The 72,089-nt window shown below is 37.1% G+C and overlaps 1 protein-coding gene across 1 annotated transcript; it reads left to right on the top strand.

Annotated features, from left to right (window-relative positions):
- Nucleotides 1-29,499: 29,499 nt before the first annotated feature.
- On the top strand, nucleotides 29,500-70,520 carry DARS1 (aspartyl-tRNA synthetase 1). Its single transcript, XM_050900366.1, has 16 exons — nucleotides 29,500-29,593; nucleotides 30,872-30,929; nucleotides 37,156-37,248; nucleotides 42,292-42,394; nucleotides 51,003-51,105; nucleotides 52,375-52,455; nucleotides 52,919-52,978; nucleotides 60,326-60,437; nucleotides 62,424-62,558; nucleotides 63,734-63,881; nucleotides 64,861-65,007; nucleotides 66,012-66,054; nucleotides 66,741-66,821; nucleotides 67,444-67,555; nucleotides 68,483-68,554; nucleotides 70,298-70,520. Exons 1-16 carry the CDS (start codon nucleotides 29,522-29,524, stop codon nucleotides 70,387-70,389), a joined length of 1,512 nt encoding a protein of 503 aa, XP_050756323.1. The 5' UTR covers nucleotides 29,500-29,521; the 3' UTR covers nucleotides 70,390-70,520.
- The last annotated feature ends 1,569 nt before the right edge of the window (nucleotides 70,521-72,089 follow it).

Raw genomic sequence — 72,089 nt, 5'->3', positions numbered from 1 at the left:
AAGGTAATGGCTGAATCCATTAATGAGATAAAGGAGTGGAAAGTGGTGAGTAACCCCAGTCAGGTAGATAGACAGACTGCAAAGTTCAGAGATAAGAAAATATTAATACTTAGCAGCATTTGTATTATCTTGAGAGCCCACCTGATTTCTATCTCAATATATCTGTTGGATGTTGAAAACTGAAGTGATAAACTGCATGTAATTCACATTTTACAAATTAAAGAACTATGATCAAAAGTTTAAGGATTCAAATAAAAAGAGGGAATTAGCTCGAATCCAGGAATATAAAATGTTTACCAGGATTCAGCCATTTAATCAATTAATAGATTATATTTATTTTGCTGTGCAGTCTCACAAGATGCCAACACCATGGTTCCTATTCATCACTTACATATGTTTATGTGCACCACAGGTATGGAATGGATTCTATATGAGGAACAAAAATATATACAGGAATCTACAGCATCTAGATAGATACACAGATAGACCAATCAGTTTTTGCAGTATGAAGAAGATAAATAGATGAGAGAGTGTACAATCAGGCTGACATAAAAACTAGGGGGCATCAGGTTCAAGGCCAACAGAAGGAGGTATTGCTTCATACTATATAGTTAATCTGTAGAACTAAAAGATGCTAAAAGTTTATGGGGATACAAAAAGTGGTATCACAAAATTAATGGAAGAAAATCCAGCATGGACAATTAAATGCAAAGAGGCTATGTTTGGCTTAAGAAGTTCCTGCTCTGAAAATCATTGGAGGCTGGGAGAGTATTTTGGGGAAATATCACTATATACTTACTGTCTTCTTATACTCTTTCCTGTACTCTGATGCTGGTCAGTGCCAAGACAAATGAGTCACTGATTCAGACAAACCTTTGGTCTGACCCAGTGAAGTTGTTCTTATGTTCAGTTTTTGGAATTTGAAAAGTCCTACTGAAATCAGCAGGGTGTCTAAATTCTTATACGCTACAGGTCTGAAGACCCAGCATTTTGTAGGAACAATCAAGAGAAAAAGTAACTTACTAGAAAACAGAAAGGTATTGAAAGTGTATTGTACAATATTGTAACTCCAGAAACAGAGAGCTTCATGAAACCAGAGAGGCTTTTTTTTTAAACAGCTAAAAAAAAAGTAAGCAATGTAAAGACTGGGTTTGTGAGTTTTGTGAGAGAGGATGAAGCAATTTCATGAGAAAGCACAGAAAGCAGGAAGACAGTTCTGCTTCAGATTTGGCACTAGATGGAAAGCTAATGAAGCTGAGACTGATGGCAGAACCGCATTCCTGTAGTGAGACTGTGGCATGATTGCTGCCCTCCTACTTTGGACAATAGGAATCAGGGTTTTTTTCTTTATTTGGACTTATTTGGACTGTCCAGATTCAGCAACTGTGTCTCACTTTCAGCACCAATAATTTCAGCACCTCTAAAAGAAATGTTCGGATATGCACCCTCATTCACCAGCCATTTCTAAAAATGTATTCTCAACGATTTAGGAACATGCAAAAGCCTCAATTACAATAGTTATCACAGCTGAGACTAAAACATAGCTACAGACTGTAAAAGCACGCAGTGTCCATAGCTAACAGCATAGGGATGATGACAGGCAGACTATTCAACAAGAAGGGGAACCCAGTATAAAAAGACCGGTGTGAGAAGATAAATACCAATATTTTGGTCCTGAAGGTGAAAACAAAGAACAACATTAAGAGTACTGGTAAGACCAGAGATACAGAGACAGAAGACATGTTACCCCAGGAGAAAATGTACTGCAGACTTCAGTCATGACAAGTACATTATACTTATCTCAAAAATATTTTACTTCAGCAGCACAAAAATTTCTGATTATTCTTATAGTTTTTCCTACAAACAAACTTATGGAGATTAGGTGCTGTTTGGCGTTTGTGATCAAAGCGTTAGAAACAATCAGTTACACTTGTAAGTGTGAAAACTGAAAATGTTAGCATACAAATGGAAAAAGGAAAGCATGTCTTTAATTAGCTATTTTGCATATAAAAGTCAAAACTGTGACACTTTATCACAAGTAAGATTAGAGATAGCATACAAACAAAGACAATGCATTAGAAGTGCTAAGGACATTATCACACTCTTCCATTTACTATCATTTTTTAATACAGCAAGATTTTGTACAAGTGGGAGAAAGCAAAAGAAAAACAAGCTTGCCTATATGTAAGTAAGCAAGCCAACTTGTCTATGAACTTGGCCTCCAGCACCTCTGCCCCTAGTAAGTGGAATTTGTTTCCTTCTACATGTACTGCCCAACTACTTCTTCAAATTGTTTGTGTAAACACCAGGTGTTCAAAATAGTGGAGGCGGTTTTTGTCTCTGTAATACCAGGAGAACATGCTTGACCTAATGACAGCTTTTGCACACACACAGGCACAAAAGCATAAACTGTACTCTCCATCCATCAGTTGCTTTCATCTCCAACATCTTAACGGGGCTCCAAGAGATGACAACTTTTTGTCTGTTTAAACAAAAAGGTGCCATTCAAAGTCTACAGCAGGAAGCAGGTCCTCAGCTTTTCAAGAGTATGCTTCTGGAAGAAACTCAGGCAAAATAATCTTTTGGCTTAACTGGCAATAATGATTTACCTTGAACAAAGAACAAATTTTGAGAGATTTTGCCAGGATAAAAGGTTGAGTAGGAAGTAATATGGCTTAAGTTTCTACCATTACCTCTGGAAGAAGTAAAAGGCATAATTAATATTATTGTTCATAAAAAGAAGAAGTCAACAAGCTCACGGCTCAAACAGCTCTCCCAATGAAGGATGTAAATCCATTTTATTTTCACATTGGGAATCCACAACTGGAATATTAGGAACTTACAGGGATTACTTACAGTGATTACAGGAAGGAAGAACACAGACTATTCATCTTTAGGAAGATGCATGGCAGAAAAAGCTGGCTAGCTAGCCAACTAATGGAGATTCTCCCTATTTTTCAAATTCAGAAAATCATCCATAATTATGTGGACCAGAGTCCTTGGCTGAGGCTGAGACTGAGACCTGGCTAAACTCCATACTGAGAACACAGCCCTATGGGAACATATATGTCTATCAGATATCCTTCGCAACAGCTGAAAGGAGTCTAGGTCCTACCAAAGAACCAGCATGCACTAAACCTAAGAACAATTGGCATACAGCCTTCAGGTGCAGGTGGAGATGATGTGAAAGCAAGTCTGGAAACTAAGACAAGGTTTTGCATGCCTCCTCTAAGAGGTGGAACAAATTCAGGAAGAGAACAGATTTGGCCAACCCTAGCTTATTGTAATTACCTTGTTTGCACAGTGCTTTATCTTCCAGATGACGATCAGGCAGAGCTGAAGATATGAGAAACTTTCCCCCTCAGCAACTGGAATATGTATAAGAAGAGACCAGAAGACAGTCTGAGTCTGCCAAAGAAAGAGTGGCTTTTCTTTTAAGTCCTGAAGGGAAGAAGATCACTTTCAAGGTACCCACAAATCCTGGAAGAGGACTCTGAGAATTGCTCCACAGCTCTCATTTGTAATTCATCAGACTTCAGCAGCACAGGTTGTACAGTAATGTATCTAGGATTCCTGAGAGGTAGAGAATAGTCAAGGCAACCTGATATTGAACAAACTAGTTTCAATATCAGAACATTTACAGGCAGAGAAGAGGGGATCCCACACTATTTTTGTATGTTGATGCAAAATGCATCAGTGGTACTATCTGTCGTTACTATTATAACCCCTGGTAAAAAGGAGAAAAGTATTACAAATTTCATAAACCTGTATGTAGACTGCTATCCTCAGGAGAGACCTTGTGTCATAGACTGTCCAAATGCCAGAGCCAAGAGAAGTGTACACAACTGATGACCTAGACAGTGATCGAAGATAACAGAACATTCCCTTGCTAACACTGTGTGGGTTTTTCCACTACCTAATGAAAAATTTGACTCCTAGAGACTTTGTGTTCATCATGTCCACTGGAGGTGCACAGTTCAAAGTCATATTTATATGCTTGGAATGAAAACTTTCAAGGGAAAGGAATGGTTCCCAAAGCTAAGTAGGTCTTCTGTGACATGAAAGAACAAGCCTTCACCTTTTGAAGGATAGATCCTAACATTTGGAATTGATTCCAGGCACATAAGATCTGGTAGAAATAAAATCAAGATGGGTTGTTACTTATATATCATGGTCTGCACTTCAGAGGAGACTGCTACATATTGACCATGAGTCTTAAAGAGTTAAGAAGTGCAAAATAGACTGTGGAGTTTGTAAAACATTTCACCTGCCAGCTTCTAAGATAAGGATAGAAAATAACTTAGTATGACCAACTGCCACTGCAAGAACCTTTGATACTGACCCTCAAGGCAAGAGAAAGATTGAACTGCACAATTCTGTACAAACAGTGACAGTGGGCTGCAACAAAGTGAAGAAATTTCCTATGAAATGGATTATAATATGGAAATAAATTAAGAGAGAAAAGTGAGTTAACCCTTTGAAATAATGGTTTTATTACCATTATCATCATCCTGAGCTTGAATTTGACAATAAAAGCATTCAACTAAAGTCTGAGATGGCTCCCTAGCCTCTTTTCTTCTTGTGATACCAGAAAATAAATACTGTAAAACTCCTTTTCTCTGATATAAAAGAGAAGACAACCTGTGGCTCCTTGATTATATGAGCAGCTACTTTATTAGGAAGGCCTGCTGTGAAGGCAACAGCTGTGGAGTATACAGATTCAAGTAAATATAGTGGAAAAGCAGGCTATATTTTAAGTATCTTACATGAGACAGTGGAAGAAGCCACAACATTTCAGGATCAGACTATAAATGTATCCTTTCATAATGCCATTAAGGTATTTTTTAGAATTTGAACTGTCATGGGATCGTCCTAGTAAAAGCAGTTTGGCATGGGAAACTCCGAGTGGGTAGAGCAAAATGGAGAAGGTAGAAAATGAAGTATTTTAGCACAAAGCTACAATTTAAAAAATGGAAACAACCAGAAGTGCCTAAAAGGGAAACATCACTATCACAGCAAACAGAATAGGGACAAAAACCCCTCCAGTATTACTGGATTTTCTTTACTTTTTTTATTACGCTCTTGGAAAAGATTACCCAAGCACTTTTTCCATTGACAATTAAGCACGACATAATTAGACCTAGTCAAGTAAATTTGATATGTGAAAATACAATGAGATTTTCTTCCTCTTTCAGCAACTTCTTCCAGCCAATTGAATACCCACATTGAGGAAGGAATACTGCATATTGCTAATATGCACAGATTTCAGGCCTGAGTGTCTATTTCAGTCACTAATTTAGAACTGTGAAGAGACTTACATTTCTCTAACTCCAAAACTGGACTTGTAATGCCACATAATTCATAACATGTTATTTGATTTTTTGCAGTAGATAGTAAAAGGAATAATTTTAAATAAAAGCAGAACCAATAAGCTGATAATTTGTTTTACACAGCTTTCAAATTCATCAGTATATTAGCATTCTACCGAATAGAAATACAAAATTATCATATAAGAAATCATCAGCTGGTCAGTATCCAGCAAATGAAGGAATATTCTTTATTATCAGTATTCAGAATTGAAGTCCTCTTGCAACATGTTTGTGACAATGGCCTTTTGCCAATGTTAGAGAAACAGTTCTTGTTTCACAGTATCTTTAGGACACTACGACCTAGTGATGAGTTGCACTTGGCAAAATACACAACTGATAGAGAATTAAGAAAAATGAGTGCTTCTTAGCTTGAGAGAAATCTTAGTGAACATGACATAATTTATAGTTTTAGCTAACTTAGCAGATCAAATATAACGAGCAAAAAACATTATGGAAATCACAAACTGGTTCACTAAGATTTTGTTTATAGTCTGTTCTCTAGCTGAGACTAACTCGGGTTTTCTAGACTTTTTTGGCAATGAAACAACGTCTGTAGGGCAGATGTCTGGTGGAAATAGAGACAAAAGCAATGTGATAGAAGTAATTGCGCCAGATGTCCAGAGCAAGCAATTATTCAAAATAAAATTATTTGATAGGAGATCCAAATCTTAAGGCACTGGTTACCCTTAGCCACTTAGACCCTAGCAATACTGACAGAGGTGAGACTAGTATGAATTTTAAAAGTAAAACCTACTATGTGGGTCAGTAGCTTTCCTCTCATAAAAAGTATTTTACAGCAATCACTCGAAAGGTTGCTATTATTCAGTGGCAGCTGACCAAAAAAAAATTTCTGCATAGAAATTTTCAGATTTTTCCTCAAAAGCTCAAACTCTTCTACATAAGGAAAAAGTAATTTTATGCTCAAAATCCAATATTATATAAGACAGTGTAGGAAGAAGAAATTAATCATTCCTTACTGAAAAATACAGTGTTTAGGACTGTCAGTTGGCTTAGTGTTTGGTTTAGTTTCCCGATGAGAACAAATGGAAATACAAGAAATAAGAAGAAAAAATTTTTCACTGTGAAGTTGGTAACAAAATGGAACAGGCTGCCCAGGGAAGTTATGGAGGTTCCATCCTTGGAGATATTCAAAACCCAACTGGACACAGCCCTGGGCAACCTGCTCTAGTTGACCCTGTTTTGAGCAGAGACTTTGGACTAGACATTTTATCACAAGCACTTCTCTATGTTCTCCTTTAAAAAATGCAGTTGCTTACAGAAGTGTATATTTCACTGTTTAGAATCACAGATGATTACTTTAGTGTATTTTATACCTTTTATAAAACTGCTATTATTAAGGAACTGGTAGTTCATGCATCACCTGATCCAGAAGAATCCAGTTTGTTCAGAAGAAATTATTTTTTAAACATGCACACAAAAATCTTAGCTTTCCATCCTTGAAAGTCTACTGTAAACTAAGCACATTCAATATGCAATGAGTCAATTAAATATACAACCTTTTTATTTTCACAGAAACACTTTTCACAGAAACGCTTAATGACTTAACACTACACAATTCTTACTGTCCACACCTCCTGCTGATATTAGAAATACTGACCTACATGAGGAATTGTCCTTTCAAATTATCTACTTGCATATTTATATATTAAACGTCTTTTGCAGGTACAGGTATGATTAGAACACATAAATTTCTGGTTTTGCATATGCAAGTATGCTATGTGCAAATGCTAGCAATCACAAACAATTACAAGTGCCATTTTGAAAACTAGGTATTTGGGGGTTTGTTATGGTATATATTGGCAAATCAGACCAATATTTGTCATTGTATCAATTTCATAAAAAAAATTTACAGTATTAGTAATGTGAGATATAATTTCTTAGAAGTAGATTGTCAGTGGGATTTTTGCAGTAACGAGACCAATGCTAATCATAAGTCTTGTTCTCTGCTTCACAGCAGAACTGTATTCCATTTTGGTAGGACACTTCACAGGCAAAAAGAGAAGCTTTGTAAACATCTACATTCATCATTACTAAAAATAAAATGTATACACTAACAAAGGCATTTAACAATCAACACTTGTTTGAGAATCATATTGTTACAGGAAACACTTCAGTAGGACTCCAACCATGTCTTCTTTTGAAATTTTATAAGATATCTTCCTTTGAAAGTATTTCAGACAAATTTGTTATGGAAGAAGAAGTATTGATAATACCAAACAACAAACTTTCTACAAAGTTCACATAACTGAGTCTTTAAAAAAATAGAGCATGTACCTTCCATATGATATGAGTCACTAAATTTTTTGGATGATGTTGTAAATGCACAACGCATGCATCAAAGCATGTTTAGTTTCATTTTGGTTTGTTAGAACTACAAAAGGAGAAGGAAGAAACAGCAATTTGCAAGGAGATGGAAAACAAGGCAATATCAATAGAAAAAATAGTTACACTTAATGAGATTTGTTTTCATTGGAACTGCTGCTGGGTTTCACTTTCAAACTACAGAGTTATCTACTTTCATTTGATTAGAGACAATGCTATGCAATCTGTCTGAGTTGCTTTGATTCTCTCACCAAATAAAAGAACAAGTGTGTCACACTTAAAGAGAGAAAACACTCAATTTAAGGAAATGAAAGAACAAAGAAAGAACCTAGTTACTTTAAATACAAACGTGAAGACAATTACATTAAAGATAGTAAATCACAGTCTGGCAAGGATGCTCGTGGAGAAATTCTGTTCTGATACAAACCCATAAGGAATTACTAAAATTCACAGGATTACTTTGGAAGAGCATAGTTGTGGTTTTGTCTATACTAAACTCTCTATCTCAATAGATTAGTTTTTTTTCTTTTTAGTAGTTGCTTCTAAACTTTCCCTTTATTGTAGTTTTCCATTATCATCCTTCAGTCTCCCAGTGACTAATGACTTTTCCATCTCTCCCTGTGCCGCAGCAGTGCTTGCCACCTTTTTTTCCTTCAAACTCTTTAACATAATTAAGTGATTTAAATTATCAAAGCAATTATTCCCAAATGGAATACCGTTTGACATTTGTTTCTTCTACTTCATGTCTCTTTCTGTCTTGCATTCTGAAAAGCTTATTGATTTCTCCAGCTGAAAACTGATATAATAAGATTTTGCCTCTTCCTAGAAGCCTTGCCTTGCTTGTACTTCTGTACTCTCAGATCACCATAGCTACAGCACTACTACTAACTATGGATGTGCTTGTACCATCCATATGTTGCATCACATTATTACATCTTTAAACGTGCATTCCTTCACCACCTAATTATTACCTATGTCTTAGAAAAAGTTTCACCTCCAATTCAAAAGTCATACATATTATGTATTATAAAAGAATAACTGTATTTACACTACAGAGTTACATGGCTTTAAATATCTTAGTAAGCAATGACAAAATCTAAAGTACCCCTAGTTAGTTAGCCAGAATGCAAAAACTGTACAGATAGCATGTTCCAACTAGACTTCATGATTCAACACAACTGCTCATTCAGCCTAAATGAGGGAGTCAATTCTCTATCTGAAAACGTTGCCCAGATACACCATTAATCTTACCACATATCTTAGATAGAGAAATAAAATTTAAGAACTTATTAAGGACTTCAGAACAGGGTTCAAAATACCAAAAATTAATTACAATTGGTGTTTTCCCTGTGTGAAGACTACAAATTGTGACTTAAAACTACATCAAGTTACCAAGGGTTCAGCCTTGGAGGATAAATGTTCAGCTGTAGGCTACAGAAGCCAAGTCTTCAGGAACAGTCTCTAGCAAACCTTGTGGCCACAAATTTGGAACATATCTAATGGAATCTGATGGTAATTCCACGCAAGCTGCATCTAAGGATCTCTATCTCAAAGCATACCACTTCTAACTGTATAGAGATAGTTAATATTTTTACTAGAGAAAACAATATATTCAGTAGTTGCCTTACTTCAGGCCTAAATAAGAGCTTGTACCCCAGAAAGTCCAGCTGTTATTTCACTTAAGTCATTTGTCTAGTAAAAGATATTACTTCTTTATACAAGCCTTGACTTACTTTGTGTTCTCTTATTTGCTGTTTCTAACTGTTGTAAATTAACAGAGTTCACATGTTAAGTGTGTGGTTACTTCTAATGCACTAAAAGATAGGTTGTTGACTTCATCTTTTATTTCACTTTTGAATACATTATTTTTTTACTGTACCTTTTGTTTTTTTAATACTTCTAATACTTGAATACTTCAAGCTCTTTCCTTTGCTAACAAAGTAAGCCTACTGTCAGTGGTAACATGTTAATTCAAGTACATGTTTTAGCAGGATTCCCAGGCCCTAATAACCATTACTTCCTGCATTCATAATAAAAACAGTGTGAGATGGCTATGTTCTCACATATCAAACAAAACTTCAGGACAGCCCAGTTAAATGATTTGCCAACATACAATTTGATATAGCATTAGCAATTTTCTAAGTCTTTCTCAATTATCCACATAGCTGTTTAGTACATACCAGGTTAAATGCTAATCAGAACTACTAAAGTGTTTGACTTAAATCACTTGTTCCATGTTTTGAGATAACTTCGATAATCTTAAAATAAGAAGTTGAATGATACAAAGTATTTTTTTAAACAGTTTGCCAAACCTTAATGTGTTTCTTTACAACAACATATGGTATAGTCATTATTTAAAGGCAGGTTCTCGGCAGTACACATCTTTCACTATAGGGATTGAAACTGGGGACCCATCTGCTCATATCTATTACATTCTCAATACAATTTCAAACATTTGCTGAACTCATGACACTTTCAAATATGGTAGGATTTTTATAACATAGGTGAATAACAGGAACATGATTTCACTTTAACCAAAATCATCTTAAATTGTTGTCAGAGAAAAGAAAAAAGGGAATAAACAGCTGCAGTACTGAATCACGTTAAACACAATGACAGGGCTGTGTAATACAGGCTCCATGTTATAAAGCTTTCTTTTTTCCTTTAAACTAAGGAATGTGCAAATGGTAATCACACTAGCTCTACAGAAAAGCACTTTACAGCACACCCAAAAATGTGGAGGTGATCTCTTTTATTGGGGCAACTAAAAATATAAAGAAGAAGTCTTTGAGAAATTTTATTTTAATTTGTTTTATCAGAGCTTGTGAGCAGTAAAAAAGAAAATCAAAGGGTTGCCCTGTGTGGTGCCTCTTGGTAAAATAACCAGCTTTGAAGTTATTCTTTGGATAACACAAGACACTGGGTTAAGTAAGGGGCACCTCCTTAGGATTTACTCCCATTTGACAGGCACTGCCAAACATATGTAAATTTTATACCAAACTAAATGTGAAAACATGTATTACACTAAACAACCCTATAAACACTATGTTTGTTCCCTAAACAACCATGCAGCTGAGAAAAAGACAGAGGAAAACACAGGAGAGTAAAACTGAGGAAAATCTAGGGGAAAAAAAATTACAAAATGAAAGAAAAACTGAACCATTGATCCATCGATATTCTTACACCGGCCACTCCTCAGCTGGAGTAATATATCACAGTTAACAAGTCATCAGCTATGACAACTTAGACAACAAAGGATCTGTACCTATATACAGAATAAATGAAATCAGATTTGTTCTTAATCTGATAGCCATCACATTTTGACAGTTAAATATGTTCATTTAAAGAAACACATCCTAATTCACGATAACTAAAATGCTCACCATGACTGAAAACCTGTTAATCTTTTACCTTACATGTTTTTTTTCTGTTAATTCACTGATTTTATTGTCTAACACGAGGAAGAAAAAATTAAAAATAGAGAGGGAAAGAAAAAGAAACAGAAACAAACAGAAAAAAAGATCAACAGTAAAATGAGAAAAAATACAGAGCTCCTCACAGCAGCAGTATCTTGAGTACAGGATTACAAACATACGTACAACCTCAGACTTTTCTACAGAATTTTTAAACTGAATATTTCCTACCTTGTACTATAGCTTTCCATAGCAACTTGCAATAAAAACCTGCACATACTGGAATGGCATCTTGACAAAAGCTAAGGCCTTGCCTAAACTTGCTCATATATATATGTATATGTTCAAAGTAGAACAATTACTTAAAAAATTCCAAGAATCCAAACCCTCTATGTATGGACATTCTTATTCCAGAATAAAACCATCCAAGAGTGACAGTAGCAAGAAAATCCTTGGAAATTGTTTTAATACAGTTAATAGTTTGTCTCCTGTATGTGTGAACCTTCTGAAAAAAAGACCACAGCTCCTCCTACACTGTTCAGATAGCTCAATGAACACTACATATTTTTGTTCATTGTTCATTTGAAGGCACAGAACATTTGCAAAAAGTGTGACTTCTTGATGCTGGTATGGTCATTATAGTTTCCTCCCGATACTTCCATACAACCTCATTATTGGAATTAGCAAACTGTAGCTTTTGCATGACATTTATTACCAGTTGACTCTATTTTATCATCACAATATACTTACTGGCCAATTATATTAAATTAATCGAAAAATTCTGTCTCTTGATAGCAAATACCATAGGAAAAAAATATATTCAAAATGATGATTCACATTTCTGATAATATTTTGCCACTGGAATATGGTATAGCAGATCAAACACACTGTGGCTTTCCAGTAAAGTAATCTCAGACAAGACAGCATGAAATTCCTCAAATTAATCTAGGTGATTTTTAAATGCTATATAGGAATGATACCATGCCAAAATGAAGGCAAGCGTAAGAAGGAGTCAATAAAGAAAAAAATCTAGGTGTCAAATCATATTTGTGGAATCTATGGAAACCTCATCAAAGTGAACGACATTTGTATCAAAGGCATTTTTTGTGATGTCCAAGTGAAATTGAGTAAATGTGCTTGGAAATCTATGTCTGCACAAAACTAAATAGCTCAATGTAAGTCTGTAAAAGTTAGACTAACAATTGACAATTCAGTCTTCAAATCAGGTACTCAAGCTGGCATTTCAGAGCTTAAAATACATAACAGGATGATCAGAGAAGGTTTGTAAAACGCGGAGAATTTCAGAATTGAACATAGGCTCTCAGCTTTGAATGTTGTCTCTAGACATAAAAGAAAAACCCTGATGCGTAAAAATATACAGCAGTAAGTATTGCAACTAATCTACTGCAATAACGTTTCATTCATTTTGATAGTGGATGGGATTATCAAGCTGGAGCAGATCACTGAAGAATCATTTTGTACAATAAAGATCATACCACAGTAGTAAAAATTTTAGGATACTTTCAGTCCTCAGCCACAGACCCTTCATCTTTTGATAACATTCTGCTTATTGAGTGAAGATTTTAATGAAAACAGTATTTCAGAACTTCCTTCCTTTGTGAGTATATGTCCTCACCTTAACCTTATTTTAACATTGTTTTTTGTGTGGGCGTTTATTGTATTGTAGAGTATGGCAAATCTGATAAGAGAAAAGCAAAGACTGAGCCCAGTCTTATTGTATCAGAATGGCTGAAATAATCACATATCCTGGAAAACCTGGGAATTTCTGATCCTACTTTCAAACATAGAATGGGTACACAGTTTTTGATTACAGAAAATTCTCTTGCAGTCAAACACAAAGCTAAACTTCAGTTGTATCTCTGATGAACAATCAACATGGCTCATTTCCTGGGCTTTGGGAGAAAAACTGTTTCTTGCACAACCCAGTGAACTGAGAATAATAGGAATGATATGCTTGATGACAGCAGCAACACAGATTCTAAAAAATACCCCAGAAGACTGCACTTTTGAATTAAAGTATGAATGTCATAGGGACAGCACATAGGATGTTTGATCCCAAAAGACTTGCTTCTTTCAGTGCCCTGTAAACTACAGCTGTAACTGTCACAACTACCCATTACCTGGATAGTTAATTCTCCCCAGACATTCTAACTTGTTTCTAAAAAGATCACAACAGTTATTAAAAGACAACAAAAACCCAGTAATTTCCACTCGAGTTTCCAAAGCAAACAAAATTATTTCCTTTATCTACATTTTATTTTATTATAGTTTCTTTTTATTCCTCATGATGCAAAAAAGTGTAATTGTCCGGGTTTGTTACCTCATAGGACAGAATTTTTCAGATATAATGGAAATATTATTCCCAGTTCTTTGGGTATTTTTTGCAAAGAGAGTTTCCTAATTTCTGCTGTCACCATAAAACACCAACCAATTATGTAACTGAGAAAAGATCCATGCTGCTTCCACCTGAGTCTGTTAATATCATTCCTGAAGTTCAAAAGTGGTTGCCTACTGCAGAACAGTGGCCTTCACACAACGGGACAGAATGACAGCATAGCCATATTCTTGGAGGGTATATTCAATCCCTAACATCTCATCAGTCTCATGTACAATAATGACTGTCCAATTAATTGGAATATATTAAGTACATTCATACTACTAGCTGGATTCCTATACATACCTAGAGGAAAACCAAAGAAGACTGAACAACTTAGTGTGAGCAGAGCTCCTGGCAGCACGCACCACAGAAATTGTTCACCGTAGAAAAATAATTCAAAGTTATATCAATCAGATGTATTTCTCTGTAGGGACTTAGAGCTCTTCTAGAGTTCTTACAATGACCAATCGTATTGACATACATTTTCTTTAACTTTTACATTTAAAAAAATAATCCTACCATCAATAGATCACAGTTTGAAAGAGATTCCCTTTACAAGCAATTCTTTTCAAAATTATTCATAATATACTTTCCTGTGCTTCTGGTAACTGTCAAAAATTGGCTTCATATCAGATGGAATATTGGTTTGATTTAATAGAGCATTTCCTGTTTGGATATTTAACTAATTCCAGTTTTTTCTCCAGGGCTTGAGTTTTCACTGAGAAAGCATACTGCAATAGCCTCCAGTGAAGGCTCTTTCAGTGCTCATTTCCTGACTCTGATCTTGACTTCTGAGAGAATTAACCATTTAGTTCGGTGAGCTGTTAACTCTTAAAGTGGTCAACATGTCTGTTTTCACAACTATTTACTTCGCAATTCCGACAATAGAATTTAGTTGGAATCATTTGAAAGCTTGTTCCATAAAAGCAAGGACTCCAAATTTCCAAACTGTTAATAACTGAAATTTCTGATAAACATTTCTGGATGTAAAAATGAATACTTCATATCTATAAATGAGGGGAAAAAGAGACTTGGACAACAAACAATAAATTTAAGCTCCTTTGGAAACAGCAAAGCTTCTTAGGACTCAGCTCATTAATTTTCCCTGGGAGATATGCAATTGAAATTCAGTGAGAGTTAAACACTTGACTCCCTCAGGTTCTTTAAAATCCCAGATGAAGTGATATTTAACTAATTCCCACACTAATAGAAATTAGTCATTTGGCACAACGATGTAATCTAATTGTTGGTCACTATAATAGATTCAGTCCCCAGCACAGCATTTAATGACGTCATTATAGGAGCTCACATGTCCTGTACTGCTGGGCTAATAGCGGCTGAGTTTACTGGCCTGAAAGCCCAGTCATCCGGAGTGAGATACAAGGGAAGTAGTTGCATTGGAGGATGCCTCTCATTACCTGCAGTAAGGTTGTGTATGTGTGTTCAGCTTTCCGCAAGCACTTTTTTGCTTTTCAGAAGCATGCATATTCTACACATTAGAAGTAATATATTATTTGGGTGTGACCATCCTCACATGTTCTATAAAATCAGTGAAATTAGATCCCTCTCTGACATGTATGAAATAAAATTAGACATCTCTGGACAGATTTACTCTTGAACAGCAAGAGTTTTTCTCCCCTTTCCTAGTTTGTTTTCCCTCTTTCATTCTTAGTGTCCTCGCTTTGCTGCCAGAAATTTCTAAACTGGTGAGCTCAGTCTCCCCCCTCCTCCTTCCTTTCTTCCTTTCTCTCCTTCCCTCTGCCCGCCGGTGGGTTTCAATGGGCTCCTGCAGTTACTCAGGCGGACAGCATTCCGTCGCCAGGCAACTCCCTGAAAAGAAGCACATGCTGCTGCTGCACAGACAGAGCGTGCCCGTCTGCTCCAGTGATGCTGTGGCCTAATTTCTACCTCTGTTGTGTTAGATACAAAAGGGAACATCTCCAGAGTAGAGGGTTAGGGAGTACTGAATTATCTGCACTTTTTGTTTGTTTGTTTTTTCCCCGCTCTCCTGATCGGGTGCATCCCCTTCCATCTCAGGGCCCCCAGAAGTCATGCATGTCTAATCTGCATGCATGCGTTTGGGACTGTACACTGGGCTTTGTAGAATACTGACAATTTTCTGTTAGCTTTTGGCTGAGTTAATAGTACTTATGGAGATCTGTTAAGCTTTGCTGTAGCTCTCCCATAAGGGCAGCTTTGCATGTAAATTCTCAAGGCCATTCATCTTTTCCTACCTGACTCTTTATTGCCTGGGTGGGTTTTTTTTTTTTAAAGGCCTCTCTTGGAATGCAAGCATAGGCTTTCTTATTTTCCCTCCTTTCACTGTGCTTTCCTGAGAACAAAGAACAGCAAACTAAGAAATTCCTTTGGTTTTTCCACAGCCTGAAGAAAGATCACTGCTTTATCCATGGATTTAGTTTTGGACTGCCTAATCTTCTCAAAAGGCAGGCCCATACAGATTCAGATTTTGTGGTTTGAACTCAGCTCTGCAATCACAATCCTTCACTGTCTATTACAGACAGTATTATCATTAGGTAAAAAACAGCAGTCAGAATAAGAAGCAAGTTTCCTTATATTTATTGCTAGCTTTCTTAAATTTATTGTTAGCATGTTTTTAATACGAAGGTTGCTTATGTTAGTTGCTTTTTGTCAGTTCTGGTACCAACTCAGCAGCTCACTCAACCTGCAAGCAAACATGAACCTCAGAGAGAAGCTGCACTGTATTTAGCCTGACAGAGTCTAATATTGCTCTGGTGCTCTGGGTATTCCAGCGATCCTCTTCTCACTTCTGGACCAAGTCTGAAGTCCCAGTCCTAATCTACAAATCCCTAATTTGGTTAGTGCTCATCTACTTTAAGGGCAGCCAAGAATTTTCATCCACTGATCCCTAGAGTCAGCACTACACTACAAATTTCTGCCAGCATAGCTATGTCAACACAAACTGTGAAAAATGTATAACCTCCAGCTGACACTGCTGTACCAGTAAATGCCTGGTTCAGCCTCGTTTATGCCATCAGGGCAGCACATTTGTCAGCTTAGTTTGTGCCTTCAGAAATGTGCTGTCATTAAACAGGCAAAAAACACAGTGGCATGGAAAAACATGGAAATCGCAGATGCCCTCTAACAGATAAGACCAGAGCCAGTGTCTGTGGACACATTACAAGAAAGACTCTGCAAGACACAGAGATCCAATAGCTCTGTAGAAGAAAGGTCCCAGCCCAAATGTTCCAATTCTTCCCTGTGACACAGTACTTATGAGATTGCAGCCACTTTTTGTTCCAGTGTCCTTTATATGTATAGTGCTGTGGATAAGATTCTGCCTATCTTTCTTTCCTATCTTTTGCTTATCTCCTACACAAAGGATCGGAACTGTTCAACTGTGTGGTAGCCATAGTTCTGCAACACTAAACGCAAATGGAGCGGTGAAGTCTCATCCTTTTGGAGCAAAAGGGTATTTCATTCCCTGAGAGTTTCACGTGCTAGGCAATCACCACATTATTTACAAAATGTTTTGAGACCTTCTAGAAAGAAAGGTGCTATATACAGGCAGAACAATAGTTAGTAGTTGCATGAGTCACACATGTACAACTTTCAGTATTATACAACTCCTCAAATATCCTTCCTCCCCAAATACACTCTGTATAAGATGAAACGTGGGACTTTACTCCCTCAAAAACACAACTTAATAGCACTAAAGAAACAACAAAATGCCTTAACATTACATTACAAATTCACACTGCCATTTGAAGTCAATCTAAAGGGGAAAATAAGGCCCCAGAACTGCTTATGGCCATGGCAAAGCTAACGAACAAAAATAATTAGGTGATCCCTTGCCAAACAGGTAAAGAACTGAAGAATAACAACACAAGCCAATTCGTCATACAGATACCAATCTCTTACTCACTGTCCAGAGGCAGTCTATGTGTTTCTCTACGTATTTTCGGATCTTGCATGAATTCAGGATGATACTACAGTTTGGCCCACAGCCAGAAAGTGGCAAGTGAAATAATGTTCCAGTACTCGCACTGTGAACACACAGCTGGCTTCAAAGGGAAATGGACTAATCCTACTTCATTTCCCTTCTTCAGTATGTGTTTAAAGAGCTTTGGTGCACTGAAGGAAATCGACCAGAATTCATTAGTTCCCTTCTGATTCAGCTCATTGCTGTTGGAAAGGGAAACAGGTCAGGATTGCAGGATCCTACTCAATTTCCTTTTGAAGCAGACTTTAAGCCAATTCTGCTCTCAGTTGTACACACACAGATCTTCACTAATGATGCATATATTTAAATGCAATACCTCTCCAAGCTGGCTAAAATATATAAAGACTATGAAGGGAAGACGAATTATTAAATAATAATTTAAAAAAAGAGATAATCTATTTGACTTTGTACCATTGAGAACTTTTGCCTGAGAGCATTCCTGAGAAACAAACTCAGAAAATCAAGAGAGGAACTCCTAGAAAGAGACACAGGAGAAAAGAGAGGGGGAAAAACCCAACTGAGACTAGGAAAAGAACACAGTGAAGGAAAAAAGAAGAATAATTTTATAAATATACATTTTCTGCTATTCAATGGAAAATTACAGCAAACAAGCACTGATTGTAATAGCTAAAGCAAATCCTAGGGATCATTTTGATCTTGTTTGGAGGTAGTTTTGGAAATGGAGACATGAAGCTTAATCACTTGCTCCGGACAGAAAGTTTTTCTTCCCATTCATAATCAGATCTCTCAATTTCTCTCTTCAGAGCTCATGTCATATTTTTATGAGCCTTCTCAAGGTTACTGGAAGCAATAGGATTTCAAATGATTACAGGCTATATCCTGTTCAGTTTAAGGCCATTGCTTTTGAGACAATAAGCTAGAACCAACACTCTTCCAAAGCAAACCTACAATTAACCACCTAAGCAGAAAGTGGCTTGTGACAAACAAAGCAGAACAGAAGAAAGCTACAGGGTTCATGATGGGACCATGGCTTCACTTGAATCAAATAAGCACAACATGTAAAAATCACTTTTTGTAACTGTAGTGAAGACAAAGAAGTATTATTGCTGTAATGAACTGTCTCTTAAGCTTGAACTGTGATACTTTAAATGGTGAATAGCCTTATGAATTTGGTTTCCCTACTAATTACAAATCCATGAGCTTGAAGCAGTATATTGCACAGAAAGTGTGTCCTGGAGTTGGAATCAACTAAAAAGCCTTGAAAGTAGCAACACTGTATCTGAGAAGAGATGGGTGATTCCAAAAAACTTAAGTTTTAGAAGGTTTTATTGTCTGAAGTTGTAGAGGTGTCTGAGGAGCTCTACGTGACAATTTAAAAATTTGATTCCTTACCAGTTAGCTGCAGAAATATAGTACAGACACAATTTATATCTTGCACTAATAGCTTCTCAGCACAGGAAAATGAAGGACAATTGGAGAGCAAGTAATGGCTCAGTGATTCGGTAGAACACCGTACCACCTACAGAGCGAGTTAAAACGAGATTATTTTCCTTTGCTATTCTATGTCAACCTCAGTTTACAGCTTTAACTTTTATCACTAGACCATAATTTAAAATGTTATTCAACCTATTCTAGAAAAAGTTATATGACATTTATAACTTATAAAGGCTGAGAACTTCATATAGAAGCACTGGGATAGACACAGCAATAACATAGATAATCTGTTCTCTTTGCATGTACAACTTATTTTCTCACTCCAAAGACAAAGGTTGAATGTCCCATCCCTCTTTAGTTGTAGTGAATAGATATTGTACAGGAAGAAATCAGTCACCACTTGTAGATAACATCACAAACAAATAAATACATGAAACAAAGGCATTTCACAGCTCAAACATTCAAAGTCAAAACTAGTTTATTAGGGATTTTTCTCATTTTTGTTGTTTAATGTACTTCAGTTTCAAAGTAGAAGACACTAGATGATACAAAGGCAATTCTAGCACAATCAGCTCAGTGAGTATAACTAACCACATTTTTTTAATCCTTTCTTGTTTGCCACATTTATCTCTCTGTTATTATTATTATTCTTTGCTACACTGACTACACAAAAGGTTTTTCTTTTGTATTCCCTTTGTAAAATCTGCATTCTCCTTCTTCCTATCTGCTCAGTTTTGCTGTCTCTCATAAAGAACCATTTCCTTTTGTTCATGCTGTGCATACATATGACTTAAACTTCACTTGATGTCACCTCAGATTTCAAATTTCCCTCCGATTTGAGATAAATTATTCTGGATAAAACTATATTCTAAATGTATCCAAGCCCTTAACAGAGCTGAGAATTTTGTTTTTACTGGCAAAAACATTTCAGCTTGCAAAACATATTCCAGCAAAACCTTCCCTTGATTCCTAATGTAAAGAGCCATAGGTTGCTTTTCTGAAAATAAAAATGAAGTGCAGAATGAGAAATGTAGTTCAATAACCTAAAAAACCATGGAGATAGAGTTACTATTTACAAATGGGAGTTAGTGTATGCAAGGAGAATTGGGCTCTTGAAGACATAACAGGAAAAGAAAACATCCTTTGATTTACATCAGAGATGTCTCTTAGACTTCAAATGGGAGGCAGCGAAATACTGAGGGAGAGACATTAAATACTGTGGCAAGAGGTAGAACATAGTGACAGAGAAACACCTGCCCCTACTGACGTTCTTTGACAGGTACCAAATGGCCATGTTTGTCTGCAAGCAAGATTTAATACACTGTGTAGACTGACACAGGCTGCCCAGTGGAGGAACAAAAGGGAAAGGAAAGCGATCAGGGAGCCAGGAAATATCAAGTCCTCCCACTATGCACTGCACATAGTGCAAACACTTGTGCAGACCACCCTGGACAACGAAGGCACTGCATGTTGTTTGAGCAACTCATCCTTCTACTTATGCACAATTAGGAAAGGAGGGACAGGGACCATGGATGCCATGTAACCTTACAGTGACCTTGGTAGTAGGTACGCTGAAAATACATGATGGTTACTTCAAGTAACAGACACAGATATACCACCTGCATTCATCAACCATACCTCCTAGTCCAAACACCTTTTTTAGACATTACAAACTAAGAAGAGTTACAGTTGATATCTACAAACTTATTCTCACTAAGAGGTTTAGCCTGTGACTTCTCAATATTATCCCATCTCCTTGATTCTTCAAATATAAAGTATCACAAACCACTAGCAATTCAACATTCCCTCTAAACAATACAGCCTCCTAAGCATGAGGTTCAGAATTTTGACATTACTTAAAAACCCCACATATTTCTCAATTCATTGACAAAAGTGCTTGCTCTAGTAATTGTGCCCAAACCAAGAAAAATGAGAGGGTCTCTTTTAGCAGAAAGCCCAGTAGCTAAACTCTAAGTGAAAAAAGGATGTATTAAAATCTTCCTCTTCTGTTCAACCTTGGATTAAGCAGCTGTTTATTTACCAGGGATTTAGGAAGACTACAAATAGAACCCAGCCTGTTATTATGCATTTAAAAGTGAGTTTTCTCTATGAGAAGGCCCTCACCTGCTTCACTGTACCAGTTCAAAATACGTGATGTGTAGCTACTCAGAAATGTGGAATCAATCCACTACAACTATTAGAAAATGTTGTGTTTAACACTAACCAGTCCAGCTGGCTTCTTTGCTTTCTCAACAGCGTTCGTAGCTTCCTTGAGTTGTTTTCTAAGGTCTTCCTTTGGCTAGTCATGTTTACAGCACTAGGAGAGGAAGAAACAAAGCAATTGTAAAGCTTGTTAAGAAGTAGTTCATGTGCTATTAAAGGTGACCTTCCCACTTCCAGTTCTGTTTGTTCTTCTTCCTCTCCAAAGTGGGTCAAATCTTTCAATTTAAAATCTGAGCACTCTTCAACAGTCAGGTCTCTGAGAAAAGCATTCAAAGCTAAGTCCTGAGATGTCCTGACGTTCTGAAAAGCTTAGAGCCACATTCTAAGAAAGTGACAAAGGATCACTCCATAGCAGGTTGAAATCTGCCAATATATTAGAATACAACACAACTTTATGCAGCCTTCATACTGGATAAAGAAACTGTTAGTCACAGCAGTACAGTAAGCATAGTGGTAGTCTCCAAATGCAGAAAACCCAAGATGCACATCTCAGAATGATTCACACTATAGACAAACATGCCTTTGCAAACAGTTGTACTGTACAAGCTACTGCCCACTGGCTCTTTCTCAATTGTTCATCATGCTACGCTTCAGTGGAAATCGCTAACCCTTATCTATGCCGTCTGTTCATGAGAGCATTTCCCATTGTGTTTCAAGTAAGGTCAGCCAGGTTAGATTAAACAAATAGCAGAGCTTCGCTAACCTGGATGACTTTGCCTGAAATGGACAGGGGTGCATTTATAGGAGTAGTTCAGTCTGAGGGTGTGGCTTCACATTGAACTTAGTTTGGTGTAAATGCAGGTTACCACAGAAGCTAACCTTGAAGACAGTACTGTGGACAGCCAGTCTCTACTAGCTCACTGGTAGAAAAGACTATTGTCCCTGGCTTGCTGTTAGATATTCATTAGGGAAAATTTGCAGATCCTCAGATTCTTCATCCACATGATCTTCTCTAATTTTTTTTTCTGTAGCTTGATCCTTCAAGTGATAAAACCTTGCACCCAGTTCTTGAACCTAATGCTCAGCTTTGCTAACTCTTCCTCCTCAAGGAAGGCGGCTGAGACGTTGGCTTTGTGCTAGTGTCTGTCTTAAGTTAAAAAAAGGGCACCCTAGTCTTTTATTAGCTGAATAACTACAACACAGGCAAAACCACTGCAAACCTATATAACTGATACAGCAAATTGAAAGATGTACATTTTAAGTATATTTCATAAGGTGTAACTTCGTTTCTTTCATATCTTATTTTCCAGTTAGATGAGTTCAAGACTACAGATCATGGAATCTGGAATGTAACTACAAAAATATGACAAACTAACAGACAGACCTTGACAGTCACACAGTTAAATCATATACAGCAGCCAAGCAAAATTAACAGTAATGTTCTCAACAATCCAAAAAAAGGCATAATCTATCAAGGTCTGAGAAACAGAATCTTCAGAAAAAAAAACCCACCACCTGCTGTCAGGTAATGTATTTAGTCATTCTGAATGAAGGACAGTTAAAAAAAAAAACTGGTATCATGTAGATTTGCATTTTCATTTGTAAAAAGGAGATGGGATATGCCAGGTTAATCACCCTGTTTATCTGTTTCTCTGGTACCGGCTGTGAACCATATGCTCATCATTTTATGTCTTAAAAAAACAGCAAAATGTAGAGGGGAAACCCCCACAGTAGGATAAAGAACTAAACTAGCAGTTCTGTATGCACTTCCCACAATCTTGAACACCATAAAATCTATAAATGCCTACAAGTTTTGCTCAGCAGACAAGAGGAGAGAGGAAGTACAGCAGTGAAAAGTAGCTGCAGTTTGCATAGTGTGCAGGTCATACTGGTGTCCCCAGAACAGTACTAGGCTGTAGGTATGCATATCATTTAATCACACTAGTTGCTCAGAGTTGAAAATTGGCATCCTATTCTTCCTGCTCCCTCTACAAGAAACTAACAAAACACATTTCTAGAACTCAGGATTGCATCACATAAAAACCTGACATGTTAGGTTTGCAAAGTGAGATGTTCAAAATGAAGGCACAGATCTTACAGAGATGTGATAAACTTGGCACTGTATGTAATCCCACTACCTGAAAATTAGAGAAACTTGAATTTCTAGGTATTTAGACCATTCTGAAAATCTCATTTCAATTCTGTAGAAACTAATTAACTTCAACCCAAAATGCTACATTTATCAATCTCTTCTGATTAAATTTAAGGTTTATACTATTTCTTACTGACATGCGGGAGCCATCCATAAAGGACCACCAGTACCGATATTTAAATGATAAAAGCATGTTTTGATTTTTTCCCCAAAATGAAAATGACCATCCTTCTTTTGTCCAAAGCTCAGGAAAAATGCCTATAATCTGAGAACAAATATAAGCAAAGAAAAGACTTCCCCAAATGAAATGTTAACAATTAAAAGAAATTTAGAAGAAAGAGTACAGCCTTTATAACAGAATTTGCTGAATATCTTTGTTGAAATCCCCTATCAAATAAAATTTGATTTTTCTTATGATGGTGACGGCAAAGGTTGAAGTCATACCTAATTCAAATCACACCACTCTAGTGAGATGGAATTATCTCAGTTTACAAAAGGAGAGGTTTGATCCTAATGGTGTTTGCCTGAAGCTCTCTGGTAGAGAAAAGCTTGAGCTATAATGACAGAGTGTGCAGAATGACCCATATTACCTTTTGGCTAAGTACTACTTTTAGAAAGCTTTAGTAGTTTATCATCACTATATGGTAATGATGACTTTTCTCAGACACAAAGAATTATGGTTTTTATCAATGGTTCATGCCAAATCCAAGTCCTTAAAAGAAATCAGCCCAAAGCAGGTGCACAGAGCTGTCAGACCTTGAAATTTGTTTTGAAACCAACCACCTGTTAGTGTAATTGTGTAGCTGTTTTTCCTGGCTTATGGGATTTTAGTTCAGCTGTTGTTCTCATGCTAACGCTTATTTCCTCTAGGAATCGGTCTGTCCATTTACACTAACCTACAAATTTCTATGTGACTATCTTCACAGTCTGATTCAATGTATACATGCAGAATGTCTGGTATAGCACCCTGAATAAGTAACTCACTTTTTGTTTACAAAATAGCTCATGATTGCTGTAGGAAAATGTCTGAAGAATAGTATTTAACATCCTCTGTGTCACATTTAATCATTTAGATGACTCGTCTCTGTTTCTTGTTTGTTTCAGACAGCAACAAAGAACATTTACTCTTAATGGATGATCTCAAAGATCAGATTTACTGTTGGTGCCTGACTCACATTCTACTGATAACAGAGCACTGTTCCTGCTGCTGAAATAAAGTCTGAGTCAGGATTCCCATTAAAACCTTCTGTTTCAAAAGGTTTATAACTTCACCAGAAGTTGACTCTGGGTGAGAGGTTAGCAAAGATACTCTCAGTTCGCAGGAACCTTTACTCGAAAAAACTTGAAAGAAAAAAAATCTGCCTACATGTGAGATAAAAGTGTAAAAATTATCATGAGAAGGACAATGGCTTAAGATGCTTTTTGTAAATGAGAAATGGTACGTACGAAACAACAATGGGCTTGCGCTTAAGGGGCCGGTCAGAACTGCAGTCCCTTTATTCTCCAGATTGCTGTTTTCAGCACCCTTTGGACATAAGCCACCCCAGAAAAAGAACTGGACACTTGGGTGAGAACAATAGTTGAACTGTTCATGAAATGTCTCCTGCAACAGTCAGTCCCAACATCCCGCAGCTCCACACTGCCCTCCAGGGAGGGCCGTCAACAAAGTTACGACGTTTCCCTCAGTTTACCTCTGACAGGAGATAATTCCTTGGGAGTAAACACATAAAGCGAGTAAGAAAAATATAGCTGACATAAACATGAAAATATTCATAAGATATTTCATGACATAAAACCAGTAAAAGATAAATTATAAATATTCCATGTGTTCTTATTCATGCACAGATAACTGCCATCCAAATGCCTTTTTCAAGCATCATATAAAGGAAACAATAAACAATTTATGGGTAATAGTTCATAAATATATGCAGTACTGTATGTCGAATGGCCATAGATATTCCATTGTGTAAGACATGATTACTAGGTTTATGCACGATATGAAATGTGAGTTGTTTGCAGCCATTTAAAATCATTTTGGGACACAATAAACTGTTGACAAGATATATCCTATTTAAATGTATTGCCCATCCCTGACTGTAGAGCATGTTGTCTTGTGTTTATCAGAAGGAACACTTTTAAAATGCATTGAGAAACTCAATTGTTATCATTGTCTTAACTTAAAAAGACTACACCTTTGTATAGAGTTCTGTTAAAAGAAATCCTGCTGCTTATCATAAGCACGTACTTCCCCAAAGTTCCTGTTTTTTTAGAAGTTTTATTAATTGCAAATGTTGTTTACTAGAGGAAAACCGTGATTGAAGCTCTAAAACAAAGAGAATAGTTGTAACTTTAATCCTTTCAATAAGCCTTTGTTTCCCATTGACTAAAAGCTTCCTAAAGGAAGTAGAGCTGCGAAAATCCAGGAAGGAATTAGATTTGCCAAATTCTGTTCCTACTTGGATTTAGATGCAAAGGCTTTGTTACTCATTGTACAAACGTTTGAGTAAAAAAAGAATGATCAATTACAAAAATGCATTTTTGCCAAGGTTGAAAATTATTAATAGAAGAGCTTTCCCTATCACAGAATGCACACTATGAACTTACATAACTTAAAAAAAAAAATAAATATTCATTTTTAGCTGCTGTTGCTTTTTCTTCAGTGGTGATTTTTTTTCTTTTTTTGTTATCTAAGGGGAACTTGGATACTGGCCTGACAATTGTACAAGAACCTAGATAAGTAAACAAATATGGAAAGGAAAAATCAAAAGCAACCTCTTACTTAAATTAAGCATGCTTTGCAGCATCCAAAATAAGAAAAATCTTCAAAATCCTTTTCCATGACAACAAGTAATTGCACACTGGAAAGTGTACTATTGTGGCAATAAAGCTGAATTCCCTGAAGACTTTCAGAGACACTACCAATTTGGTTTGCATTTTTTTCCACATGCTCCTTTTAACTCTGTACCACTTCATGCTCTCCAGGTTTTAACTAGCCAAACATGTAGAGACTAGGTAAATATATCCTTACTTCTTCCATAGGCCAGAGGTCCTTTTAACTCCTTATCCTACAATAAATTAAAGGCAATTCCTATCTACTTCCCACCAACACGGTGTATATTTTAACTGTTCATTTCTTGATCAATAGTACACTGGAAGATTAAATAATATTTGAGCCACCATTTTTGTAAAGTGCTACACAAGGATAGATTATGGAAGGTGCTGACTACTTTCAACTTCTCATGGTTTCAGTGGAAGTGTCGTTTAGCATATTGTGGCACCCAGCTCTTAAGTAAAATCGGCGCTGTATTTTAACAAAAGTATGTCAAAGGTTTGGCCGAGCTTAGCTGGACCACTGAGTCGTAAAGGCTACGCTGCGACTTCCAGTAGCCAACAGCAGGCTGTGGTTAACATCATATCCAGCCTCTGCGTACTGCTAGCTCAAACCATCCAGAAGAGAGGCTGACCGGGCGTGATCTTCAGCCTAAGCAGAAGCAAATGCCTCTGGATCCCTAATGAGACATATTTATGACTCTGCTTTGGATACGCCCATATAACATTTGTAACACAAATACATATATGACCAAATTTTGGAATAGCTTCAGTTTAGGATATTACAGGTGCTAACGCCTAAGTTTCAAGGATATATTGGATATCATTATTCACAGTGACTTAAAACTTGCTCTAAGATTTTCCTGCATGTTAATAGAGACATGTGGAGTACCTCCCAAAATCACGAAAAAGTGTTTTGATTAGATCAAATTATAAGAGGAGAAAGAAGCCAAGTGAATCGAAGAGAAAAAAAACAGATTTCTGCATTCCACTTTTGATCACAACAGTTGACAACCCCCTCCTCCCTTTAAGATGGAGAAGCCAGTTTTAATTTAAACTACAAACTGTTGACCAGGCCTCAGCTTGGCTTTGCAATTCACTATATGCCTGAGGGATAAATTATTTAGCATTAGCACATGGTATGTCATGTCTTGTTACTTAAGTGGAATATGGCTTCCATCCAGCTGTACCCCCAGGGCCCCCCGATTGGCTGCGGGTGATGTCATTTCCATTTGGTAATCCTCAGTGAAGGCCCAGGGGACAGCGCTGGCCACCCGGCAGGTCCCCCAGCCCCTCCGCCTCCCACCCGGGCCCAGCACTGGCTTTGCTCCTGCTTTATCCCTCTAAGGTTCACTGCAGGTACTGCCCCAATTACAAGATTTTCAATAATAGCGCAATGAAACAGAAGGTGCAGCAGATGAGCTACATCATCTGCACGTAGTATTTTGTTTTCTTAACAGAAGATTTGTAATAAATTTAGTGAGATGGATATGGAAAAATAATTTTTTGCTGCAGACCCAAATTAAATGGAGAATTTTGAGGATTTCATTTAACCTAATATGAAATAATTATTGTCAGTAATTCTTCCTAAAATTAATTAATTTTCCTATTTTCAGTGTATTGTAGAATTTTGTCCAAAAAAACTGTTTCCACACTGCAAGACAAAGAGATTCTGGACAAATGACCTGGAAGCATGAACTCTGGAAAATGCTTCTTCTGAAAGTTTGGCAATGGAATAATTAGCTACAGTGCCCTTTAAATGGCCATTTTTTTTTTTTTCAGTTAACACCCTCATTATATTAAAAGGGTTTTTCCTTCAGAACCACCTTCAGGTTATCTGCCCCAGAGGAAATACTCATTATGCTATTCACTATTGGAAGGCTCCCAGCATAAAAATAAGGGTTACAGGGTTGGTTTGTTTTGATTGAATTTCGCAGCAAAGTCAGTGAAATGCCGAGAATTACAGAGCATTCTGTCGTACAGATGGTATTGTCTACTCCGTGGTGAGGCACAAGATTTGCATCTGTCTGCTAGCTAAGGTTCAGCAGTGGTTCTGCTCAGCCTTGTGCTCTAAGTGACAGGTAACAGAAAAGATACAACTGACAGGCTGTAAGAAAGCCACGTGTTTTGTTACTGTTACATTAGCGTTTACGTACACTACATGACACCCTACTATCAGAACTTTGTTTCTTGTGGTGAGGAGGTATGAAAACTGACTGTGATTTGCCTTCTCTCTTACTGGATCTTAATTCTTTGCAACAGTGTTTTGCATGAGAAGAAAGGATTTTGTGAAAGCTATGCGGTCTCATGGCGAAGTGCATAATTTTCTGAGACAGAGGCAGAAGGGGAACTTTGCAAGGGGATTCCCACGAGAAGAGATGCTGAACCAATACAGTACAAAGTGCTGTTAAATAAACAACTGTAGGGCAGGAAATGAAGAACTCTAATCGATACCGCAAGAGGGATTAGTTAGTCAAACGTGAAAATTCAAAACTGCAATTTAAATCAGGACAGCCAACTCCTTCTTCTCGTCCTGCACAAAATAAACAGTCTACGGCCATAGGATTCAACAGCTGCTTGCAACTTTGATTTCTGTCATTTGAAAGTTGGCACCTGCAGCAAGCCCCGGCGTCAATGCTGTAGCATTGATTTAAGCACCCAGCTGGAGGGAAACACCTGGATTTGCACTACTGTTCATTCTCCCCAAACTACCAGACCTACTTTGGGTTTTAGCTAACTAATAATAAACAGTGGGATTAGCAAGGGGACAGGACACTAACTGCTATTAGGGTAAGCACTGGCAAGCAAAGTTTGCCAGCGAGATGACAGATCAAAAGTGCACTTTGGTTCGGCTACCAAGCTGAGCCGAGCACATTAGTTAGCCACCTCGCAGTCCAACGCGTTACCTCAGGCCGTAACGTGCCAGATTGCAAAGGAGGGCAAGCAAGGGCCAAACCCACCCTCTGCCCAGCCTCAGAGCGGCGGCCCAGACCAGCACATCTCCGCTGCGGCACGGCAGCTTTCGCCTCAGCATCAGAGCCGGGCTGGAAGCGCTGAGCCTCGTCAGGACGGTGGCAGTTTCGTGAAAACGACCTTTTCGGCTGCTGCTCACCTTCTGAGGAGAGGAGGGGGCGGCAGACAACAGGCCCACCGGCCTCAGGGAGGGAAGGGACATCTCCCTCAGCCCTGAGGCGGCTGCGGGGCAGCCCCGCGCTGAGGGCAGCTCGCGCCCCCCTCCCCCCCCCCCGCGGCAGCAGCCGTTGGCCACGCGCGAGCCGCCCGCCGCCGGGCACAGCCCCGAGCTGGCGGCTCAGCTCTCGCGATAGGCCGGCCGGCGCGAGGCAGGCGCGGCGCTCTCTCTCTCGCGCTGCCGCCGGCGCTCTCGCGAGAGGCGGGCGCGCGGAAGCGGCGTGGCGCGCGGGGCCGGGCAGAGCCGAGCCGTGCCGGGTCGTGAGGGGTCTCTCCCGCCGCAGCAGGATGCCGAGTGCCGCCGGCCAGGGCCAGGGCCAGGACCGCCGCCCGGAGAGCGAAGAGTCGTCGGCGGCCGATGTGGGTCTCCGCAGGGAGGGGGCGGGCGCGGCGTCGAGGCTGCCCGTCCCGAGAGGAGGAAGGGGCAGGGTCCGGCCTAGCGCGGGTTTGCAGCCGCCCGAGGGGCCGGCGCTGAGGGGGCAGGCGGCAGCGTCCCTTGCGGGGCGGGGAGGCCGGGCCCGAGGGCAGAGCTGCCTTTTGGTTTTGCCCTGCCTGTCCACCTCCCCCTTCGCCGGGCCCGGTCAGTTTGTCATTCACTGAAGAGCTCTGCCCTTCCCCGGTCACACAGCGTTTCCTGAGCCCCCGCTGGAGTCCGATCTCCGCGTGTGCGGGTGGAGGAAGCCCTGCTTTAGCGATGAGAAACAGCACAGCCCTGCCCTGTCCCTGTGCCCTTTCCCCGTTGCAGTCCCTTGCCGAAACAGCTGGGCTGCTGCTGCTCTATAGCAGGCCACTTCTGCAGGGGCGCGGGTGGCTCCTGCTGGCCTGGCAGGTGTTTCTGTCTTGTACTTGAAGATCACAGATCGGTGCTGAAAAATTGTAGGCCACTATTTCTTCAAGAAGAAAAAAAAAGTATTAATAACGAGCATCAGTTCATTTTGTTATAAAATCAATTTTGCTTGCTGTTGAAGGGCCAAAAATGCATCAGCAGTAAGGAATTCTGAGTATAGGTGGCTGCCGTAAAATTATACGTGGGCCGCGATTCATTAAAAGCAGAGAAACGAAGGCCCCCCAAATAAAGTATTTAGAATGAACTTAGGTTTGTATATTGAATAGAATAGACTAGAATAAAATAAATAAACGAAGGCTTTTTTATTTAGAAATGAGTGGGCTTAGTTGGGAAACTAGAATTGTGATCTTTTTGATGAAAAGGCTGCATCCCTCTGTGTCTTACCTAACAGATTTTGTTAGTAGTCAGTCAAGCGTGCTTTGGCTGTCATAATGACATGCGATCTACTGGATTTCTTAGTGTCCCTGAATATGAGAAGGAAATACTTAGCAATGGATCTACTTCTGTAGAACTCAAATATTTTTTCAGAAGTAGGCTCTTTATAGAGGTATTCACACTAACTTCTGTGTAGCAATTAATGATCCTAATGCGTGTTTGCTGTTGTTAGAATTTTTTTTTTCTTACAGGGCACAATTGTCTTCTCACATGTGTATCTCTAAGAGTCTAAAACACAATTTCTTGACTTTAATATTATAGCTCATTGTTTTGTATTACCTCAGTTAACTCTGTAATGATTTTGTTCATTTTTTTGTGTATGCGTCTTTGAGATATGTTTCTCACCTCCATTTTAGGATTATGCTAAGGAAAGATATGGAGTGTCATCAATGATACAATCCCAAGAGAAACCAGGTCAGTTAAAAAATGAAAAAAGTTTTTTTAAAGGGGGGGAGGGGAGAGAAGGAAAAAAGAAGTTACATACTTGATATCTTCAGTACTTGTTTGAGAAATCATTTACCAAACTTTTTCATTCAAATCCTGTTGCCATTCTTTCCCTTTATTTGAATACATTTGGCACTTGTGAGGCTGCATTTGGAGTGCTGTGTACAGTTTTGGGCTTTCCAGTGCAAGGAAGACATTAACATTTTGGAGCCAGTCCAGTGGAGACTACGAAACTGCTCAGGGGACTGGAGCGTAGGATCTCTGAGGAGAGGCTGAGGGAGCTGGGCTTGTTCAGCCTGGAGAAGAGGAAGCTGTGGGGTGATCTTATTACTGTTTAAAGCTACTTAATGGGAGGGGGTAGAGGAGATAAAGCCAGACTCCTGAAGGTGTGTGGTAATTGGACAGGAGGTCATGGGCACAAATCGCAACACAGGAAATTCTGATTAGACAGAAGGAAAAAAAATAATGAGTATGGTTGGATATTGGAGCTGGGTCCAGAGAGGTTATGGAATCTCAATCTTTGTCCTTGCCTGGACCACACCCTACACAGCTTGTCAGTATTTGTCCTGTCTGTCACTGCAGACTTGACTTTTTTTTGATTAAATTATTATTATTTATAATGTACTGAGTCCTGAGATGTCAGGTTTTTTTCTTTGTTTGGAGTAAGTTCTGCTATGGCTTGCTGCAACAGTGCTCTCTCTCTGAGCAGGATATCTGTCTGCTTATGCAGCCTTCATTACTCCTGCATATGAGCACCAAACCCATTAATATTATATATTAATATTTATGGGTTTATCATTATTTACACCACTGTGCATTCAGGAAATCCTCATTTTCTACTGATGGGGAACTGGGATTCAGAAAGACTTGTCAGTTAGAGAACGATCTCCCAGGCCAACGTCCCAAGAAATATTAATCTTTGTATTATTCAGTGCATGAAACAGGAACGAGGGAAGGTAATAGACTGGCTTCTTGTAACTTCTTCATAGTGAAATTTGAAAAAGGAATATCATCTATGATTAGGTGATTTTTTTTCTCCTCTGAATGGTTGTTTTGGTTGACCTCTCTTAGGAAGGCAAATGCAGAATGTGGGGAAGACGAGGAGCCACAAAAGCAATCATAGGTTGAAACCAACTGAAGGGGAACATTATGTCAAGAGTGTAACGGGACAAGAAAATCACTAGAGACTGTAGTAACAGTCATTATTGAATAAAATACATATTAGCTGTCAAAGAAAGGGAACTAAAGTTGAAATCACATTCTAAGCCAGCCCAACTGCTGGCTGTTGTGGTCTCCCTCTTCCTGATGCTGGGTCTTCTGCTGATCCATTTCAACATGCTAATAATAACAACTTGTTTAGCCAGCTTAGCAAAGTGAAAGAAGTCGGCTAGGGGTCTGATGACTGCTGGAAGGGGCAGGAACACAGCCATCTATAGTTATGTGTAACCACATAACAATCCATAAATTGGTGTGCAGTCACAACCTAAAAGGTATAATATTAAGAAAAAGGTAACTTCTCCAGGTTAGCATCTGACTGGTTAACCTGCACTGCTGACTGTAGGCTGAAAGATTGCCTTGTTGGATCTCCTCTCGCTGCACTCTACTGTGGTGGCATTTGGCTCACTAGAGTTTCTGCAAGCTGTGTTTCCTCTGCTAGTTTCACACCCCATAGCAAACAACTGTGTGGGAGAGCCAAGCTGTCAGATTGAGATGGTGGATCAAATCCTGCTCTCATGGAGAAGGTCTACCCTGCCAATGGTCTCATATTCAAAAGAAACACTCAAAAATACTGTGGAGAAAAAAAATATGTTGAGAAGGAAAATGGCGAAAGCTACAGGAAATGATATGAAAAAGGCTGAGTGCTGTATTTAGATCTGTTGTCCCCTTGAACCTTGATCCTCGTTTTTAAAAAAAAAGTCTTGGCCAGTGTATGGACAAGATTGAGTAGGTTTTCCATTGGGCTTAAAATACAACCTGCAACACTCCTGCTGTTCCATTTTTTAGAAGATGGTTATCCAGAACACCAAAATTAGGTAACAATAAAAACCAAAATGACTATAATAAAAAAGTTCAAGGTCAGCCTAGTCCCTTTCTTGAGACTAATGCTCTCTTATTTAAAGATTCAGTAGTTCCTGACAGGGAGAGCTCTTATCAAAGGACTCACGGGAGGGTGAAGTCATCACTCGGCATCAGTAGTGTATATATGCTTTTCCCCGAAGTATTCTGCTTGCATTGAGTGTCTTGGAGGAACTACTGCTTGGGGCAGGGGGTGGTGGGGAAGCACAAATGCGAGTGTTCCCATCTGTCTGTACTGTATTAATTTTGTTTGTTTCTGAAGTCTGTGTGGGTACATGCCATTTCTAAGTCATAATAACGAACTGTGGCATGACATGTGCAGATCCACATACCGTCTGGTAACTGGAGCCAACAGACAATACAGACAGCACAGACGTGGGTAGGAGCTCAGTTGGATGTCTGCAGCACTGTGGCTTTTAGGCTTGCTGTAGTAGCTGCACTGTCCTGAGGACACTGGCTGAACATGGGAAGTTAAAAAGCTTAGAGTGATCAGAGCAAATTATTCTCCCTTTCCAAGGGACAGGCTTATTGTCCTTTTGCTGTACTCATAGATTCTTGTTCCTCTGCAGGCAAATTAGAACTCTTTTCATATGTTCATGAAGTTGTTGCATAGATGCTCCACCCTGCTCTACTGATCTCACACACACCTGTGCCTTCATTCTTGGCCCACTTCAGTCTTTCTTCTGCTGATGTTGGCTGCCCTGGCTATCTGATGTTCTCACTTCCTGTTACATCATGTCTTTAAGTCCTTCCTGCCTCCTTGAGGCTATGATTGCTAGTAAAACTCTGTTTGCCTTTCCCATTTTCTCCCTTCAGCCCCATTACTTTCATCTCCCCTCCCTGGAAGCTGCTTTCATCTTATACTACTTTTGGCTTTCAGGTTTTTTTATTAAACTTATCTTCTCTTTTTCAAATTTATCCAACATTGTAAAGATGTTGGCACTTCACAGAGACAGCAGAAATATTGGTCACGCTGTTCAAAACTCCATAAGGCAAGATAAATGAACTTAGTAAATAGGCTGATACGACAGGCAGGGAATGGAGGTCTTGGGGTGGAAAAGTGGTTTTGTTTTGTATAACCCACACAGCTTTTGGGGTTTTTATCCTCTCCTCCCATGTTTAGAAGAGGTTAGAGTTCTGAGAGAAAGATAAGGATATTTAGTATGTTGAAAAGAAGAGATTGTGCTATACATGAAGGAAACAAAAAAATACAGTTTCCCCTTAAACATGATTCAAAATGGCAATGAAGGTGAGATAGCATGAATATTGAATTGGGGCTGGAAGTGTCATTTCAGACTTACGGAGTGTTTTGTTTGAGCCTCGTTTAAAATCTTTCTTCCCTTGTCTTCACTGCAACTGTAGCACGGTTTAAAACATCTTTTATTTTTGCATTATTTAATTGTCTGTAAGTGTTTATGTGGCAAGAAGACAGAAAATGTAAGTATAGCTTGCATTTGTGAAAGAACAAGTAGGTGGTAGTCTGAAGAGTATGGTGGAAGGACCTTAAAGATGAGAGCAAGAAGCTTCATTTTTATCATGGAAGAGAAAGAAATGAACTGAGAGGAGTTCCAGGTGAAATGATATGTGAGAGTACAGAGGGAAGATTTGAGCTACAATATGTTGGTTGGACAAGACAAAATGAGTGACAAACGATTGCTTACACTAACAAATGTAGACGTTATCATGAACTACTGGCATTTTAGAAATGAGAGGAAAAGAGGACTAGATTTGGGAAGTGTTGAAGGAGGGAAACAAAGTGACATAACAGTTGCTACATCGAGCTCTTTTCAGTGGAGCACATCGACAGGACCAGAGGCAATGGGCACAAACAGAAACATAGGAGGTCCCTCTGAACATCAGGAAACAAATTTTTTTACTGTGAGGGTGACCAAGCACTGGCACAGATTGCACAGGGAGGTTGTGGAGTCTCCTTCCCTGGAGATACTAAAAAACCATCAGAACGCAATCTTGGACAACTGGCTCTAGGTGGCCCTGCTTGAGCAGGGGGTTGGACCAAATGACTTCCAGAGGTCCCTTTCAACCTCAGCCATGCTGTGATTCTGTGATCTGCTGTTGGAAAAAATGACTTTAAGATGTCTCTTTTTGGATATTGTTTTATTACCCTTTTTATGAAAGGTGAAATAGTTTTTCATAATTCATACCATATAAAAATTTTTGTGTTAAAGGTGTCTTCTTTAGTCTTGATGAAACATGAACCATTATGTATCCAAAAGACTTTTAAAAATATTTATCTAATGCAGATGGTTCCTGAAACACTAAGGATCCATAAAAAGGGTAACACCTCATTATGTCTTTATGCTTGTGCCTGGAAAATGTTTTAAGTTTCTAACAATACAGTTTTAAGTTGACTGAGGTAACTTTAACTGTCTGAGTAGCAAACTCTTAGAAATACTAAAGCTTATGGGTTGTGCTGCTTGCCTGTTTTCTATAGTACTATACTGATAAAGTTTGAACATCAGAAGTTGCTGGCCAGTGATAACATCTTTATTCCCCTTTCTCCCTTCCCCAGTGCATCCATGCACACACACATTATTAATATATTTGAGTCAATTTCCCATTGCATTTCTTGGTGCACTTTCATTCTGTTCTGGTTTTGATGTGTGTCTGTGAAGAAAAAAACTACATTGCCCTGAGCATAAGCTAATAAACATTTTCAACCCCCTAAAATTCCCAGTGCAGAATAATAGGCTTGCAGGGCAAGCTGTGACTGGTATTCAGAGACAGAGGGAAGGAGTCCAGAATGGCAGATGGTAACCTGGGGTAGGCAAACTTTGGAAAAGTTCTGGCGGGAAAAGTCTGGAGTGGAAGTGTCTTAGTAAATTTAATGTTATTTTGACACAAGGGAGAAGTCTGTGATGAAAGGCAGAGAGAGTGAATTTGCTTGTGTTACATATCGTAGAATCATAGAATAGAATCGCAGAATATCTCAAGTTGGAGGAGACCCATACGGATCAATATCTCCCTTGAAGATTTTTTTTTGTCCAATAAGCAGTGTTTTTAACCACATACAAACTGTAAATGAGTAAGTCTAGCTGTTAGAACTGTTGAGGTTCTATGCAATGCTATGTATATCCTCTAACTGATTTGTGGATACTATAAGAAATAAGTGTTTGAGACCATGCAAAAATACATTTCACCAGAAATCTACAGAAAAATACAATTAAACAAGTACATTTCAAGGAATAGTGGCATGCAGCCAGCATATTGGCAGTTCATAATGGTTGTATACAATTTTTAAAGTCCTGATTTATTTAAAAATATTTTCCTTGATAATTTTTATTTTTTCCTTTACTATCCAAAATCTGTCCTTTCCAAACCATGCATTCCTATTGTTATTTAGCTTTCTTGGGTACATAGAATTTGAAGGGTTCTTTCTGATGAATCCTGGCTCCTACAATGATAGTAGTGCTTGAGCAGGTTGTCGAAGAGATTCTCTCTTAAAATAAATTCTGCTGGTTTTACACAGTAATACTCTTGTTGCTCCAAAATGCTATTGGTTTTATCAAAATAAATCTTCTTTTAATTTCTAATGCACATTTATTTGTGGTTTCTTTCTCTTCTTTATTTTAAATAGTAATTATTTTATGGTGATATTCACCCTACTTACATAGATACAGAGAATAGTCATGTCACCTCTGAGCCTTTGTTTTGCTGTGTTCAACATACCAACTTTCATGTTGCACAGTGAAGCAGGGCAGGCATCCCTTAGGTAGCAGAAATTCAGACTAATAAGTGCAGGTAGTAAAGTGCAGCACAGTGAAGTCCTATCAAAAATAGTGTAGTCATGCTGGGTTCTGCCATCCGTGAACTACAGTAAGTCTTGCTTTTGTTTTAGTGCAGTTTGACCCTGCTATATAAGTCAAACGATAAGCTTGAATCAATTTAAAACTACTTGATCAAGTACAATTCACTGAGAAAGGAAATGGGATCTTGTGTGTTTTCAGTACATCTGTTATGCTGTAGATACAAAAAATAATGTTTTGGGTTTATTATAAATTTTAGCAATGATAGAAAAAGTATTTGGAGTTTAAAGTGAAAAATGTTTTGCTTCAAAAAAACCAAAACTGTTTTAAAATGTGTTTTTTTTTCTGTAATTCAGATAGAGTTTTGATTCGAATAAAAGACTTGACAGTGGAGAAGGCTGATGAAGTGGTTTGGGTTCGTGGCAGAATTCATACTAGCAGAGCTAAAGGTGAGATGCCTCCAGGGTTATTTTTGTTTCCTCATATTGTTAGTATAATCTGAATGTTTATTTTGGCTTCATGACCTGTTAGTTGTGTCTTGCAGACAAGAAAACTTTGCCACCTGGTTACTCACTGTTCACTCAGTGTTCCCTTTGACTGGTTATTTTCTCTTTTTTCCAGCTCTCTTTTCCCAAGAGGGGAAAAGGAAATTTTGTTTTCAGCTGAGTGGAAAGTGGGTATTACTATTACATTGTAGTAAAAGTGAATTTTGGTTTTATCATATTACTAAATAATGTGTGGACAATTATAAATAATAGGAATTTAAAAATGTTATAGTCATTCTCCTTTGGGTGTTAACAGTTGTGAGATAAAAGTTACATGCTTCTACTGTAAAACGTACTTTTATTATAAATGTATCAGTTGTCAGACAGGCCATATTTATTCTGCTGCATATTAATATTTTCACTATACCTTTTCTTTGACAGGAAACAAAAATCTGTGTTAAAATTTCAGAATTTTTGCTTTCAGTTACCAGTATCTGATTATATCAATTTGAACTTAAAATAAGAAATATCATCTTTCTTTAACAAGACAACAGGAAAATCCTTTTATAGGTTCTCAGTAGTGTGGGCTGTCATACTTGGCTGTCTGACAGCCATATTTCTTCCCTGGAATCAGAAGTTCTCTCTGGAGATTAGTTTGCCATATGCAAACTTAAATAGGCTTTGGCCTTTTCAGTTGACGTCAGATGCTGACAACTGTTGTACTGGTTTCAGTTATGTTTGTCAGCTCTGTAGAGAGATATAAATACCTTGTCTTCCCAAGAGTTGAAAGAAAAGAGCATAAAGAAATTATCTTCACGAATGAAACTTAACAGTAGTCTTAGAATTGGGAATAATGCAAATTAGGGGCAAGAATCCAGTACAGAATATTGTCACAGATACCAGATTAATTTATCTTTTTGAGGCTTCATTTTCTTAAAAAATGTCTCTCTTAATGAGTGTCTGTACTGCAGTCAGTTAAAATAAGGAAATGCCTGTAAATATATACATATAATGTACATTTTAATTTGTATTACAGTCTTTAAATTTAGGGAGTCCTGTGATTTCCTCAATAGTTCTGTAGTGTGGTCTTACATGGAAGTCTCTTTGCTATGTATAGAAATTGTCAACCCCAAAAGCTGTGAAAGCCTTGGTCATTACAACTTGAAGTTGTTCAGACAGGAGACACTCTAATTTAATTGTTACTATCAGTATACAAATAAGAGTATCCTTATGGCTTTTTCTTTTGCAATTGTAGGAAGAGTTCAGACTATTAACAGAATTTAGTATATTAAAGACAGGTGTCTATGCAGACCTTTAAAACAGCGTCAAGTTCAATGGTTGTTTATTACTGTCTCTATTGCATTTATATATGGTATCTTGTATGATATACGCATTTACTTCAATCAGAGTAACATATATGTAACATGGCAATATTAACTTACAAGAAGCTGTTTGTCATCCTTCACCTTTGACCTTAGGAAAGACTATTGTTTTTCATGAAATAACAGTGCTTATTTTCAAAACTCTTTAACACAACCTGAAGAATGAAAGCAAAAGGAGTTCATTATGGGCATGCAGTGTTCTCAATTTATTGATTGTGCTTCTTGTTCCCTCTTGGTCTGACAATACAGAACAATTCTGACATTCAGGGAGTGCTGCTAGGGAATGCCATATGCTTGTTTACTTAAGCTTTGAGGGAAAGAATCTTACAAGAAAAGCAAATGTTTAAGAGTAAAAAGTAATATTAGCCTTTCCCACACACATCGTGGCGCTATTCCTACCATTATGGAAAGGAAAGTCTTGCAGGAAACAGGAAAATCTTACACAAAAATAGCTTTAGTTTTTCTCAGAAGCTCGAATTTGGCTCCTAAATAACCAACATATCCTTTATTTAACCCTGTCTAGTTCTGACGAATAAACAAAAAAAAATGAATGTGGACAACTGCAGAATCCAGCTGTCTCGTATAGCAAGCCACTCATGAAGTCTGATGGAAATTAACTGAAGGATGTGTAAAGAATGGGGTGTTGGGAATTTCTGTGGGTTGTACTAAAATTAAAGTGCTTGGGGCCCTGTGGTTTCTATCGTAGATTGAATAAATGTTATTTCTGGCCTTATTTTAAAGCCAGGCTAAGCTACTGATCACGTTTATCATTGAAAAGCAGTTGGGAAATCAGTCTGGGTTCTGCCAGGCAGCTGGGACTTGCACAGTATGTTAGACCTGAACTTGGTTTTGGTTTATGAATGCAAAGGTTTATAAAACATCAAAATACTCTGTCTGAAAATAAGAGTACCACCAAGAGCAATTTAAATACTGGACCAAATTTTATAATAAACCATATACAGTTTTCTCTTTGCTGGCAGATGTCTGTAGCTAGCAATGTATTAATTTATATGACCAAGCATTTTTTACTCTATACAAATTCCTTCCTTACATCCTTTTCTCTCATAAGGTCTTGTGTCACTTGGTACTTGCATCCAAGGAAGGAAATGGATTCCTGTTTGGTTTTATGTGCTTACTTTTGATGGGATTCTCTGTGTGGTGTCTTCTCTTATTTGTTCAGTGACTAAAAGTTCCTTGCATTAGACTGAGTCATACCTTTTTAACCAACTTTCTTTTGAAACTTTTCATCTTTTTAGGCATTCTTGTGGGACACAGTATTGGTTTGTTTTACAGAAACTTAGAGTAGTTTACTGTTGAATGTGAGTAAAGTTGGTCTTATACTTTTCACTTAAATACCATGTAAATATTTTGAAACACAGGGAGAACATCCCATAATCTCAATTTTTTTCGCACTCTGATGCTTCCTTTTTTCCGTCTCTTGATCTGGAAAGGCATCTAATCATGAACTAGATTTGATTATGGCTTGTCTTTTTGATACTTTTTTTTGCACGCCTTCGGCTCTTTTGGGAAAAGTTCTGTTTCCTCCTACAATCTTTGTAACTGTGATATTTTAATTATTCCTATCAGTGAGGTTTGTTTGATCACTTATCTTCTGTGTGATTAGAAATGGTTATATTCTACAAAACATCCTCTTTCCTCATGAAAACAACTACTGTTACTCATGACAAAAAGATTTGAGTCCTTTTATAATGCAGATATTGATCAGACTTCTAGTGTTTGGGATTAAATACAACTGCCAAACTTTTGCTTCTGATTAGTGTGATAGCAGGTCCCTGCATTTATTTCACTGTCTTCTCCTTAAATAGTTAGTAGTTGAGTGACATTGTAGCTGTCTTCAGCTGTGTATTTTTTGTTTGAACACCTAATACGTCATTGCTGAAATTTCGATCATATTTTGCTAAATTATTTGTGACTGAAATCATGGAGACAAATACTATTTTCTAGGAAATACTGTATCAAACCACATTGTAAGTAAGAAATATTGAGATGTGAAAGATGTGAGATACGCCTAGCTTATCCAAAGAAACTTAGTATATTGTGTCCTATGGAAAATTTGTACTTCGTTTGTTGACTTGCTAGATCTGAAACACAGGCATGTATACCACTGAAGGCTCTATTTAATTTCTGAAGCCTGTACTTTTCTAATTTAAATCTGTGGCTTAATGTTTGCCTGCAAGAAGTATGTACATCCATACCATATTAGCTTCTTTACTTAGATATTGCAGCCTCTGGAACACAGAAATAGTTGTACTCTGTTTTCTGAAAATATGAATTTTGTTGCATTTCTGAAATCAGAATCACAGGACAAGGTTAGTTATTTCCAGTAATTATAATGTTAATTTTTAATAATATTTTGTACTAGTTTTACAGGTTTGCTTTTATTTCCATCAGATTGTGTGTCAAATGTTCTGCATTTATCTTCTGATACAGTTTAAATTATCTGCAGCTATGTCTCAGGAATGGTAATTACATAATTACAAATGAAAACTGCAACTGGCTTTTTAGTATCAGTGTTCAAGTTAGTTATATGTTGATTTTAATGTTTTACTGTCTAAGTCAACAATGACTGGGAAATAGCTATCTATAACAAAGCTTCTGGCTTCTTCCTATTCTAACCATTTTAATGGAAATGTTATAATGTTATGAGTCAGAACTTGGAATTAAAATTATATTGATGCATTTTAGCAGATACGGGTACAACAATAAAGTGTTTGTTGTTAATTTCTCTTTCTGAGGAAGAAGCATTTAAAATCACCGTATTTCCTTAAATCGAAGTTAAGGAGTAAATTATTATTAGAGGTGTGAGGAGAAATATGAAATGATCGTAACTGTCAGCTAAACAGATTAGAAAGAGCTTTGTTGACTTGGAAATGCCCATTTTAAAAGTCAACAAAGTGCATTGTGTTCTTTGTACATTATTATTAATTCCTATTAACTTCTTTTTCCCTAAGCTGTTCATGAATAAATTAGTCTTACAGGAATTTTTACTTGGGTCTTTTAGGTTCTTGTCATTCACCAGAATCAATACGCCTTTTGTTCCCCTTCATTCTGAATGTGTGGTGTATTATAGAATGAACGTTGTTGGTTTAGTCCCTGTGGTGCAAAATCAAGCCTATTTCTCAGCAGCTTTGTAAAGTGAACTCTACAGCTTTAATTTGAGAAGATGAGAAAAAACTTCTTTGAAAATAATGTAGACTTGAAGTAGTTGTGAGCAAAGCAACAAGGAAAAGTATGATTTACTTTTTGCAGTTGAAGAACAATAGATATGTAGAAAGTTATGATTTCTAGTTTTTGTTTTGTCTAGATATTATTTATCTTGAAAGGCTTATTGTTATTTTTAGAAAATGTCCATTCATGTGGTTATCGATGTAAGGCAGAATTTTTTGATTTATCTCAATGTTTGGGGGGGGGGGTGTGTACATGCAGAGCTGACTAGTTTGATGTAGCTATTTGGGGATGGGGGGGGGCGATGAGGGAGAGAGACATCCACACCCACCCTGAAAAGCTCAGCTTAATATTAAAGTAGTAAAGCATTTTTTCTCATTCACAAAGACCTCGAGTAACTTGTCCTTAATACACCTGCGTTGTTTTTCTTTGTATTCAGGGAAGCAGTGTTTCTTAGTCCTGCGTCAGCAGCAGTTTAATATCCAGGCTCTTGTGGCTGTGGGACAGCATGCAAGCAAGCAGATGGTAAAGTTTGCTGCCAAGTAAGTAAGCAATTATATCCTGTTGTCAGAGTAAACAATGGTGGGAACCAGGACTCCCAGGGGTTGGGACCATTTTCACACATTAACATCAATGCTTCGTTTGTTTTAAAATGTAGTTATTTAAATTGTCAGCTCACTATTGCGTTGAATACATTACACTGACAAAAGATAAAATAGAGAACAGGCTTGAAATTCATTCTGAACTGCTGAAGCAGCATTCTCTCGCCATAGACAACCTACATTTACTTTCAAGCTGGCTAACAAAAAGTCTGGCAAGCTGAGCTTAGTGGGACTTTTCATTTTGTGTGTGGTGTTTGTGTGTGTCTGCACATGTTAAGGGTTTTTCTTCTACAAGATGTGCAGTGTAGTAATACATTTTATACCTAGGACTGATGTGAAGAAGTTCCGTATTGCAAGTGACTTACTGAGTTGAAGAAATTAAGAGTAGCTTCAGTGCACTGAATTAATCTGATTTACATCTTGGTTTTGGTACTAGAATGTTTAATGAGGGATTTAAGTTACTTTTTAAAATATTTGGGGGGGGTGATAGTTAAACTTGCCAATTAAACAAGTGTTTGTTGCAGCAATTTAAATTCAGTTATTTAGTTTGGTTTGTTCTTAAAGATAAAAAATTACCTTCCCCTGCTACTTGCCTCAAGACTGTGCTTTCAGGTTGTTGCGTGACAAAGCTGTTTTTATCGTAGAGCTTTTAATCATGTATATCTACTTGTTCACAAACAGAAAAGTGGATCAATTCGGTGCAATAATATGTTTAACATGTGGCACTTGAGTTGCTTCTGTGTAGTTCTTGGCACTACTCTCATGCCTGGGAAGGGAGCCCCCACTAATTAGCTGCAAAAGTGCTACAGCCTTCAACCTTCAATATGTCAGGGAGAGGAGGGATTCATTATAGTATAGACTTCCAGAAGCCAAGTTAAGAAGGTTAGGATAATGCTTCTGCTGATGAGGTTCAAGGCAACGGGAAAACAGAACCAGCAGTGTTTGTTGTTTGGCGGTGCTTAGTGTTGGCAGTGCCAGTGAGAAGCATGCTGTTTACAGGTGTTTATGAGCCAAAGTGAAGTGTTCTGTTTCTTCATGAAATAGTTTGTTCTCTCCAGCGCTTAGAATCTTTGAAAGAATTAAGTGTATAATCTACTTGTTCCCCGATTCATCTCCCTCTAACCTACCAACAGTCTGCTTGTACTCTCCCGACGAACTTGTGCTACAGAACAATGAAACAACTCTTATAGTTGTGATGCTCATTCTCCTATTCTCCAGTTCTCTCCAACATCTCTCTCTTTCAGTTTTCTTCGTGGTTCTTTCCTCCACAAGTGAATTTTTTACGTTTCATGAGTGGTAGAGCTCAGTGGTTAGAGGAGCTCATGAGAGGGAAGTTGGTCCTTACTCTTTTCTTCTGTGTGCTGACTCTGCCACTTGTAAGCCTTCTGTGACTTTTTTTTTGATTCACTAATCTTTTTTTACTCAGTTTTCTGTCAGGTTAGTGGTTTAAACTAGGTCATGGAGGTCCACAGCTAACAAGGCATGGTAAATGGTGGAAAAGGGTATCTGGAAAGAGTAGAGGGCAAAGCTCCTTTCTCTTCTGGCTGCAGTGAGCTGTTAAATCAGATGGAACCTTATCCTTAGGTTCTTTCCAACTCCCTGTCATCTCCCCACTTTTCTTGATGTGACAGACCTGATTTCCTCTGAGGAGCCAGTCTCATGATGTTTGTACTGTGTTTTGACTTTTCATTCTGCTCCTTTTTGTGATAGCATTTGCTACCTAAATCCTGATACTTCAGCCTCTCTATTTTATAGCATGCATGTTTTACTCATTATTTGTGCTTCTGAAATGCTCACATGCTTGTCATCATGTTCTTTCAATGGTAGAACTTTCTCTGCTACAGCCTTCTGGGTTTCTTTTTGGGGGTTTGCTTTTGTTTTTTTAACACCATTAGTGCAGTCATCTTCTCATGATACCTTCCCATCAATAAACCTATTTTATTAATATCCTGCCATGCTCTCACTTTTTCCAGTGTTTTATCTGCTTCTACAGTTTTGTCTGATGTCGCCATTGCAGCTGCCTCTTGTCCTTCAGAGGCTGCTGCTGCTCCCTGACTTCTAAGTGCACTTGTGGTCACTGTGCCAGTAACACCTGAAGCACAGCAACAGTACGTGCCTTGTCTTCAGTCACTTTCCTGCTAGTTTTCACCTGCTGGGGAATGATGCCATTATTACTAGCAGATGAGGCTGGTCTTAGATGTCTAAAAATAACTATACTGTTACTCTGCCTTTCTCAGTGTCTTTTTTCATCGTCTCCTCTTGTTTCCTACACATTCAATGAGGAAATACACATTTATTGAAGAAAACATTTAACTTAAATACCTTGCATTGCAATTAAATTATTAAACTAAACTTTTTCATTGGTAGTACGTAAACTTTATTTTTCATGTGCTACTTTCTCATATTTTGTGAAATTCTGGATCTTGAATTTTTAATGAGAACTGATTAAATCGTGAGCATTTTTTGTACAAATTTCATAAATAATAAACAAACCAGTTCCTCTTTTAGATATTGGCACATGGAAACCAAGAACTTTCATAACCTTTTGTGGTCTAGCAACATTCATATACTAATTATCTCCATTATCATAAGAATGTGAGTTCTTTTTAGTGAAAGATACTTACTACTGGTTTAACTCAGTTTTACAAATAAATTTCTGTGAGTTTAACTGAAAAGTTTCTAGTTGAACTTTCAAAACGTACATAGCCAACAACATAGAGACAGTTGAGATACTGGATTGACAGCTGTGGAGTTCTTCTTATGTCTTTCATCAGAAAAAAAGTTTCAGCCTAGTCCTGCAAGGGATGCTGTATAAGAGAAAGAGTTAATTGGCTCTTTCAGCCAGCAGAGGTGCCAAGTGGTGCAATTAGTAATTTATCAACCTGCTTTTTTTCCATAAAGTGTTGGGTGTGGTCGGTTTTGGTTTTCTTTCTCTTTTTTTTATATCAGCATTGAGCCTTTCCCCCCCACTACCATAGCCACATGATATGATATAGCAGTTGGGAGGGGTGGTTAACAGATTCTAATTTAGCTGCCCAGACAATGTGCCCTCTCTCAGGAAGCAACTTGATGGCTCTTTATAGTAGGCTAGAGAATGAAAACCCAGAAAAAAGATTAAAAATGGGGAAAAAAAAAAAAGATGGCTAAACCTGTATGAAAATACTTCACAATGTAGAAAAATATACATAAGTTCATCAGCTAGATAAATTGGTAATACCAGGAAAACTGCTGGATATTGCAGTTTCTTTAACCATTTCTGTTTAATTTTTGTATCAGTGATCTGGAAGAAAATGTCAAATGGCAGCTGTTAGGTTTGCTGGTGACACAGAAATTGGAATGGTAAACTAGGGGCTAGGAATATATAGTAACCAGGGTTCATTCAGAATAATCACTTTGATGCTCTTCAGTGTGAATTTGTACCTTTGTGATCATTAGTTCAGATTTTGTGTATGTTCAGGATTAATATGTAGGAAAGTGATGAGAAATGTGAGATCATGATAGATAACTGACTTAACAGGAGTTCATGCAGTTCTCTTACCTGCTATGCTAGTAGATCTTTTGAGTTTTGAAAAAGAGGAATAAAATGCCATTAATGTAATATATGCCAGTCATTAGACTATTTCTGGAATATTTTGTCCACTTTTGTTGTCTTTGTGTCTGAATATATGTCAAATTGGAGAAGGTTGATGGTGAAGCTGCAAGATGAAATCATATGCGGTCAGGCAAATCTGCCTTCCTGTGAAACTAAAGAAAACTCTCTATTCGATCCAAGAGAAATTAGTAATTTAAATCCCAGTCTCATGGTACCTATGCAAGAAGATTTTCTGCCAATGGAGGGTTCTTTACTTTGCAGATACAAAAGTATGACAAGATGCAATGAACAGATGGTGAAGCTAGGTAAATTTGGAAGGGAAATAAAGTGGAATTTTTTTCAGTGAAAATGATTAAAAATGTGTAGGGGATTTTGTTACTTAAAGTCTTTAAAAGAAGATGGGCTTTTTTTTCCCCAGAAGATACCCAGGTTCATCCAGGTGTTAGAATGCTGGTGTAGGAAACAGATTATTATATTTTTAGAACAAAGACAATAAGAATAGGTATTTACCTGGCCTTCATGTATACAATGTCATTTAACTCTCCTTTCACAGGGCTTAATGGATACTGACTGTATTTGTGCAGACAGTATTACAGTTGCTCTTACTGAGTTGAGTATAAAATGTTTATACTTTCAACTATTTACAAAGTGAACTCATTCTTTCAAAGTAAACTCTTGCCTTTAGCTTTCACTGACATTCAGATAAAGGATCATTGATTATTATGTTTTATGATAATTATTTAATGCTTTTAGATTTAATAATGTATTAATATAATAATTTGTGCAGTCTACTTACAGAAAACAGTGTTGGAGAAAAAACCAAGAAAACGTCTGGACAAGTATAGATGCTTCCATTAAGTAAAACATTTTCTATTTAAAGTCTATACATCACCAAGTTTCTTCCAATTCTTCAGACTTTTGATCAAGAAAATGTTGATTGTGATTCACTTAGGGAGGCCCGCATGGGGTTCAGCTTGCAACATGAAGCTGTTGATGAAAGATGTTGTCATACAGACTGCAGTAATGCAATCCTGTGGTTAAAAGAGAAAGTCTTGGCTAATAGACATGCAGATAATTAAGAGGGACATAAGGCATCTAGTGGACATTTTAGTAATGATGATATTGATTTTTTGGAAGGAACATTACATAAAAGAAGCAGTTTGCTATACAGAGGAATTTTTTAGCATTGGACTTTATGAATCTATTACTAAAATAGCTTCTTTAAGGATTAAATGATATAAAGATGTCATCTGTCTTAATGCATCATACATCCTAATTTAGTTTCTAGTCCTTTGTAATATTAATTACAGATAAAAATATTGTTGTCTTTAATGGAAATGGTGATAGCTTTGGCATGCTTTTTTGCTACTTGTTCACTTTTTTGGTTTGTTTGGGGTTTTTTTGTTACCCAGGGGAATTTTATCAAAAAATCACCTAGATGACTTAGTGCTGCTGCTGCAGAGAACACTTTGCTATGGTTACCGACATTTAATTAAAGCATCATGTTTCTTGTTGTAAGTTGAACTGAAATTACCATTTCAGTACCATTTCAGTAACATTCTTGGAATTACCTGTTGGGATCAAAGCAGCACCTTCTAGGTTTCTGTAGTTTACATTTGATGCACTGTGTTAGGGACTTCAGATTTTTCTAGCACTAGATCTTGCTGAGCATGGTTCAAACAGAACTCAAAACACAAGCTTTTACTTCCACACCAGATTAGATATGTAGTCTGAATGAGCAAAAGCATATTTTCTAATTATCAAATGAAAGTTTAGAGTAGATGATGAACGTTTGTAAATACAAAGATGGTCATATGCAGTAGAAAAATTTGTAGTGCTTTTGTGTGCCCAGTCAAGTATATACATATTTGGATACAGGGATCTACACAGGTAGGAGCTGAGTTGAAATACATCTTAAAATTATAGCAAATTTAATGACTAAGGGATGTTGCAGTTTTAAAGTGTGTTCCAGACCAAGAAACATACCGTTTTAATTGCAACTCCAGTTTAGAGAGAGAGAGAAAAAGCACATTTAATCACAAGTGCAAAGTTTTTAAGTTCTGTTATGCAAGTTTCCAAAGCAATATTACAGTTACAATGATGTAAAAGTCAGTTTCTTCCTATATTTTTAAACTGATACCATTTTGCATGTCTTGAATTCCGTGCATGCTCTGATCAAAGCTCTGTAGTGACTTCACTAACACCAGTTCTCAGCCATGGGATCAGTAATCTAATTATGAATCCATCATACAACACATTTACACGTAACTATTATTTTCTTTTTCACAGTGCAGAGAATTTGCTTCAATAAGTTCAAAACGTTATTTTTATTTGCAATTATTAATGAGAGGGCTTTTATTCAGCAAATTAGAAACTTATCTTTTCAATGAAGACACTGCTATTCCTGTCATTAGTGTTTTCTGGGCATTTGCCAAAATGTTGACATGAAAAAGGAAGCGGCAAAAATAGAGGAGAACTGTTTAGGGGAAAAAAGTTAGTACAAGAGTAAAACTTTTATTCTTTTAATCATTCACTTATTTGAAAAGCAAAAGGAATTTATAGTTGCGCCTAATACTATTTTAGCATGATATATTCTCTGTGCGTTTCTTATCATCATGTTCTCTTGCATCCAAAGCGTTGTATTGCTGCCTCAGTCTTTTTAAGGAGTTTTAAACAGAATCATTTGTAAGAGAGTGTACTTCTAAGCACTTAGTGTCATCTCTCCTTGTCTTTCTTGAATTTGTTGCCTCTGCTTAAATAATGGAGATGAATGGAGGCTCACCCTTAACTAAATGAATTCTGATTTAAAGCCTACTGTTGACCTCTGCTCTGTACAAATTTAGTCCTTTGTTCATTATACTGATTTGAGCAACTGTAGCTCTTTTAAAGTGTAAATGTACCAGAAAAACATACTATTCATGAATTTTATGCAATATGTGGAATTACCTAATGATTAAGCAAGTCAAGCATATGAAGCACCATGGTCTGTAGAACTTTTAGAGCAGCTGCCAATGAGTTCAATCACCTGAAAGTATTACCATCAAAGAAATAGTGTAATCAACTACAATGCTCAAATTTGGCTTTTTTTAGTTACTTGTAATTTACTTATAGTGATGCTGTTAGGTTTTGAGAATTTTGATGCTTGAATTTTCCACTGTTACTTTAATATCATCAGATTTTTCAAAACTTTGATCATTTTTATTTGAAAATTCTGTTGGATAACTTAAATTTGAACTCAGCTTTATAACATTAAAAAGTTTGTCCCAGGTTAGACCAAAGATCCATCTACCTTTTCTTAGGGCTGATACAGATGCTTCAGGAATGGTAGAAAGCAGGGCAAGCAAGCAGTCATAGTTGGCAACACTTGGTGATTTGTATCTCAGCTGCTTCTGGGTCACACTACTCGGGCTTTATCAGAGAAGAAAGCTAAGTTTCCCTCATCAACTAAAAAGATAAACTTAATTGTTTAGCCGGGTAAATCCTACTTTAAAAATGTGAGAGAATGACTAATTCCAAACATACATATTTCTAAAGAGAAACTTCTCAATCCTCCTAAGTTTCTCATGTGGTTTTACTGTAGCTGTACGAAAAGACTGTAGGGCTAGAATACCTAGATTTTGTTCACAGCTCTTAGACTGACTTACTCCAGGCAGTGCTAGATAAACTGATGCAGATGCAAGTGATTAGGACTATGGTTACCATCAGCAGTAGCTTGTACCTGCTTGTACTCTGTCCTTACCTCCTTTAACTGGGGGTTACTGCCCCTCAGTAACACCTCCTATGGATATAAATATTTATTTCACCACCCTCCGACTTGGTTGTATGGGTTTTGTGGGTTGGGTTTTTTTGGGGCATGGAGAGGGATTTTACTAAAAAAAAAGCCAACCTTGTAAACTTGAAGGTTGTTAATTGCTCTCTGCTTTACCAAGGTCAGTAGTGGCCAGCTTGTCCAATGACATCCTTGCTCACCTCTTATTATTTGCAGTTAAATTGTGGGCCTGCTACTTTCCTGCTTTCTAAGGGCTTATGTGGTCAAGTGATGTACCTAAAGTGCTTTCCAGTCTTCTCAAGAAGGCCTGAGAAGTTAAAGTTAATTGTAACAGTTATTTTTCATAAAAAGGAAATAAATATTTTCTGATATTTGGGCTTTTGTAAGCAGGCTAGCAAAAAGACACAGTGAAAATATATTTCCAGTGGGGGTGAGATTATCTGTAGAAAATTACTGGTTTAAGGTCCAGTACCTTAAATACCTAAATAAAAACTGCTCATACAAATTATTTTCTCACCTATGACTCTTGAGGCTTTTGTTATTGTTTTCTTATAGCACACATACTTTATATCATATTTTTGGAAGACTTTCAAGATGTTATATGGTGTTTTAATGTACTATTAGTGGTTGTTAGTGGAGAGCAATTAAGATGTCCCCTGTTGTAGAGAAATGACTTACAAGCATCTTGCATCTTTCAGTAACAAGTCACGTAGTTTAAACAAGCTCAGTCAGTTTTGATTTTCCCCTCCAGAACTAGGACTTCCTTTCAGTTTGTTGTTCTGCTGGTTAAGACACATCTTTCAGATAATTGCATCAGCTGATACATACAAGAGTGTATGTGGCCTAGAAAAAGAACTATGCAATTTGTCAGTTTATGTATACACACACAAAGAATGAGGGAGCGCTAAGCTTAATCATAATTCTTTCTCTCCCAAGTCTTCCATCCCAGTCTGAATTTATTATGGTTGGGAATATTTTCATGAAGTCCTTCATTACTCAGTTATTATATATATAATAACTAACTTTACCACTCAGTTATTGTATATATAATAACTAACTTTACCTAAAGCCTTAACTCTGTTTTGTTGTTCCAGCAGTCCATACAGTACATGAACATCCTAGTGCTCAGTACCGAGTCTGGTGCAGTGTGCAATGAACTTTAGTAAGCCTCCTATCTTTATTGACAGCATCAACAAAGAGAGCATTGTGGATGTAGAAGGCGTTGTGAGGAAAGCACATCAGAAAATCGGAGGCTGTACTCAGCAAGATGTTGAGCTTCACGTTCAAAGGGTAAATTTTTGAGCAAATGGAGCACTGGTTAATTGTTTGAGAGATTATCTGTCTAGGCTGTCTATCTACATATATAAACTTTGTCAGTAAGCAGTCCAATACCAGAGAAATAAACTGCTTTAAACTACAGATTTCAGTGTGTCATATGTAAACATGAAACATTTCTGGGTTTAAGATATTTGATTTTTAGAATTTCCTATTTTTATCTGCCATTTGAATTACAGTACCAAGTAAAATAAAGTATCTCACTAGAACAGTTTGACTAGGAATGCTTGTAATTCTAGTTTTTGATTCTTAACTGCAGCAGATACTGTAATAAAAAGTCTGCTTCTTTTTAAGTGCAAGTCAGAAGTTTCTTCTTTATCAGAAAGTTACAATCTTCCCCTTAGTACAATGGAATGGAACGCATAACTCTCAGCAAAAGCAAAGCACTGGCTTAGCAGTATGGAAGCTCTTGAAATCTAAAATTCCTGTAGCTTGTGCTGTAGGGCTGGAGGAAATGCAACTTTATAATTTGTTTCAATAGAAAGCGTATTTAAACCTTTATGTAATATCCTTTCCTCTAAAGGTTTTCAGCCAAACTGTATGCCTACAATACAGCTGAAACACAGTCACCACAGGAGTAGGGTACAATGGCTATTATAGTTACAGCAGTAAGGTAAATTTTTGCTAACAGTGTTGGGGAAAATCAGCAGATTTTGAAGAAACATGTTTTAATATATGTTCAGATTATCATATGCTTGATTTTTCTGAAAGAATATCAAATTCACTGCACCTATGACTAGACGGTAAGGCAACGCAAGGTGTTTTTCATTCTCTGATTGTATTTTAGGTACCTCATAAATTTTCAATCTGAAATGGCTCTTTCAGATATAATCAGATGATAAGTAAAATAATACATTAATGACGAGAAGAACAGGATGATCCTACTGGAATCAGAACCTAAAACTCTGTGAAATCTAGTAGTTTCAGACCTGGCATTCATGCCAATAGGTTTGTCCCTCAGGCAGTGTGTACTTGCTCAACTCAATGCTTCCCAGAAGAAGAAAAGATGTTTTTAGTCTTTCAAAAGGAAAATAAGAACTAAGCACTGCCAGTATTGTCATGAGAATGCACCCATGTATCTCAAGTATTTGAATAAAATCACAGTCTTACAGCTAACAGCCTATGCAAACACTGTTTCAAGTTTATGCCAGAAATACCCTTTTGTAAATCACACCTCCTTTTGAGCTGAGTCTCATGCTATTTCTGTTCCTGTCTCAATTTCAGATCTATGTGATCAGTTTAGCTGAACCCCGACTGCCCTTACAGCTGGATGATGCTGTTCGGCCAGAAGTGGAAGGAGAGGAGGTGAAAACTTTGCATCCTCAAATACTTTTTATTGTCTTTGTAATTGAACAAAAGCATGAAAGCCAGGCAACTTCCTTAGTGCAGTGATTTTGGGGGGTTGTTAGGCTTGCATTTTACTTCCTTTAAGTTATCCAGAACTGTGTTAGAAATCTCTATAACTTTGATGTCTGCTGAACTGCAGCAGAAGGTCAAAACCAGAGGGTTTGCAGTCTTGTGTGTGTGTCTTCTGGATCCTCATAGTTGGGTTCTGCCTGTGACCTCTGCGAGAAGTTACACCTTAAGCTTTGCTATGCTGCCAATTTGCTGTATGTTCTTTCTAGAATGATCTAGAAATTCTGTTGAACTTAGAAGTAGCCCTTGGCTTTTAGCCAAAGGATGTTTTTCTCAATTGATTTTGTTTTGTTGGGGTTTTTTTTTGTTTGAGGTGTATGTATTCATTGTGTATTTTTGCACAACTGTTTAGGATGGAAGAGCTACTGTAAACCAAGATACAAGACTGGACAACAGAGTCATTGATCTGAGGGTAAGGAACGTGCTGTGTTGCATGCTTGCCTGCAAGTGTCTATTCTTCACACTTCTAATCCATGAAGCAATAAAAGTCGTGGATTTGATGGAAGTGTATTGTTGGTCAGAGGAAAAATAAACAACACATTTTTCTATTTGTGAGTAGCATTGTGAAAACACAGGGGTTTTTAATCCTAAATGTTCACCTTTCCTGACATTAATCAAAGAACACATATTAGTAGTTTAAACGTGAACATTTAGGATTTGGCATGTGGCCATGTACATCTGGGCTTTTTTATTTACAAAAGTCAAAGGTGACTGAATAGGGACAATTTAGAGACAACATTTCTTCTCAAATGTAGTCTTTGATACCCAAAAACTGTAGTAAGAGCTCAGTTTTGAAATATAAGATGGAAGTTTTGAATTTAATGTGTAATTGAGGTGCTGTAATGCAGATCTTGCAAGTGAAATTGTACTACACCATGATACCAGTCTCATTCACTTTGTTTCTTCTACAGCATTCATATCTTCTTTTTTTTCCTGAAACACCTTTCTTCATCCAGGTCATAGAGAGACAGCCTTCTGTGAATTCATATACCTCCCAAATATTTACTCTTTCTGATCAGCAGCAAAAAACTATCTACTAAATCACTTACAGAACTTTCCTTCCTTTTTTAATGAAACAGCAACTAACACTAAGCGTGTAAGTAACTAACTGTTCATATTGACATGAGGCTTTCTGGTCTTTTCCCATATTTGACTCTCCACAATAAAATTTTAATTAACTTTTCATGGAATGAAGAGTGTGCTTAGCTCATTTTTATGGTGTATCTAGTACTGCCCTCGAAGTTCTGATAATGGCAGTTTTCTCAGTAAATCAATCTATGGACCTGGGAAATAAAAGTCAGTTATTTATTGGAAAATTTGGAAAAGTTCTGGCACTGAGATGCGTAAAGCATTTGAACATCTGATCTCCTTATTTCAGCAACTAAAACTACTTGTGCAAATTGTTTTACTTGGACCAAAGTTAATTGCTTTTCACTTGACCTTATGTGTAATACTGAGCAACTTCAATTTGTGATTACTTTTCAGGTTCCTTAGTATCTCATCATATTGGTCTCTTCATCTGTGTCTTAAATTAAGCCTTTGATGAAAAGAATTCTGTTCTAATGGTTGAAAGTGAAAATCATTTAAAGGATCATCGGCTTATGGTAGTGGTAAGGCAGTGTACTAAATTGAAGGGAGAACTCTGGGATGCTCGAAGTGCAAGTTTTACTTGAACTTCTGGTGATGAAGAAAAATACTCAACAGTACTCCAGAGAAACTTAAGAAAATCCATTAAATTAATGAAATACCGGCATAATAAACTGGAAAGAGCCATGAACCCCAAAGAGAACAGAGAAATAATACAAAGGGAAATAACAATTAAAAATACTAGCTGAAAATAATGGCCTGAAAGTATCCTTGGCTGTAATTCAGATGAGGACATCTGCAGAGTAAAACCTAAGAAGGTATATAGTAATGGAAAAAGAAGGAAGACTGTAATGCCGGAATAAATACAAGAGATGGAACAGAAAGGGGTGGGCTAAAACTCTTCCGTCCCTGTACACATTCAGTAGTCCACCAGGACTCTCCCAATACTTCTTATATATCCCTGCCAGTAGAGTAATAGAACATTAGTTGTCAGTATTCTGCCTGGAGGGTACAGCTGGTGAGCTAAGTGAATGCTGCTATAACCTTTTCTAACTTGTATGTCCCAACCATTGTCAGTACACCATTTTTTCAGCAATGTTTGGCACCTTGTTTTGAGGTCTGAACCTTAACTCTGCCTTCTACAGAAGCTAGTTTTTTCCTTAGCTCCGACAGCTGCTGCAATGTGGTGCTAAACAGCTGTTTCATGCTGAACAGGAATTCAGGTTAAATTTTTACGAAATTGATAGAAGGATGAAATGTCAAATCTCAGTACTTCAGTGCCTTATGTCTCGTCCTCTGCATGCACCTGTGGCTGGATGTAATCTGGCCACAGCTTTCCCTTGATTAGGTTTAGGTATCTATCTTGCCTTCCTCCTATGTACGGGAAAAGTTTCTGTCTCTGACTGTGTCACATTTATGTGTGTCTTTTCTGTTGCACATTTCAGTATTTGTTTCAGAACAAAAGCAGATTATTTTGGAACAGTAGGCTCATGCCTATTTGTAAGTTTGCTTTGTTTGTTCTGCAGGAGCTTTGCTGGTGCAAAAGATTCTAAATAATTATGTGTTACTTTGACCTGTTTTCTTAAAGGGAGAGCTGAATAAGCAGAAAAGGTATTTAATGGAGAAAGGGGAAATCCCAGTGCGAATAGATGTGCTTGTATACATGTGCACAGCCTAAGCACTTTATGCAGTGGAATCACGAGAGCAGGGACACGAAGGCAGTTTGTCCTTCAAAATAACTGAACCCCCCCAAAAAGTAGTAATTGATTTTCAGTGATTTGGTTGCATAGACTGGAGGTGTAGTACAAATGGGACTTCAGAGAGCCCTTAGTGTTTCAAATGCACTGCATAAGTAGGCATGTTCTAAGGAGGATTAGAAGACATAATGTGTTAAAAGCTCGGAAAGATTATCTGAAACCATTGTTAGCCACTGCTCTCCCATACCTCTTCCTTCTAGGAAAACCAAATCATGGGCAGCAGGGAAGAAATGTTAACAGAACAGTTCTAACAGAGATGCTGTGATGATCTGTTCCTACAAGTGTGGGAGGAAGTCCAACCACAGATACATGTACCATCTAGTTCTGGTTTCCTCAGTGCCCCAGTTTTTTAAGGAAGGAGGTGGTCATCAAACATCAAAAATAGAGATACTGTTTTTTGGAGAAAGATTTAACAAACTAAACGCATAGATCTTGGCTAGACTCAGACTAAAAAAAGTCCTTAGTATGGAACTAAAATTATTTTTGTCCACTTAAATACTGTCTTTGAAGTAGTTAAGTAGTTTAACTAATTTTAAGTAGCGATTAACCAATGAGTTCATTGGATAGGGCCAAATCGTGATAAAGTGGAGCTGTGAAACTCAGTTATTGCATGAATGAAAGGGACTGGATTTCCAAAAATAATATCACTCCATCCAGCTATGATGTATACCAAGGAGAGTTTGATTATGATGCAATAGAAGGAGTGCAATTAATAATAAGGAAATTACATTAGTGGAGATGTAATATGCAGAGTATTCTACAAAGATTGCAAGACTTCCATTCTTGTGTACATGTGAAAATAGACTGAGTAGTGCACTGTATTTTTAACAATCTTGCATTTTGGTTGCTGACAAAGATCTCCCAGAGGTGTCTGGTAGGTTTTTTTGAGGTTATGGATGAGAAGTACTTAAATGCCAAGATCCCAAGCTATTGCTGTAGTTGTTACTCTGATGTATGGAGGGAAAATGGTGATCATTTAGGGTGGAGGAGTTTTAAAAATCCTTTCCAAGGAATGATGGCTGAGGAAGAATGAATCTGTTCCTGATGGGTTAACTCATAAAATACAGATCACATACTTGTGGAGTAGAAAAATTCAGGGTGTAGAGACAAGACAGCTGGTAAGAAGAAAGAAGAGTCCTTGTGTAGACCAAATTTTCTTTCACATAACCACAGGTGACCGTGAGGAAACCACTGTTGACCTAAGTATCTATTTTTCATGATAGCTTAATGAAAGTCAAAACAGTTGATTCTAGAGATGTTTGATTTATCAGAACAATTAAAAAAGGCAAATTGGAGCACTGATTGTGTTTTTAAATCTTTTACTTTTCTGCTGTTCTTAAGTTTAACTGAAGTATTCAGTGATGGTAGACTTCCCATGTCTGTAAAAACACCTACAGAAACCATATTTCATGAAGATTTGTGGTAGATGAAAAACAATGAAGAAAAGACAAGTGAAACACTGATTTTTAGGTTTTGCTTCTTAGTTTGTCTCCGTCTGAAGAAAAAATCGATTCAGGTTCATCCAGTTTTAACAATGGACCTGACTGATGTCCTTGTTCTGGCTTATTTTTGATGTCCAGCAGGGTTTTTATCTTAACAGTATCTGTCCAAATTTGACTTGAATTACACGCATTTTTGCAGTCCTGATGCTGTAATTGTGTCTACTAATGCACAGCTCATTGAGACCAAAGCATAGTCTTTTTAGGGTCAATATTATCCTGTTTAAACTGCTCAGGGTAGAGCATAAACATTGCACGTCTGTGCCTCAGTCGCACCTCTTTGAGATATGATCACATAAGGTGTTAACTGCCCTCAATTCTATTGAAACACATTTTTGGTCTCTGGCAACTTACATCGCTATTATTCTAACACTGCAGCTTGTGCTGAATGAGATGTGATAATTGTGTTTATAATCTTGCTTATAGTGTTAAAATATGCTCTGTTCTATTATTATTAATATTTTCCTTTGTGGCATTTAAATAATAAACACACAGGTGAAATTAGAGTGAGTATGACCGAAACTTATATTTCAGCATTGTTAACTAAACATTTTTTCTGCTGTCTGTAACAAAGGTGATTATTAAAAATAATGAGTTTTGCTGTAAAATCAACTCTGCAGACTGAGTCAAAACATTAACACTGTTAACCACAACAGCATTTAAGTGGCATAAGTTTGTTTCTGTTTCTGCTTAACTCTTGAAGGAATATTTACTGTCTTTGCCATAGTCTCAGATAAGATCATTTGTCAATATGTATGTGAAAGAGTTCATATTAGAGTAAACACTACAGGAGAATAATGCCATGGCAAAATCTTTTTTAAGGCAAAGGTAAAAATCAATTTTGACAGCTGTCTTTTTCTTTAGTTTGCTGTGTTGTACCTAAGTGTGATAGCTCAAATGGTAATTGTGTTACCTGCCATTGTACCAAACATGGTAATATACATACCAGCATCTCAGTTAAAGACAGGATAACAGCTTGAATTATTTTCTTCAGATAAATTCACTCTTTTTTTGTCCTAAACGTTATACCAGTGCAAAGGATGTAATTAAATCTGAAAAGTTTTGCTCCATGTGTAGATACAGAATTATCTTTAAAATCTTTGGAAAGTTGTAGTGGCACATAAAACTTCTGAGGTCATCCATTTCACTCTACTGCATGTTGAGAGTTGCAGTTCTTTAGGAGCTTATCTCAAACGTCTTGTTGGTCTGTTTAATTCTTACAAGGAGACAGCAGTATCACAAATTCTCAACAGTTATCCTTGTTGGCAGTCTCTGAATGAATGGGCGCTGAAACTCAGCTACCTTTGGTAGAAAGAAGAGTGGTCTTGTCAGATCTAATTTGAGGTACAGAGAATTGCTGCTTATTCTTTCCTTGGTCTGTAGTTAAAGAAAAGCTTCAGTGTCCAGATCTCTGAATTTGGCTGCTTTCATAAATACTATTTTTTAAGCATAATTTATCATTATAGATGGGATTAGGAAGACAGTCTTTGCTCTGCATCCTCACTAAAGCCAGGAGGAGTTACTACCTGACGAACTATTGTTAGTGGAGAGCTGTGTTAGTTATTGACTGGCTGTGTTTCTGTGCACGCTTTTAGGTCAGACCAAGTAATTGCTTTCAGATTGGGTTTAGCAACCATTTTTCTTTTTCCTAGGACTGTATGACATAGGACCTCATTCTTACCTGCTCTGGCATGAAACTGGTGTTGGTTCATCAGAAGGGTAGAGGAGGCATTGTTACTATCCTGCTTTAAATAAATGTTACATATTTTGTCTCCAAGCATTTTTAGAAATTTGTCTAGTTTATCAAAAACTGTATTGGTAAACCCAAATGTGACTGTTTAAGTTGTCATCTCTTGGAAAATGTCTTTCACCTTCTAAGTAGGAGATGGTTAAGGAAAAAAAAAGAAATCCCTTTGAATCATCCCAGTGCTTTGATGTAACACTGCCAAATTATGCCCAGAACTCAGGCAAAGTCTTAGCATATATCTGATTCTGGGAGACCCATGTAAAAAAGGTGAAAAAGTTTGAGGGTACTTCTATAACTGTTGCTCAAAACCTCGTTTCCTTCATTTTGAAAGTGGTGGGAGTAGTGGCTGTGGTTAATGCTATCAGACAGTGAGAGCTGCTAGCTGGTATTTACTAGTCTCAATCACTTACATTCCTGAGATATTTTATCAGTCAGCTAAAATTGCAAATAACTCCAAATTACTACAGACCTGCAGTATTATTACAGTTTTCTCTTTTGGTTTTTCAGTGAAGTAATATCTTTATCTTGCAGAGATGATGGATGTAGCTTTATTTCAACATATCTACTGACTGACTGTCTAAATTTAGGTGCTTATATAATTTGTTTTGGTTGGGGGTTTTTTGTTTTGTGGTTTGGTAGGAGTCATGTGAAAAAGCCCACAAGGCTCTTCTTACCCTAACTGAAAAGTTGGGTACCTTTCAGAAAGGAGAAGTAAACAGTGCTATGACGCAGATTGTCGTAAAGAACTGTTCTTTTAGTTGTTTGCAAGAATTCGTTAGGTTTTATACACGCTTGTAGGTTGCTAACTGTCAGGTCTTAAACGCTGCAAGTACAAAATCAGATATGGGTTCAGTGTTGACGTATTGCAGTGTTTTCAGCATTCACTAAGGGTTTGGTTTTTTTTTTTTCTTCACGCTAAAGCGCAAGAGTGTTACAGGAACGTTTAGTGTAGGTATTTGCTAACCAGATAAGTAGCTTAACTATGTCACGTACATAAACAAAAAGAAGATGATGAATTCAGCTAAATCTACTTTTGTTTTCAGCTAAATGTACTTTTGGAGTAAATTTTGAAAAGACATAAGAACTGTAGTTCATATGATCAGGTGTTATGTGGCCTGTTTCAAATGCTGGGAGTTTAGACCTTGGGTTTGGGATGTTTTTGTGGCAGTGTTGTACATGGTTAACATATGGCTGTGTTTTTACATGAAAAACATTGTGTTTGGTAGCCTTTAATAGACACAAACATTTCTACGTTATCTAAGTTATTGAGGGCTTTGCTTTTATCAGGCACTGTATATTACTGCAGCTGTTCTAGTTCAGTGTGCTGAAAGCTTTTTAATAGGTTTAGTGTTTTTATTCAATTTCTTACTATAAAACCTTTATTTGCAGAAGCACATCTCATAAATCAGTGATTATTTAAATGTAGAATTGACCATAGTGCCTCCTTTATAACTGAATATGCCATAAATTGAAATTAGGAGTTTCTCTTGTTTCCTTTGCTGTTTCTTTTTGTGTAATAAACAATTACCGATTTGCACTTTTCTCTGTTTAGGCAAATACAATAATCAAGTGTTCCTAAGTGAAGAGATTCATCTTTCCAGCTGTCCAGAAAAAGTAACAGAGTCAGGAAAAACTAACTTAGGATTCATTATTTTATCTTCTTCTTATAGACTTCCACTAGTCAGGCAATCTTCTGCCTTCAGTCTGGTATTTGTCAGCTTTTCCGAGAAACTCTTATTCGCAAGGGATTTGTGGAAATTCAGACTCCCAAAATCATTTCAGGTATTGTATATGTGATCCAGCAGCTACAGGTCTGCTTCTTTTACAGTTGCTCAGCGTACCTATCTGCCAAAAATTTAGTAAGTTTTTATTTAAAAAAGTTCTGTTTCTAATCTAGATGCAACATAGCAAACTTCTTCTAGCAGGTATCAAAGTTGTTCTTCACTCTTCTCCTGACTTTGGATGTTGAAAGAATGACAAGACAACTATTATATATACCTGATTTATGTACTCTGCAGTGCATTTAAAGTTTTAATTTGATTAAATACAGATGTCTGATCATATGCATTGTTCTTCAAATCAGTGTTCTCAATGTTGAGCACTGCCAGTTCCATTTCCACTATCAAAAAAACCCCACTCCAATTTAGATTAAAAGCAGCTTCCATCATAAAGAAGTTACAACAAACATATCATGGTATAAAAGATGATACCATTATATACAATATGTCATTTCTTTAGCAGTGAGCATATGGCTGAATAGAAGATGGTAGATAATTTTTCTGGAAGTGTGGCATAACAGCTTCAGCCCAACTAAAAGTCTGGAAATGTAGATTTTGCTTCTAGTTCTGTTGTTGATCTGCTGTATTGTTTTCAAAAGTCAAATTACTTGATTTAGTGGTGGATGTTTTTCTTCCATCTTATTGGTGTTCTTTGAGATTTTGTTGATGTCACTAAGACATATGGCATGGAAAATGTAGGGCAGAATATTTGTATTATTGTATGTGCATTCATTATATGCATACATTTTGCCTACTGAATTTTATACTTCTGGACTTACATTTTTGAAGACAGCTCTTGATTGAGATAAAAAAGGGCTTTTTAACAAAAACATGTAAGCAACTATTCTTTCAACGTGGAAAGTATCGTTGCACTGTAAGATTCGATAACTTTTTTCCTACAGAGACAGTTGAAACAGCATGAAGTACTAAAGACTCCCAAGTAGTTTATTTACATAGGACCTTTGAGGAAGTGTGCTATTCTTACTGTGCGGTGTACCATTGAAAGCAAGCAAGCATCCTATTGTTTGAATGAGATCATATTTTGTAAAAATAACGCAGTTAAGTCGATGCAATCCTTACTAAACTTCAAATTTAAGTATCATAGCTCTTCTAAGATTTGAGATTTTAAAAGTTACCTGTATTCAAAAATAACTGCATATTCACTGAAACCATTTCAGTGGGAGTAGTGGTAATGAAAGAAAAGAAACATTAATCTCAGTGGAATGGTTAGTAATAATAATAATTAGTACTTTACCTGGAGTTATCTTAACATTAGAACTTTCAAAGATTATTAATTAATCTTTCACTCTGGCATGCCTTTGTTAGCAAGTTAGGCAACTATAACTCCCATATCACACACTGGGAAATGGAAAGGTAAAGTGACTCAGCTGATAGTTTTGGTAGGCAGTTTGCAGTAAGGGATTCAAATGCATGTGTTCTTGGTTCCCCTTCTCTCAAGGTAACCTTCTATGAAAACTGCCTCAAATTGAGAAAAAGCTTTATAGCTTTGGCAGATGTCCTCTGGTAAATCTAGTTTTGGCTCTGAGAGATATTTATGCCTTCAGTTAGAGAGGATGGTCCTGGCAAAACAGGATATGCACTTTCATCTCAGCCTCTGCAGTTATCCCCTGGAAGCCTACATCACTGATAACAATTGGTTTCCACAGAAATGTTGGGCTGCAAGTAGATGTGGGTGGTACAAGTATGCATTCTCTGCTGTTCTCACTCTAAGGTGAAGGACAGCTGAGAACAGTAATATTTTAAACTACCCCAACTAAATTTGCAGATTTGCAAGACGATGTGTGACAGTCCTGAGCTGCAAAATTTCCCTTAGCATTAATGGATGCAAATACATCTTTTTCCTCTAATACGCTTTGAAGAAAAATCTCCTTCTGGTCTCTAAATGTAAGACCAATAGTTTATCATTCTACCTCTGATTTATTTTTTTAAATTTTTATTTTAATAATTACTGCAAGCATTTGCTTTTCAGCTGCCAGTGAAGGAGGAGCCAATGTGTTTACTGTATCATACTTCAAAAGCAGTGCCTACCTGGCTCAGTCCCCACAGCTGTATAAGCAGATGTGTATATGTGCTGACTTTGAAAAGGTTTTTTGCGTTGGGCCAGGTAAGAAAAGTGTTGGTTTGTCCAGAGTGTGAAGCGTGCAGTGATGGCTTTTAGCAGCTGTGGTACAAATAAGATAACATGCACACTGAAAGCTTTGAATGGTTTCACTTAATACAGTTTCACTTACCAAACACAAATTTCAGTTGGGGCAACTAATGAGAGTAAAGTTGACAGAGAAGTTGCTGGAACAAAACTAAAATGCTGAAATAAGGGTGGAGTGCTCTTCTCCAGTGCCTGCTGTTCTGTGAGGAGAAAGAATAGAGTTGCATTGGAAATTGATAGTATGATGAAGTTAGTAAAACATGGAACGACACTGTGATTACTGAAGCCATAGTTTCCCATTAACCATGCCCAGTAGTTGCCTTGTTGCCTTTAGTTGTCCAGTAGTAAGCAGTTAAAATAGGCAAGCTAGGTTTTATGTACTTCAGATTGCATATTAACATATACTTATCCCGTGCTTTTGTATATGTACCAAACAACTTTATTTGGAAAACGCATACTTTTAACTGGGCTGTCAGTAAATAATAAAAAATTAATAATTTCCAGTCTCTCTTTCTCAAAAGCTGATAGGACATGGCCTCTTTAGGTGGTAATACAGCATTTTTTTTCTAAGACCTCAAAGACCAGTTTAAAGATATGTGAGCTGGAAATGCTGGAAAACAAGTCAATAACAGCTTATAAAATAAAAAAAAGATGCAAGTAATTCAGAAGAGCTTAAATTTCTTGTTAATTACTAACAAATGAGTCATGGTTTATAGGAAGACATGTTTATATTAGATTCATATATCTGAAAAAAAACCCCAGAACACACACATGTGCACAAGTCCATTTCCTCTGAAAAAGGTAGTTTTCAAATCTGAAAGTTCTTGTGTGCCTGAAAGCTTGTCTGTTTTTTCCAGTTCTGTCTGTTGGTCTAACAAGAGACGCTGCCTCTCTACAAGTCTTGTCTGTCTTCTATCATTTGAGCACCACAGCTGCAATAATGCTGTCACTGTTGTTATAAATGATGCTCTGAGGCAGTTAGTTTTCTTTTTGTTTTTCAGTGAGAATTGGCATGTCTAAAGACAGCATTGTCTGCCTGATCCAAATGCTGATGTGATTGATTGTCAGTGTTATTTTTCAAAATGGAATGATAATTTCAGGTCAGTTAGAATTTCTGTTGTTTAATTTTACAGTATTTAGAGCTGAGGACTCCAATACACACAGACACCTGACTGAGTTTGTTGGTCTGGATATTGAAATGGCTTTTAACTATCACTATCATGAAGTGGTAGATGAGATTGCAGATACCTTGGTGCAGATGTTCAAGGGACTTCAGGAAAGGTAATGAGAGCATTTTCCATTTAATGAGCAACTTTGTTTGTTTGAGATCTCTTGCACTGTGGTATGAAATGGGTGAGCATTTTATCCTCAGCTTGTCACGAAATCATTAGTAATCTGATTTACAACAGAACTTGAAAAAAAAACATTTTTGCTTTGCTCTTAATTATTTCTTTGTGCCTGACTTTTAAAGTTCACTCAAGCCATAGGCCAGTAAACTGTCTATTTTCAGCCTGAGCTGTATCTGCTAGAGTATGCTAGCTTGCACTAAGAAAACTTGTTTACTGTTGAAAGGACTTCTAACAGAAATGATCCATCATTAATTTAAAATGTCCTTCTTTTTGTGCCACTACAGGTAGACTGATTGTTCTATTTTGAAATTAATCTTAATATTTACTATCTAAGAAAGTTTTTCTGAATCAAATTTATTGTAACAGCCTGCATCTCTGCCATGAAAGCAGCAAGATTATTTTCCGTTATTCACAGTCTAACTCATTAAAAAGCCAGGCCAGAAGTTTAGGAAGTGGTTTTCATTTGCTTACAAATTAGACTATCTTGCCAGCAGAAATGCAAATCTTTTCATCTGTCTAGAAGGAAATTTCTCTTTTATATTTGAAATAGGATATTACTCAAATCAAAGAAGAACCCAGGTAAATATTACAAATCAAAGGGATGATTTCTCGATGTCTTTACTGTGAAAATTTGACCTAGTCAATTATTTCTTACAAAAGGAATAAAACAGAAGTAATAATAAAATATTAACATGTATATCGTTGAAGTAGATGCATTAACTTACATGAAACATTTTGTTAGGATTGTATAGAATTTCTCCAGAAGTGGCTTTAAAACGGTTTTTTATGTTGCAAGGGGGACCTCTTGTGGCAAAATTGTATTGCCATTGCAAAATCATTACTAGATGCAAGAAGAGTACATTTCTTGATTGTTTTGTATTTTGCTTCTGTTCTTGTTTCCTCGTATGTAGATTCCAAACTGAAATTCAGACAGTGAACAAACAGTTCCCTTGTGAGCCATTTAAGTTTTTGGAGCCAACTCTGAGACTGGAATACCGTGAAGCTGTGGCCATGCTTAGAGAGGCTGGTGTTGAGATGGGTGATGAAGAAGATCTGAGGTACTTTGGCAGTACACAAATGTGTCAGAGTCTTGTGAAAGTGGTAGTGAAGTGTCAGTTTTGTACTGTGCAACTGACAGCCCTCAAGAAGGAACCACAAGCTTTTAGAGGAATAAACAGTACTCATATCCGGATCTCTTGACACATAAATGGATATGAAAATAGTCCTTTCTTTTAACGGAGACTATACGTACAAACTCTGAAATCCAAAAGAAAATAACTTATAACATAAAGTGAGAGTAACTTGAACCTTCTAAGGATAAGAAGCATTTGTTTTTCTAACAATTGCAGTCCTTCACGTGAATTGTCACGTCTTTGAATAGGACTAAACAAAAAGATTCTTCAGTCTTAAGGTCTTTCTTTTCAGTAACACCTTCCCATTTCTTCTTTCCACCTCTCAGGAAAATGATTAAGCAATCATGATTGCATTCCCATTGATTTACTGAAAGATGGGTTTAGTTAACTGATTATATATAAACTTTTCTAAAGACACTTAATAAATTAAAACTTTTCTGTTCTTTCCCATAATATATCCAGTACCATTAGGATAATGTGTGATTTTACAGTTAAACGATCTGTGCATCAAAGAAGTTTCAATCGTAAGAGTTTGATAGAGCAAAATAATTTCCTCAGCAACTGCTTATGGTGTTTCTCACTTATTGTGCCTAAGAAGAAATTGCTGCACAAGGTATATGCCAATAGGAAATAGAATACACAATTCTTCAGTAATCAGAATATGGTGACTAGGAAGTAGTTCTATTAAGAGCAAGAATATCTTTAGGTATCAGTTAATTTAAGGGATTTCTAGGACCCATAGAAAATATTTAGGAACAGAAATAAATATACTTTCTGTCTGCACAATCCAAAACATTCAGAAACAAGTACTACATTTTCTAAAGGGTGGGGTGCAGCAGATCTGTAGCTTGAAATCTTTTTAGCTTTATGAAGTTTATAATCAGAACAAGTTTAAATCACTTAATTTTAATGGTGATAATCTTTTTCAGCACACCTAATGAAAAGCTCCTGGGACGCCTGGTAAAGGAAAAGGTAACAATTATTTTAGAATAAATAAATTTGTCATTGAATCTGAAACTTGATGTCATGGAGTCATTGGGTTGGTATAAATGCCTGCTTCATGTAAAACAACTTTTTACACACTGATTGAGAATACAGTATCTCAGAACATGCAGAATTTGTGAAGAGTTTGTGATGAGCATAAGCATTTTTTAATTGTCTGCATTCCCATTTTGCTGCTGCTTATTTAATCTACTAACAGTTTTGTCTTTATCGTTAATAAGCTGTTTCAAGCCATTTTCAGTCTTTTATATTTATTTCTATCATCTGTTATACTGAGTACACCAAACAGGATAGTACATTCCAAAACTAGTTCTTACGATAATTAAAAAAAAAAAAAAAAAAAAAAGATTCTAACTAAATTTATAGGAGAAGATGAGAGCTTTGGCAAAAAAATAAGTACCTGTTACTACAGCAAGACATTTTACTGCTAAACATTTGTAAGTTTACACTAGAAGTAGTGTTGGAAAACTGAAAAATAATACACCACTTTTATTGAGAACTATTTTTTTTAAGACAATACTGTCAAGTTTGTGGAAAGTTATTGGGAGATCTTTTTTTATGTTATTTCAAAGATTCACTGGTTGTGTCTTCCTCTTGTAATTTGTTCTTTACATCATTTTGTCTTGTACTAACTGTTTTAAATTACCTTCTTTCAGTATGACACAGACTTCTATATTCTTGACAAATATCCTCTTGCTGTGAGGCCTTTCTATACAATGCCAGACCCAGTAAACCCTGTAAGTAAAATTCTTTGTTGTTGTCAATGAGGGTTTTTTTATAGTTTAAATTACTCCGTCTAAGGATAACTTGACAAAATAGATAAAGTATATTTATATGATCTGCTGTTATAATTAAAATTGTGATAACAAGATCAGGTCAGTGTTACATGACTTGTAAAATGTTTACAGTTACTCTTCACTGGTGAAGACATACCAGAAAGAAACAAATCTAGCTAAAGTTGGGAGAGCTTTATGAAGAGATCTCCATGGCCAGGGCACTGCTGCCGTCACTGAAAAGAGGCAAAAACATTCTTCCAGGGCAACAGACGTTTTAACAGAAAATATGCTTTTTTACATTGTTAGAAATTCCCCAGTTTATTCCTAAATCCAGGGTAAATATCTTTAGAGCATCTTTTGCTGGGATAACTACATGCAAGTGTAATGGTTTTTCAAAGGGCGTGTGGATGAACTTCAGTTTTTTAAGTCAACTCCAGTCTAATGAGAGGAGCCAAAGGGCTGTAATTCCCGGGCAGACTCCAAATACATGGGTATCATAAGTGAAGTTATTGAGAGGTGCATATTTGCCACCTAAGGATGGAGCAACTGTAGGTAGGAAATAAACTCATCTTTGTTTTTCCAGAAAACCTCTAACTCTTATGATATGTTCATGAGAGGGGAAGAGATCTTGTCTGGAGCTCAGAGAATTCATGATCCTCAGCTGCTGACAGAAAGAGCCCAGCATCATGGCATCGGTAACAAGTCAAACAACATGACGCTGAATTTAAAGGAATATAAATCATGAATGGATTTGTTTCCTTTAGAGGAAGAATTTGGGGCAGAATTTGTTATATGGCAGTAGTGCTAAAATCACAGTACTGTTTCATTCTTAATCCATCTAATTCTGTTTAACCATTTGAATCTAGAGTGGTGGTATTAAGAAACGAGTTAGTTTCCCAGCAACACCTTGATGAAAAGGAATTGTTTCCAAGGACTTTAGAGAGAATGTAATGCAGGAAATACCTTCAACAGAATGAGGGTAGACAAACAAGTCTCATTCAGTCATGCCTCTCTGTACTCTCACAAACTTTTTACAGAGTACTCTAGCAGAGTCTTGGTTGGCTGTGCTTTTTAAATCTTGAACTGAGAGCAAATAAGCAAGAAGTGTCCGTTGGTGAAATTAAAAAAAACCACCTCAGCAGGGACAAGGCCAGCTAATAGTAGAAGGGTAAATTAGGTGGAGATCACCAGAGTAAAATGGAGATTAAAATTATGCTTTCAGTGAATGGCAAAGTGAAGTGGAAGGTAGGCAGTAGCAAAAAAGGAGTAGCTCCCACTGCAGCAAAATGGAAAAATAGTTGCTAAATCTTCACTTTTTCACTGCAGTTTATTCAAGAAATCACAATTTTCTGTAAGTTACAATGAACAGTTGGACCTAGCTCTTACTCAATTCTAGAATTTCTTCCCTGATTAAGTTATTGACAAAATTATAAAACAAAACTATTACAGTCATAATTTCTAGATAGTCCTGGATAATTTATGTGTTTAATGAGTAAATCCCCACTGTTAGTTTGTAAGTTAAATTGGTACATTTTTTTGTTGTGTTTGCAGTTCTCTAGTCACTTGTATGTTTGGCTTGAGGTTCGTTAAGCAGGTGAAAAACATATCTTTTTCCTCTCTAGATTTGGAGAAGATAAAGGCTTATATCGATTCCTTCCGTTTTGGTGCACCTCCACACGCAGGTGGTGGAATAGGTAAGTATCTGTATTTTATTTTGTTCTGTGTTAGCCTGAGCTTAATTTAAACTGCTCAGTCTCAAGCAGGGTTCAACATAAAATTCAGAATAGTAGCCTTGTTAGGTAAATGTGTGGGACTGTTGATCCTGGGGAATTTAAGGAGAGAAGCTAAAATGTAAGTATTATCATAAAATAAATAGGCAAAATATTAATGGCACAGTCTGGCAAGTTTAAAAAGTAGGTGATCACAAGGAAAAATGCCGATTTATTAGCCAGGCACATCACTTTCAAATTTGACCAATGAGGAAAATTTAAGGAAGCAAGAAAATTCTGTATTATGCATGGATTTATCATAGCCTACTAATACCAGAAGCCACCGGTCTCTTAGTGCATTTGATGAAGCTGTTCTGCAGTGAGGAGAAATAAGTGATTGCTTCTGTCTATTCAGTGATTTGACTGAATGTCACTGATCAGTTTGGCCAATGCTAATTGTTTCAGCAGAGGTATTAAGGCTTCGTGTCTTGGGTGTATTTTAGATATTAAAATGAAAAAAAGATAGGTTTTAGGCATCTTAATGATAACAATTTACAGTTATGCACATTGCTTTCATTAGCAGGATGAAATCTGTTCATGCATATGGAAATAGGACACTTTGTAGGTCCTGATCAATAAACACAATGATTTCTTTGATTCAGTCTTTCTGCATTTGCCTTACTTTTGTAAAGTATATTTAGTACATTCTCAGCATGTTCTCAGAACAACTTCCTAAGTATGCCTTCAGTAAATGCATTAGATCTGCGATATGCTATTGAGACAACTGTTTTGAAATACCTACAAGACATAAGCGTCAACGATCATGCAGTACTTGTGAGCAGAGGAGATGCAACATTTGCAGATGAGCCAAAATCATTTAGGCCAGTCAGAACTGACATCAGGGAAGCTGAAGCTACATCTCTTCTGCAGAGTAAATGCTCCTCATGGCACATCCCGGAGGTCAGGCCAAGTACCAGCCAAACAGGAGATGCTGTGAGAATTAACACTGGTTTCTAGCTGTTTCAGATGGAAGCCTTAACATAGGAGGGCAGTGTGTGAAAACTAGTATGCATTTGGCTTTCATCTCAGCATGGCTGGGGTGCATATGTAGCCCCATGGATTAGGAAGTCCTTCCATGTTCCACAGTACACACATAACCTCTAAGATTTCAGGAAGAAAGAACACAATGACCAGTGAAATATTTATTATCATAAAGATATCAGCAGATAGTTACACAGGTACGTATTGCTGAATCTACATTTTTGTACCGTAGAGGGTTTGGGATAAACTTCCCCAACTGTAGGTTTTTACTGCAGTTGCTTATGGCACTTAGTGTCTCTTACTGTGAAGCTGTTAAGACTGGTTTGGACTATACTTCCATTACTGTATTCAAGATACAGTTCTCCCAATTACCCACCGCCCATTTCAGTTTTCTGCACCATCTTTCTTGAAAGTCGGAAGTGATTCAGAGCAGGGTTGAGTCTCTCGTACCATTGCTTATTGATACATGTTCCAAATGAAGTCTGTATCGTGGCAGAAGGCACTGTATGTAAAATCCCTAATTTTTGGTTGTAGCTCCTTTCTGTAGTCAGACGTGCTAATGCATACATCTCAGTCTTTGGTCACACTAGTATGTGAGGCTGGCTGTAGGTATAAAGTACCTTTAGCTTCTTGAGAGTTTTGAACAAAAGACTGACTATACTGATGGGTTTTTTTCATTTGTTGTAGGGCTGGAAAGAGTAACCATGTTGTACCTAGGGCTGCATAATGTTCGTCAGACCTCCATGTTCCCACGGGATCCCAAACGACTGACACCCTAACATGAGCTGCTTCTGAAAGTTTGAGATGATTTGTCCTGCAAATATGATATGATTGCAAGCATATTCCCTGCTATTGATGAACCTGTATTGATTTGAGCATTATAATATGCAATAAAAAAAAAAAAATCTCATTTACTAAAGTGCCACAATATTTTTTTTTTACCCTTAGCTGTTTAAAAGAAAATATTTTAACAGATCAAGACTCTTTGTATTGGCAACTGTGCACATTTTTAATGAAAATGTGATACTTTGAGTTAGTATTCTAGTGTCACATTAAATTGTATCATGTTTCTAAACATTTTAATAAATTATGCAATAAAAATTCTGCATTTTTAACTTATGTCAGCAAGATTGAATATTCTGAAGTACAGAATTGGCTCAAAGCTAAAATAACTGAATGCTTGCAATTTAAAAATCAGGAGGAAACCAGCCGATTGTTAATTTACATGAGTGTCAGGTAGAGAAGCAGGTGAGAAGAACGTTCTTAACAAAAAGTCTTCATGTGAAATTGTGAAAATAGATTGCAATAAATCTCTCAAAGTAAATTAGATACAATATCTGTCTTTCTGGTTTTTGCTTTGTATCCTCACAAAATAATCATGAATCGATAAGAGTTGGTTTTGTTTGGTTTTTTTTTTAATGATGCAATAACTGCCTAAAGTTTAAATTTATTTTCTTTCTATCTTCTTCCTTTTTTTTTTTTTTTTTGAAAGTTCTATACAAGCCATAGGCCTGTTCTTTATGTTACTGTTTGAGAATGGATAGAAGGTTACACACGCTTATGGAATACACAAGAGATATATAATATTCTCAGAAAATAAATGGACGGTGAGTTTGAGAGCGGGTCATGTGTTTTCCTGTCTGACCCAGCCTCTAGGATAACAAACAAAACAAACCAGCAAGGATTTCATGTATTTACTGCCAATGAAAGAAAAGCAAATAATGTAAGCCAAGCTATTTCAGTTTTTTTTTCATTTATAAATGCTGTGAACAGCCCAACTGTTGTACATTTAGAGAAACTGGGTGTTTCTGTAAGTCAGAGTACTTCTAAAATTCTTTCTAGACATCCTTTTTCTCAAATTAATCACTTACTTGAACCTCCTCAGTTTGCAGTGATGCGCAAAGCTACTTCTCTTCCTCCTCCTCCCAACCCAAAGGATGTGCCCTGCATTTGGAGAGGAACCAGTGTATTTGAAACTTCCTTTTATGGACTGCATCTGATAGCTGTTTTTCAAATGTAAAATGTTTTTGTAAGTCTGGATGCCAAAGAGCAAAGGATTAAATTCCTTACTTGGGCACTGCAATAGAGTTACTCTAATATTCATACATATTTGTAATTCCTGACTTAATTTTTGCTTAACATTTTACATGATAAAGTCTTCAGTAGGAGGTATGGTTTAGACAGTCTGTGTTGTTGTTGCTACCTTGATTTTTAAATGTCAGAGAAGTCACATATTGGTTATGCTACAAAAAGGTCAGTGAGGCTGTGTATAAATTGCGTAGAATTTCACAAAAGGGCAAATCATCTCTTGCAGCTGCCATTGAACAAGACTTAATTTTAATGTTTTGTGACAAGAGTTCTCCATTAGAAAACAATCATACTAAAGGTCAGGTAAAGTACTGGAAATGTAAAAGTTAAACTTCGTTTAGAAGTCACACAATTCAAGGAATAACATATTTTGCAGCTTTGCTTATGAGTC

Source organism: Gymnogyps californianus, chromosome 7 (genome assembly GCF_018139145.2).
Source record: "Gymnogyps californianus isolate 813 chromosome 7, ASM1813914v2, whole genome shotgun sequence".
In the NCBI taxonomy this organism is placed as follows: domain Eukaryota; kingdom Metazoa; phylum Chordata; class Aves; order Accipitriformes; family Cathartidae; genus Gymnogyps; species Gymnogyps californianus.
The sequence above is the reverse complement of the archived record's forward strand: the minus strand, read 5'-3'. Positions and strand labels throughout refer to the sequence as shown.

Coding starts and splice junctions, on each gene's coding strand:
- DARS1 (XM_050900366.1), top strand. CDS start 29,522: ATGCCGAGTGCCGCCGGCCAGGGCCAGGGCCAGGACCGCCGCCCGGAG. Junction 62,559..63,733: donor GGTTTTTTGCGTTGGGCCAG/GTAAGAAAAGTG, acceptor TTAATTTTACAG/TATTTAGAGCTGAGGACTCC. Junction 66,822..67,443: donor TGCCAGACCCAGTAAACCCT/GTAAGTAAAATT, acceptor TTGTTTTTCCAG/AAAACCTCTAACTCTTATGA.